Source organism: Ylistrum balloti, unplaced genomic scaffold (assembly GCF_031769215.1).
Source record: "Ylistrum balloti isolate Yb309-2 unplaced genomic scaffold, AGI_CSIRO_Ybal_v1 Utg369936, whole genome shotgun sequence".
Taxonomy (NCBI): domain Eukaryota; kingdom Metazoa; phylum Mollusca; class Bivalvia; order Pectinida; family Pectinidae; genus Ylistrum; species Ylistrum balloti.
The window spans coordinates 336006-408094 of NW_026782046.1; the positions used below are offsets into that span (position 1 = coordinate 336006).

Consider the following 72089-nt stretch of genomic DNA (forward strand, 5'->3'; position numbering starts at 1 on the left):
ACACTAGAGCTGGTTATTCTGTAGGTTTAACTGACATTGTATTCGTCACGTCCCCGGAAGTAATTCTGCATTCCACACTTCACAAAGAGTAACATATGGGCCACTACTGTAAACCTACTTCTCATCCTTTGTGTACGATACATTATACAATCTGTTTCACTTTGTTTGTATTTTTTGTCAAACTTTTGACTTGACTTGTTTTCTCTTTATGATAGTTTTACTATAGAAACGTAAGAAGTAAAGATTTAGCATTGAATATAAATGGTTTTGGTAGCATAGGATAACAATCATTATGTATTTCTCGTCGACTGCATGCCAGATACTATCAAAAAGTTTTTTTATAAAAACACCGACATTGTAACAAAATGTAGATTAATGGAAAACAGGCTATAACGAGGTTATGAACAAAAGAAACATTTACAAGGATACCATTGAACAAGTACAAGTGACCGGTATGCAACTCGTCAACAATCATTGATGAGTTTATATTTAAGTCACGGAAAGATGAGGTTTTACGCATATCCAGCAATTTAATAAGGTAGGCTAAGTAGAAAACACATATAGCTTCTCATTAAATCGTTTCAAGGATTAAGATCTAGTAAATGAACACATAAAGAATTTAAATTTCTGCATTAAAATGTAGACATTTGGGTACTAAATAATCTCTAAATCTTTAACAGTTTTAGAAGACAGTTAACGCGTTGATAATATTGCAGGTCAACATAATTCTTAATTGATATTTTAAAGAAGAAAAAAAAAGAAAGTAATCGTAAAGAACAGAAATATTAACACGGAGAATTCTGAAAAAGGACTAGAGTTATGTGACCTGGTGTTTTATTTAATAATGGGTAAGATTTTTCTGATTCGATGCCTTCCGCAATGTAATTATTGGTCAAATCAAGTGAAAAATGTCACGTTCCTAAATAGAGTCAAAGTAAATAACAACGAAACCAGTAGACACACTTATCAACACAAATTTACATTGAACTTCAAATTGCACAAAGAAAATATTTCCCGATGGGGTCAATATAACAAGCGTTGAACTTCTTCATTAACCTGAATCTTTCGAGTGCGTGCCAGTCTGTTCATCTTGCTTAAAAATTCGTGATATTTGGAAGAAGCCCTTGAATGTCGAATCAACTGTGACATGTAATAATATTTTGGGGATGCTCTCCAGTAGTTGAAAATTCACAGTAGATGAATGGAAATTAACACGTTTGTCATATAGCTTGTTGGAAAGCTATCGCAGCTGTTTTCGTTGAAATAAAAAAAAAAGTAAGTAAACGTCTAATGTAGAAGAATCTGTCTGTCGTGTCCTTGATTATCTGGTTTCTAATTCCTATGGGTATAGCCGATGAATATTGTCAATTAATCTCCTTTCATCTAATTACAAAACATTATCATTATATTGAAAAGTGAAAATTGAAGAACTTAGCGAAGTCTTTTTGACATTTTTTATAAGCTCTTCGATATGTTCTATTTAAAGATCTTAATACCAAATTATTCGAACAACGAAAATAACGTTATGTCAACAGAATTTCAACTCAAATACAAAATTCGATGAAACTAGAGAAAAAAGTAACTAAAGAAAGATTAGCACGGAGACCCCTGAAACACTGGGAAGAAGACCTATGCTCAATCAATGACTTCCAGTATGTAAATTTTCATATGATCTGGACTGTACCAATAGTTTTGGAAATGTAATGAGATGAGCATATATATATAAATAATAGATTGGGAGACTACAGTGTGAAACGTGAACTATTGTCATAATATCTACAGAGTTAGTTGAATAACTCACTAAAACAACATTTGGGATGTTATTTTTTTCTAAAATGGAAGCAAAGTGCACATTTTAAATAAAACGGAAAGCAAACTAATCCAATGAAATGAAATTATTGAGCAAATAATTGAAAACAAAAAAAAAGTTAGCCTAACGTTAATTAACCAATATGATATAATGCAAAACCTAATATAGGTCAAATGAGTGTGGTCAACTTAATATGACCTTAGTAATACGATATTGAACCAGAAAACCTTGATAATAGACGTGTTTCTTTCTTGTGTGACATTTAACACGTATCGCCCCTAGTAATTAGGCAGTCCACCACTGTATGAACTTATCGCCTCCCGCCAAGATTACATCTTGAGTGGCCTACTGATTCTGTTTTACCTCGTGGTCGAACTTTGTGATAGGCCACTATATGTTATTTCTCAATTTTTAGTCTTATTCACTTTTAAAAATCTCGAGAATTTCTTAATTTTTCCGAGTTTCGTTACATTAAGCCTTGATAATTGACAATTTATTTGTCTGAAATACATTATTTTTTTCAAATTTGCAACAATATTTCAATAGATATATAGTTATTTCTTTAAAACTTATTATCATAGTGATCATTACACATATTCTTCTGAGAAATACCTGTCAAAACAGATTTGATATGCAGAAATCAAATACATCTCCGCTTTCATACGCATAGGCAAAAGCAACAAAGGAAATGCCGGTATGACAACATAATCTTATTTTAACTCAAAATCGATGTATCAAGAGCAAAATATGACCAAACGAAAGATTTACACCGAGACTATTTAAAAATAACAAAGAAAATAAGACAAGATATTCCGGAAAGGTAACCATCTCCTGTTTCATCGATGAAATCTGCCACGAAAATTTTGGTCAATCCAAGGAATGTCTTTTTTCGAAATGTCTTGTATAGTGTTTATACACAACGACAAAGTATTAACTATAGTGTCAATCTAAAAGGAAAAATAATACTGCAACCTCAACTGAAAGGATTAGTATAATATCATGGCAGTGTCAACATACAGAGACACATATAGGTACAGTGGTAGCATGAAGGGCCAATATCTACTACACTGTCAACACACTGGAACAAATATTACTTAAACACACGGGACCAACATTTATTTTGTTGTCAATATACAAGGAAAATATTACTTGATCGTAAATATACGGAGCCAACATTTACTATATTGTCGATACCATCATGTGACCATAATCCAAAATGAAATTAAATATAAAACTCATCCATAAACAGTTATTTCATATTTTTATCTCCTCGTCAAACCAACTGATTGGGGTAAAGTGACACTCGGAAAACCATTTAAAAATTATCTATTTGAAAAGAGATACATTTATTACTATTCGAATTATTCTTAAAAGATTTTATTTTTTCTTATGCTTGTTGTTGTTTAAATAAAAAATCATATCTTAAAATGCTTTTATATCTTTTTATTCCTTGTGCCAGTTTTAGCAAATTATTATATCAGGTCAATTTATTTTAAATGTGAGTATAGATCAAATGTGCTCATTCAAATGACTCTAAATGGCACAAGTTTGATGCTTGATATCAATTATGTGCGTAAAGCATGATGTATCACTGACGAAACACTGAAAATGTCATATCTTTGGCCTGAATCAGAACGATACGGTGAAAGTGAAAATGACGTGCAGCATATACTCCATGTATAAAACTGTCAAACTCTGACATGACCGATAACATCTATCAATGAGTAACTGCAATCAGTTATACAAGTATCTGAAATTAAAAATTAATAAGCTAATAACTTCATACCTAAAGCCTTAAGAGAAAACTATACCAATGTATTCACAAGTCTCCTTAAAGGTTGATAAGCGACTGTCTGCTTATAAGAATTTTTGTCTCCCTGCCATGTAGATATTTTCCACTATAACATTCTCCCATGTATATTGGTTGCTAATTGATAAATAGTTAATTGGTGAAATGCATATAAATTGGATGAAATTGGAGAATTATGTTTAATTGTTTATACAAGGAATCAATTATTTTCTGATGCTTTAGACTGGTATTTAAGGGAAAATGTTTTTAAAACCGATACACCTTTTAAGCAAAGAGCATATTCCGCTTATTGTGCTGTACATCATTAACACATTTGAAATTGATTCTGAAAATTCAACCACAGGTAGTTATATCGCCGCACTGACCAACCAAGTGGCGTTACAGAATGTGTTCTTGGATGATAACATAGAAAATGGCGATTGAAAATGCTGTTCCATAAAGAACGACTGGTAAAGAGGAAATGTAGTAGAACATGTTGTTGTATGGTACGTTTCCATAGTACTGGTACTAGAGGGTATTCATATGATATGATAAAAATGGAAAAATATAGATAAATATTTTTTTAATCAGCAACCGTTTCAGTTTTATTATTATTATTATTATTATTATTATTATTATTATTATTCCTGTCGCATAAATTTTAATTCATTTCAGCCTTAATTAAGCTATAATTGATATAACACATCAAAATACATAGAGATTGCACTATAAATTGTTGTCAAATCAAAGTGGATATAACTGTTGTCGCAGAATTAATGTTTAATGCTTCAGTACTTAATACCAGTGCAGCATACAAAGGACAAAAGTAGAAAAGTAATAAAGAAAACCATTGCGTTTGATAGGTCAATATCAACAAAGAAAATGTCAAAATGTAAACTAGAAACATTATCTAAACTCAAAGTTAATTAAACCAAGGCGAAATATTAACAAATGCCAGTATTACACGGACACTCCTGCAAAAATACAAGGTGAATAAGACCAAGTGTTCCGTAAGAGTAAGTTTCTTCTGTTTCATCTACGGCACACACCATGTTAATCTTAGTCAATGCAGGTAAGTAATGTTACCTTCTCAAACAAGCATCAAACACGCCCAGCTTCATATCGCATAATGGAATAGTAACTTTACCCATCATTTTCATCAACCTGCATCATATGAAACCATGTGTTATGAGTTTGTTTCTTCTATAGGAATACACGTGTTTGATTTTTCCATTGTGTACACCACCAAACCACATTCTAAACTGAAAGAACAGGTTCGTTCTCTTGTTATTGGAGCTTTCTTCTCCAAGAAAGGTAAACGGTGATATAAATATATGGTTGTAAACTATACTGAAGCGTATTTCGTAAAAGATACGTCCAAATCATACCTACGGGAACTAGCTGTGCCACTGTGCTAGCTGACTATGTTTTTATTTCATACGTGGCTGAATTTATTGAGGATTTTATCAAACCAGGTCACAAAGACCTTGCAAAGTCGTTTAAATTCACGTTCAGATATATTGATGACAGATTTAATGACCACGTCCATCGTATATACCCACAATAGATGGAAATCAAAGACATGACAGAAACTTCTACATCAGTCACTTATCTCGATCTTTCCCTACATCGAAACCAACATGGAAAGCGCTCCACCAAGCTGTATGATAAACGTGATGATTTCCTTTTCCCTATTGTGATTTCCCTTTTCTGTTTAGTGACCCTGCATATCCAACCTATGATGTTTGCATGTCGCAGTTGATTCGATATTCGTGGTCATGTTCCCGTTATCACGAGAATCGTGCAAGAAGTTGTTAACTGACGGACTAACTCGTAACACAGGATTAAAAAAGACAGTTCGATGAAAATTATGGGGAAGTTTTACGGTCGTCATAGTGATCTCGCTGAAAAATATTCTTTTTCTTTAAGCGATATGAAGCTGGACGTGTTTGATGCTCTTTAGTCTGCTTGTATGTTCCGTTGTCTTATACCTTGTTCTCATCCGAGAACGTAATATTACTTACTTGGCTTACCCAAGGTTTACATGACCTGTGTCGTCGATTAGCATAAGACGCTTACTCTTCCGGAACACTTGGTCTTATTAACCGTGTCCTTTTTCAGGAGTCCCCATGTAAATCTTTCTTTTGTTCATATTTCGCCCTAGTTTTATTTACTTTGTATTTGGATTAAGACTATATTGACATTTTCTTGTTTTCTGTCAGTTGCCGACACCTTTCATGAACATCATGATATTGAGAACAAGCCCATGCATATCGAGTCATCTATCACATGTAAGCACCAAAGGTTGTGGATGCAGGAATGTTGCTGTCCAGAAATGGAAAATTTACTTTAGGGAAAATGAAATCATTACGTTTATCATACAGTTTGGTTTAAATGCTGTCCCTGTTGCTTTTTTGTTGTAGAAAAAAATCGAGATAAAAATATGCAGAAGCGTTTGTCGTGTCCTTGATTTCCAAATTCATGGGGTGCTGTAATATTGATATTGTCATTTGTTATTCTACATAACGCAGTTATTTCGTTTAACCAAGAGAGAGAGCACGGATAATTGGCCGCTTAAGGAGTATTTTAACATTTTAACAATTGGCCGCTTAAGGAGTATTTTAACATCTTAAGGATTACAGGAAAATAATGAATTTTTGCTTTTAACAGAATACCTAATATCGAAATGGTATTAGTTTCGTAGTTAGTTGTATGCGAAATTTTATTTTAAACATTGCGAAATAAGTATTTCACTTGAACCATATAGATGGTAAAGATATGTTTGTTCTGATCGGTCTAAATATTTCAACTGCTGATACGTGCAATCTATTTTTTGGAAGCACAGAAGTTGAGGACTTCTTTTCATGTTGAACATATTTTGATATTGTCATAAATCACCTGATGTTCTTTGTGTACATAAATCAACGTCTATCATTGTCTTAGTTTGATTATTTCTGTCAATCTCAAATATCAAATTGGTTGAGGTCCTAGTTTAATTAAATCGCAATTAAAATAAAACCAACGTTAAAAGATTTTTTTTTTCTAAAACTGATGTTTTATTTCTCTACATTTTCATGATTATTAAACTGAAGTTATTTAAAAATTCTTTTAAATATTGAATTTTTCATATTTGTTCCCCTCTTCGGACCTTCTCGCTATTAACGAATATTGATATATGTATATATAAATTACAAATATGACATGAACACAATGTTGCATGTCGCCAATCTTCTAGAACTAAAGTTCGATCGAATTCTTGCAACTTCGAATTCAAAAAACGGAAAAGACAGTTGCCAGAAATTCTTTATTTTATCTGATGACATTGTTTTATTAAGTGACTGAATTAAGTGCCAAGTGGAACAAACTCATATTTTTAGGGAGACGTACGTGATTTTCTGATCCAAATAAAGCTCATTGGATCGCTCTTCATACGTACAGGCACTATAAATTAGTGATGATATCTATTCGTTGGTATCAAACTTATCTTCGGCAATAAAACGCTTAAATACGTCGATACAATTATCAATTAGTAGCGACCTGTTATCTTTAATAACAGGTCAATTACGATTAAGGTTGACCTTTGACACTGAGTGCATATCAATCAATAATTAATTGATTTGTCAGTGCGATAAATCCCTTTGATCTTAATTCGTTATATGACCACTTTCTACCTGTTCCTACAGTCATTTGTTTCCCGACAGACAAACGTCAGTTTAACAATACACAAAGTATTTATATTGATCAACGGGATGTTGTAGACCAGTGTTGTGTTCTGATATAAATTCCACCATAATTTAGGACATAGATTTCTTTCTTTCAAGTTAGAAAAGCCGGATTCAATCTAAATCAAACTTTGGCCTCACTTACGGAATATAGTTGTTCCTTCCACACGACATCCCCCAAATAACAGTTAACACGAATACAGTACATTCAGTACACCCTATGTAGGTAGTCTCTTGGAACAGCATGGCGGCTCCGTTGTAGACGGTTTAATTCGAATTTATATATTTGGGCAGATTCATGCGTCCTTTGGGAGAAAAATAACCATAGTTATTTGTACATAATATATAGTAACAGACGAACGCCTGGCGTCCTAGTAGGAAACCAGTTCAGTCTACATCTATGACGCTATCGATAACTAAGCTCATATTATACACTAGCATTAGCTAATATTTGGGTAACAGAGAAGTTGGTCAGTAGACCTAGCCATGGCATAAACTCTAATACTTTAGTCCGCTTAGCTTTTACATTCGTGTCAGCATGGAATCACAAACTGTGCGCACAAATAATATATTGGTTTCCCATATACACGGAGATTGCACTGCACAAAAGAAACACAACTGAATTACATTTTTAATACAAATTTAGTATTAGATACAATAGAACCACATAACGAATTAAACTGCATCATATCTTTGTTTTGTCCAAAGATCCGTAGATCCAAATTACAAGTTATTTGTTTGACGATTGGTATATACAGGTAAATCATTCACGAGCCTCTGATTCTCATTTGTCGTCCGTTTGAGACGGTATTTTTCTCTCCATTTATATCGTAGAGATATATTGCATGTTCTTGTAATGTCACTAAAAACGATGTCGCAAACGGTTATCGTACAAAAATGGCTTTATCGTAGAAAGATATATTTTAATGCTAAATAGGAGAGCAGATATATTTATCATGTTTTATCGAGCATGTTTTATTCGTATCTCTCCCCTCTCTCTCTCTCTCTCTCTCTCTCTCTCTCTCTCTCTCTCTCTCTCTCTCTCTCTCTCAAATAGGCTTAAATTTTGCCCAGCTGATATAATTATACGCGAAAATTAAAGGAAATGAATCTTTAAAAATCTATAAGATAATTTCATTTATCTGATGTAATGAGTAAACTGTTAGAGTATTTAATCGACAACATAAATAACTATATATTGTGGTGGCTAATGTATTGTTTATTGTTTCAACTGGATATATTACATGAAAAGATATTGGCATTTTCCTATGTTATTTGAATATCCATATATTTTTTTCTAAAAAATAATGCCAAATGTTTATGTAAACAAACATGTTATTTTCTTTCGAGCATGAATACGTGTGTATAATATACATGTTGTTTACGAGGTCATGCAATGTTACGCACACATGAACTATGTAAAGAGTTGATGAAACGTTGTTAAAGGTGTAACCAGGTTTAAATAGCGTCAGTTCGGTCTTTCTGGGTTATCTTAGTGCAGTAGTGAAAATAAAAAGGCAGTCGATCACCAGTTAGATGTACTCGCCTGATCAAATATATCTAAAGCCGCTTTAATAGATTTTTTTTTTTTTTTTTTTTTTGAAAAAGCAACATCACGACCATCCGCATTCCGAAAAGCACTCTTATGGATATACGATGATAACAGATGTCACATTGTACATTGAAAATCCCATATATAAGATTTATTTAAATATCTTTATTTCAGTATCAAATCAAATATTTCTGTGTATATTGTAGACAAGGAAAAATCGTTCAAAATACGTTGAGAGAATCAGTTGTTCCGAAAGGGTAAGCGTCTTCTGATTTGCCAAGCCCGAAAAGAAAAAAAGTACATGGCAGTAGAGTCATGGGGTGTTAGGTTCTAATCAATAAAATATGTTCTGTAGTATCACAAAGGGATTTTTCTGACATTTCATTATTATTTTCTGAAAACTTCTGTAATTTTGCATGATTTTTTAAACCCTGGCAAAGTCCTTTTTAAATGCCACAGATTAATATACTGCATATCTGTCTTTATCGTCCGCCATGATTGTATAAAAAGGACACAAAGGTGAATAACACTTCCAATGCAATTTTGCTTTTATAAGCGCACTGAATTTTGTGTGTGCGAATTGCCATTATACAATTTATTATTCAATGATCGTCCTGTGAAACCGATTCTATATTATCACATAAGACTACACACTGGTTCTATTATCATATATATCATACTTAAATGGATGCAAAATTCCCTTACAGCCTCTCATCCTGTCATTTTTACAATGTTTAAACGTTTCTACTGAACATTATATATTTCCACAGGGCTCAAATTTCGTGGCTTTCCATTAGTATGCGTTTTCGTTGGTAATTGCCTTCCATGTCAGCTTAAATGTGTTTATCATTTCATAGACATGTAAGTAAAAGTACATACAAAACCAACAATAATAAATTCTACATGAAAATTAATAATTTTACAGTATGCAGTATCTTTAAACTACCATGTAGCATTATCATTTGGAAAAAGAAAAGAGATAAGAGCTCAACATACGAAAAGTTTGCTGCTGTACAATGAATATTCAATTTCAGCGTGCCTGTTATGGCGTTGTTCATTTTGTTATATACATCGCACGGTCATTAACAATTCAGCAATAGATGAATAATGATACAGCCATTGTAAGGAGGAAATAAACCAATGTAAAGAACCTAGTAAAAAGTCTAGATTAAGGTGGAAATTTAATGCCTCAGTGCATATCCATGTAAATGACAACACGAAAGTACAGTGAATACTCTGCTCACAATATAGTCATAAATGACATAGATGGTCTCCCACATATAATATAAAAGAACGACTCAAAATTTTCCAGCAAATAATATTTACATATGATAGGCATTCATATTTCGGCTGCATTGTTATTTAATAACAGACATGTTGACTTTTATTTTAACTACTCATGGATCGAAGACCTACTTTGAGCTTACGAGTTGAGCTTCTTTCTGCTTTCTTCAACCTGTCCCTACGATGTCAGATTGACTGCGGTCTCTCTATCATTTTTTTTTTCTCTCCGACCAAATTCTGTCTTAATGCCCCACAGTTGACAGCAAATTGGCATTTGCCTTAGTATTGAACGGTCAGCCAGGTGAGGAAAGTGACGTGTTGTGTCCTCCGACCGAAAAAGTCATCCTTTTGCTTGACGAGCTGGCACTGCGGAATGGTTAGCCCGCTGTCAGTGTAAGGTGACCGGCTAGGGTGTTCAACTCCACTGTCTATACTATGACACTTCCTTGAGTGATCACATAGTTCTTAGACACCGTTTTTATTTATTGTTAACTGTAGCGTGGACGAAAAATATTTATAAGTCAATATTTGTCATTAAGCTGACTTCTTTAGAATAATGACAAAGTATTAGGCCAATTTATCAATTCCTAACTTGCCTCCCGGCATTCATGAAAAATCTGATGAGGACGAAACAGATTTATAATGCAGTTTTATTAACTATTTGACTAAAACACTTATACGTATATATACAAAAGAAATATTTTAAACTGCATGATCGATTGTAACAATTTTTTATGGACTGAATCCAATACGTCGCCATATTTCATGGAGTGCAATGCACAGATGCAAATGCATTGCAATACAGTCGGGGTCATTCATAAATCGATCTAGCTAAATCTATATAGAGCCTCCATAACTTAAAGTTTCATAAAAGATAGTTCTTGTATATTTTTTTATAAAGCAACATCAAACGAAACCTTAACTTGTTTGCAATATCCCTTTGATTAAAAAGCGAAAGTAATCAAATTTTGCATAGTACAGGATGTTGCTAAATGGTCAGAATAATACACCATATGAAAGTAAAGAACAAATTTAACGAATCTTGACTAAGATACAACGTAGAGGATTGTAGTTTTATTACTCAAATATATGCACTGTAATCGATAGTTTAGTTGTTTCTGGTAATATCAAGTAGCAAAAATAAACGTTCTTCACAGTATCCATTTATTCATACATTTCAACGAACTAGAGATTTCATAATAGAAAATGAATTATGACATTGTTTCCAATAGATGTTGAAATTACGACAAAAACATATATATATATATACATATATATGCATTTTGAAATTCACCTTTCTGTTTTAAAGACTGCACTTGATAATAGAAGGACAATTCCAGAGAATTCAGACACGATTTTTTTTTAACATAATGATCTCTAACAAAATATTTTCTTTATAATATTTACATTCTTGGTATTAAATATTAAGGACAAATATTGTTCAAGCATTTCGTTAATTTGTCATTAATTAGCCTAATGAAGCCTGGTTTAAACAGTTGTTTATCAGGATCTTAAATCGTGTTTGTTCTTATCTCAAGGCGCACAAACAGTTGACGCCATCACTGATTGGGTTCACACCAAACCCAATACGGCACAGCATTGCTCCTTATCTGTATAAAGGTGGTTGTCTACGATATTTTAATGTGACAATTACTTTGCTACGGTATATATGTAGTACGTAAATAATGGTCTTATCTAGTCCGGATTTGATTTACATAGTATTTATCTATTATACTAAGTATTTATAAATACCATAGATGATATCTTTTTAAAGACATGTTTAAAACCTGGTGATTTATTATGAAATTAATGTGATTCTAATTTGAATCATTTGTATCATGAATTGTAAATCAAAATCAGTGGCGCAGTTTGAACGTGTCGTGTGAAATTTATCATATAAAATGAAGGATGTTCTATTACTTTGTTGCTTGCCTCATTTCTAAGTCTGTATATAGATATATGGACTTATAACACATATATATAATCAACAATGGTTTACTAATTAAATTCAAGGTGTTCATAGATACGTGAAACGTCTAATCAGCGATTTCATGTTTAGCACACATTTGTCCTCTCCTAGACCAAACAACGTACTAAACTTAACAACAAGTAATAAACGGTATTCCCTAGTGTATTTTACAAAACCAACAAATAATGAATAAAATTTTAAATTTTGCAAATTCATTTTAATATACGCTTCAAATGGCTAATTTGACGTCTGAATGTATTGCAGATCAGATGAAATTGAATAGATATGGAAATTTGTTTTAAATTTTGTCATTAAACTGACTGGGCTTTGAATTAAACATGTAGGTAGACGTAATAGGTCACGGGTTGTAAGTAATTGGAATGCAGGTTACGCTTGTCGCTTATTGTACCGATCAAATGAACAGAAAGGTAATTGATTGATAGAAAATCAATCACTATACAGACTGCCTATCACGCCCCAATCTATGTAAAGTGTCATCAACTTCAAAAGAACTTAAAGTGAAGTTTGATGAGTTAAAAGTATCTGAAAAAAATGTAACTGGGTATTTTATTTGCAGTATATTCCGATTGATAAATTCATATTTAATAAGCTTTAACGATTTGTAAAATAATTATCTATAAATTTCAGTAATTGTAAAGTTCGTTGTCGTGCGGTGAGTCGAATAAGCATACAATGCTTTATATTATACTCTTATAAAATATATATCAAAGTAAATTAGACTAACAAGTACACAATTTAAATCAATTTAAACACTAAGTTGTATATTGTATTCAAAAAGCGTTAGAGCTTCTGTTTCAACAATATAAAACGCAGTTAACATCTATAAAATTGACTGATTAGTAAATATTCAAATAAAAAAAAATCGTTATTATTTTTGTAATAATTTTAACTGTATCATGTTAAAAGAGATGTACTTAGTACCCAGTCTATACACGGTAGGAACTCATAAATCATAATTAACGATGCAGCTAGATCTATTTGATAATTGATAAAGAAAAGCATTGAAACATGCACTTTATTCGTGACTGTACTTTAATCCTACTTTGTAAATTCAAGTTTTATTATTTATGATATATTTTCCTTAAATATGATAATATGATAAATTGATCATGTCCTCTTGTCAACAGTTTTATTTAAGGATTCTATTAATGACGTCAGTTGTTTGACAATTAGGCAAAGGTTTAAAGGTTTCGACTTATGACAATCAAGTACACCCTATATAATACACCACTTTTTTGCATGGTTGTGTAATTCAGTCTAGCAAACTTTGGATTACTTATCTTAAGTTCCGTAAAAAGGTAAAAATAGATCAAAACCTATCGCATGTTTTAACAAAACGATTGAGTGATATTATCAATTATCACCTTTAGCGTCAAATTAATTTGTAACTAATGTATGCACTGAACAGAATCAGGTTTGGCATGGGTATATTGTAAAGAATAACCGTATGGCGTAAATTACATATGATCGGTATTAATAAAAGATATATCATGTATTCGATTGAAAATCAACAGCAGTATAAAAATGATAAATATAAATTTACATATTTACCTATACATAATTACTTAACTGGTTCTAATGTATCTTTATATTTAGATCTGTTACAACGTGTACCGGTAACTTCAGAAGGTACAGATAAACGCCAAAATGTGATTTAAAAAACAAACAATGCTGTATCAAAAAACATTTTCATAGATTATATATTGATCAACGTCGTGATGACAACGAGCAAGTTGTCACAGGAAATCGGTCACCTTTATCAAAGACACGAAACATTACAAAAGTTACATTATAAACAAAGAAGAAAAGCAAAGTTTAAAAAATACAATCGAGAACGATAGCGCAGTGCCTCACTAATTCCTTCGGTCGATGGACGCCGAAGTCCTTTATTGGTTTGTTTTTGTCAGATGATGATTCAAGTATCAAAAAAATAAATTTCTGTACGTTGTGCATGGTAGCAAATGAGAGCATATGTGCGATCATCTATTGCAGTAGTACATATCTAACGAACATTTGGTTGTTAAGATCTATTACCGATATTGGACCATACCGTCGATATTACTTGATATATAATCTAGTAAGTAATATCGACTGTATGGTCCAAATGTAGTACTTTATCCTAACAAACAAATGTTGGTTGCGTATTACTAGAATAGATATAAGATCAAAGAAGTAATAAAGACAGTATGATAAAGTGAATTGTCATTTTTTCAAGGCAATCTGTCCCTTTTTCGGGGCACAAATAGAACACACACATACACACATATAGACATAAGACATAGCAAAAGCAAAGGTAAAATAAAACACATAACACAAGAAAAGGTATTATCAAAAGAACAATCAAAATCGATTCATGACGTCTTCAAAACCATTGGTCCATAATGGCTATATTCTAAAAACTAAACATAAGACATTAATTATTAACGGTAAATCCAAATAATGCCACGTCTTTTAAGTGATAGCCAGATCACATTACTAATTAGACTTCATCAATAAATACCATGACATTGGCGATATCTACTTTAGCATTGTCTCAATCAACATCGATGACATCAGCTGAGTACCACGTATTCCGGAATGGTAAATTTAATACAACCACCTGTGGTACATGTCTCAGACTAACATCTCGAGGAGTGCATAATGTCCATCATCATTTCAATGTCGTATTGTACGACAACACTCGCTACTAATTAAATACTACTTAACATCTCATGTTATTATTGTGAAGTATATATGTCTGATTTATATATAGACAATTTTTGAAAGTCCTAATTGCCATATTAGTAATATAGAAAAGACTGTACAATAAGTTTCTAACGGTTTTGTCAGATAGTATAGCTTTACTCAAATTTCAATTAAGTCGTTCAATGTGTACTAGATTGGACCACAAAGTCGAAATCCTATTCGTACTTTTCGTTCTAAGTAAGATTACATTTCTATCTCCAGGTAGTGTTATAGTGTCAATAGATTGTACTAGAACTTCCGCAATCTTTGCTTGAGACTGAATAGCTAGCGTTACTTGAAAGCGCGTATCACGTTAGACATTTGTAGCAGCAGCCTACCACAGAATTGAAGGATGAGGCAGGGAAGAAAGAGAAAAAAATAGGATAAAAGTAAAATCGGAAGGCTTGAAATGGAAGTAGGGATGGATGTTAATGTTTCCGGTTTTTTTTTTTTTTTTTTGTCATTATTATTCCTACCATTCACCATGAACGATCGAAAACAATATGTCAAACTGTATTTCCCCAGCTTGCAATGATTATATAGGTACTCTGTATCTGTGAGCATTTTCATCGCAGTTTCACTCTCGCTCATGGGAAAACGGGAAGGGTGGATTACAGTTTGATGTTTAATGCTTTAATATTGTCTCACGAATACGAAAAATGATATGCGACATCGAAAGGAAATGTGGGCGATACAGTCATATATCTCTTCTGATTGAAACACATGAAATACATTGGCTAATGTCACATCACTCGATAGTCATTTAAGCACATTAAAAACTCTCGGACATTGATAGGGAATCACCCCCGACGTTGTTGATTGTTTTTCACAATACCACACTGACTATGCATATAACAGAGAATATTGAAGAGTGGTCCCAACATGTGTTCTGTAAAACACGTAATCAGTATATAATCACCATATTCGTATGATGTTTTCCCGTGTTAAGTTGTGTAATGTATTAAAATGGTTATTGACACTTGTTAAGGAAAATATTGTCTCCGAGTATTATATAAAGAAGAAATCAACTCCGGTTTTACTTTTCCTTGCGTAGATCACATTTCAACGCCTCCAGTCAGCGATATCAATAGTTATATCCAATATAATGTGTAGGATAAAGATAAACGATATTATTTCAAATACAAGCTGATGACAAGAAAGTTGTTTTACCAAAGTCAGATCAATATGGCATTTATATTTAATAATTTACATTTGATAACAAAAAGAATGGACAGGTACTACAATGGAATACTCATAAAAAGCATTTTTATGCTACATTCAATTTATATTTCAGGCAATTAGAAATGATTATAGGGCATATAAGAGGGAAAACCGATCGCTTTCATTAACTTTACTATAATTCATTTTGATGTTGTTTGATTCCTTCATTTGTACACATAGTGCATTATTATTACTAAAGTTAAGATTTTCTATTATCTACAAGATTCGGCGTTAGTGTTTACCCTAACACAATAGCCAGACAACTAGATAAACATTGAGTATACAATCGGGCGATGTGTGCCAGCCTTCGAGAGTTCCTCATGTCTATTTATAGCCTGCAATATCACATCAGAAAGCAATGTTGTGGGTTACCTATCCCCTTTGAACTCACTGGTACTTAAGCTAAGGAATGACCTCTTGTGGACGTGCGAAGGAAGGTGATGTCTGTACTTTCAAAAGTTCAAGATATATGGGCATAGTTTGAATTAACTTTTTTTTCTTTATGACATTTCGTTTTTACTTTTTCTTATCATGCATTTTCATATTATTGTATAACACATTAAATATTTGTTTCATACTTTAATTGAGTCACATAATTGATTTCATGCGATAAAAAATATTAGAAGGAAATATATCTTGTTACATGTTAGATATCTATCATCCACGTGTAATTTACTTGGTAGGTATGTAAATATATGTAGTGTATATACTTTAGCATGCAACACTTTTGACACTGGTTTCGTGTATACATAATCTGAATATAATGCGGCCCTACTTAAAAAAGTATTGTTTACCGTTAATTAATGGATTAGATAATTAACTGTCCTCATTAAGGTATCTAACAAGAAACAAACTACCTTTTATTAAACGACACACATCCTATTATCTAGAGACATAAATAAATCCTATCGCAGCGTCAACTGTCAACCGTTTAGTGATCGTTGTATTATTTTGTTGTTTTGTTAAGCTATAAATAGTCAATTTGATAGTATTATCTATAGATAGTTTCAGATTAGTTTGTTAAAAACAACCATAGGGTCTATACACATATTCTTTCAACAATATCGCAATTAAGATATTGTTTTAATTTTCATCATTAAATTAGTTCTAAACAATGCCCATATCCAGTATAGACTTTATATACCCAGTAGTGATACCTGAACGAGTGCGTGCGGTGTGTGTGAGTGTGAGTTTGTGCATTCATCAAACGCTGTCAAACAAGTGCCGACTACAACAGTTGTGCTATAGATAGCTACGACACATTCCACATGTAGCTTCGCCGACGACTTTTTGTGAATGAGTGTGACGTCATAGCCAATGAATACACAGAAGACGCTTACGCCTAAGTTAGGTATGGCTTTATGTGTAACATAAACAGAAGCACATGTACGTGAAGGTTCTCATTCAGAGTTCATGGGCGGGGCTATCAGGATACTGAAGCCGTGACAGTTCAGACGTACACACCCCCTTATATATATAATCATTTGAGTTCACTCAGCACTGTAATACATATACGCTGGAGTTGTAATTCGGAGTTAGCGATCTAGTTTTTGGCTTTTCATAAGCTATTTATTATGAACAGAAGACTACTACACAAAGTGGGAAATAACTGGTACTGTCGTAGATTACTGAAGACATCTAAACCTAGTGTAAGGAGAAAGATACTAACAGAATTTCGTTGTGACACGCTATGATATTATATGTTTTACGTAGAACCGTGGTTTTAACGGTCCTGCTCGTAGCATTACACTTAGCAATTGTTACAAGCAAACCAGCATTGTTAGCTTCTAAACAGGTGTCAGAGGCTGAGAGAGAAATAGACCTATCTAAACTTCGGATTGAAGCTTTTAAACAAAGCATACTTGAACAGATAGGACATTCCTTGCCATCGAATGTTTCTAATGTTACCCACAGCATAGAAACCAAACGGCAAAAAATTAGAGAATTCAGGGATTATCTTATCAGTAAAAACGACATGCAGCATTTACCTGATAAAGAAGAAATGGAGTCCGAGACGAAAAGAATACAGCATACATATAAAGGTAAAGTACTACTTCATTGTAATTTTGTACTTTCACTTTCTACTTAATTAGTATGTGACCAGCTGATTGGTATTGAATCAGAGAAAGGATTTAATTTCGCTCTTTACTGGAGTAAGGTTACATTCTTCATTATTTTCATTCAAAAAGTATTATCTCTTATTTACGCTTACGAATATGTTCTACTGTTGAAATATACAATCGATTTCGTGTCCTTCTTTGTACAACTGTATATAGATGTTCGACAAAGCACAGAATGATGCAGCAATACACTAACAAGTACTCAAATACGAGTTCATGAATCCTGACAGCCATAACAATAATAGGAGAGGGTGAAATTGTATAGACATAATATGATGAAAGCATTCCATATTCAATTCAGCTGAAGTTATTAAGATGAAAATACCCCATAAAGAGATAACAATGCAGATACAATCTAAGGCCTTCCTAATACTTACAGGATATGCACCAGTACTCATCAAAATATCTTGGATAAATTTCACAGATAGTACAATTCAAAATCTTTGCTTAATCGGCATTATTGCCTTTTTGAAGGAGAGAGAAATTGGAGTTTTTGACTTTACACAATATCATCAGTTCTTATTTGCAACGTAAATCGTATCCGTTCACCATGTTTTCTTCCATTATTTCATCCATGTTTTTATTAGAAATTTGTTATAGGAATTTTCAAAGATCTTACTTACGTCTAACACATCCCATATACCGTGTTTACCTGTATTTTATAATATCATTACATAACGATAGTCAACACACATGCACACAAATGTTTAAAAAAAAAAAAAGCTGAGGCGCCACCATCGACCTATACAGGTGTAAGACTGTTAGCTTGCACCTGCCGTACACGATGCAGACGCCAAACATTCTTTACCTCACACATATGTAAATGTCCAAAAGAAAATGCATCCTAGGCTGATTCTTATACTATTCTATATTTTAACATGTGTTAGATACTAAAAATATATAGTTTGAGCTTAATTTTAAAAGACAATCATCATGGATAAAGATTTATTAGAGGCTGAAATATTTGAAAAATGTGTGATATGTGTATGACGTCGCTTATCGCCCCAGAATGTCATATAGGTGTAGATAATGCTACCTACCCTTCAGTTGTAAATACATACCTGTGTTTAAAGTGAATTTTAATCGCTAGTTACCTGGCAAGATTTTATACACAAATATGAGCGTAGAATACTGAGTGAATTCAAGCATATCCATTCCACGCGCGAAAACCTTGTCAACACGTGGGCTCGCCACAAAACCACTTTAATCCCCATATATATACATATATTTAACTTGAACTTATCATTCCATATTAATAGGACGGGATGCCATCGAAAAGCGAGCGATCTCACTGCTCTAATCTGTTTTTAAATGAAATTCAGTACAGTCGCTTAAGTTCACTTTCTGTTAATCAGTCGTGCGTGGTAAGTCGTCCGTCCGAGGTACAATCTCGAATAACTAAGGATAATCCCATATGTTTATTTCCTAATAAAATGTAGGAAACATTCCGGAGGCAGGTGTCCGTGCTATATTGATACATAATGCTAAATGAATTCTAGCAAATTGCATCAGTCCATTGGCTACTGTCTGAACACCGTCGAAAAAGTAAACGTTGGGCTACCATTAAAGTTATTTAAAAAAGTCTTTAAAATAAGACTTGTTAAAAGGGTTGGAGTGAAGCAAACTCCCCTGAGTTGACTCACCACATTGTTGCTTAATACATCACGGGTTCACTAACTACTTTTGATCAGTATCACGCAGGTCGGAAAAGATTTATAATTAATCAGCCCCTTCAACTGTTAATTAGAATTTCATTCATCAACCACTTTCACTTTATCCAAATGATAAATTGTAATAGAATGTATGTTTCCGCTCCTTAGTGAAACAAATGTCTGTGATACTGGCTACTTTTAATAAAACTTGTACCTACATACATCTATATCTACTGAATAAGACAACAAAAGGATCAAAAGTCTATATTAACACGGTTTCAATGTTAGTAAGGTAGTTTATGAATAGAATGTTTAGCAAAAACAGGTCTTCATCAAGATATGATATGTCACTGAGTGTTTTGTGCAATATCAGCTTTTTAAACTGTGTGGGCGAAATGATTACCTACCGTATAAGCTACACTTTATCTTCATCTTCACTATCATCAAAATACATAAATATTTTTAATAGACCAAACGATCATTAATGTTTTGTTAACGTTGTATACTCCTCAAACATGTATAATCAAAAATGAACAATAAGTAATTGAAAACCCATTAAATGACAAACGCCGAAGAAATCACGACATGGTATATATTGTTCCTTCTTGCAATGATGCAAATAGAAAACTAGACCGGAAGTCGTCTATTACATTTTAGAGCGTACTGTAAATATTGATATTTTTAGTTCTAGTTTTTGCTTTTATCGCAGATGGAATAAATCGCAAAAGTAGACCATTTCAAATACGATTTGATAAGAATAGTAAATAACAGAGACCCTTTAAGGATTTCAGTGAAAGCCACGTCCTTTTTAATTCATACATTGAAAGAAACCGCGAAAAACAGAATCCCCGAAAATGACTTATCACAGTATTTCATCACACAAAGCACGAGGATAGAAAAGTGTTGTTATATAGAAATCTATAATGCTTTAACAACACAAGTCTTTTTTGTGTGTTACAGTTACCTATACAAGTATGTTGATAGTGTACCTAGGTGTCAAACCTCGGTCCTATAAATGAATAGAAATCAGATTCTAAGGAACAACATCATACATGTTAGACTGCTTACAGTTAACCATTCATCAGTTATCAATAATTATGGTACGTGTTTACTTTTATCCGCTTTTCAATGCATACCTATATATTTATATAAATGTGTAGATTACATGAGTGTAAAATGCTTACCTCGCGCGGATCACAAAAACAGTTGTTACTAAGGACAGAGATTATAGGAATATTTTTTGTTTGTTGATAGACACATACTTATATGTATATTATATATACAGCCTCTTAATCTTATTATTCAATCACCGTTTTAAAATCAACACGTCGTATCTAGGTCTAAATTTTATAAGGATTGGACTGGAATGCTATAGCCTTTTTTAGAGATTGATATTTTCAATTATGTTGATAAGCAAGTTTTAAAAGGCCTATATTCAGGAAGAAATCTTTTGCTGATATTCTTAATATATAAACGTAATCATCGTGACCTTAAAACAAATAGGTTGTCAATCGTATGTATGTAGCTTTTTTGATAAGTTGACGTTATGATGATGGTTAACAAATGTTATTAATGTAGTATCGGTTTGTAATTGTCAACGATAACCAAATATCAATACTAGAAATAGAATTTCACTTCAGGTAGTAATGAATTACCAACTATTAGCGTGTTTCTATTGCCTTTGTAATGACAATTCCGAAACGAAATATCCAATTTATATATATATCATACAATTATGGTAATAACCATTTTGGTGTATCAAATTAATCATAGGAAACATTATTCTATATTGTGCGAAAAATACTAAATATCAAATGAATAAATATGCGATATATTTGTGTATTACAGGCTACTACAAACAACAGAGATCAGACATGATCAACCTGGATGGACCAATTGTGTTCTATGACATCCAAGAACAAGTTTCAAAGGATATATACAAAGAACTTATTGTGTTTTCTGCAACTTTGCAGTTATTCAAAAAACAGAGAAATGAATCTGGTTCAAATATAAGACATAATTCTTCAATGGACGTCAAAGTATTTAATGTTGAACTAAATGAAAACTCAGAATTAGTGAAAGGAAAGCAGATCTCCTCTAAGACAGTTGATGTTTCTGTATCTGGATGGGAGGATTTTGACATATCTGATGCAGTACAGAACTGGATAGATAACCCACAGTCAAACCATGGAGTTATGGTATCGTCAAATACTCATAATATCACACAATTCATCTCTTTCAATGACGAGAATTTATTGTTAAGAAATTTACATAATGACGAAGGTAAAGCTCCACATTTACCGGTACATTTGTCTAACAATTTCACTCCAGTACTTAACATGGACGCAGAGGAAAGACCAATTCTGAAACGCGCCAAGCGACAGGCTGGACGTCGTGATTGTACACATGGTGACGGAGAGGACAGGTGCTGTAGATTTAGAACTCAAATCAATTTTCATGACATTGGCTGGGATTGGGTTATGGCTCCCACAGATTATGAAGCTTTTCACTGCGAAGGAAGTTGTCCGGATCGCTTTAAAATGGCAAGCACTTTTACAGGAATCAAATCAACTCTTCATAAAATGGACCCTTCCCGTTTTTCGGCACCCTGTTGTATACCATCATCATTCAAACCCCTGACAATCCTTCACGCAAATTCGTACAACACTTTAGTTTTTACAGATCTGGCTGATATGGTCGTTCAAGACTGCAAATGTGCTTGAAAAGGACTGTTACCATGACAACAAATCTCGTCAACTCATTTTGACGTGAGACTTATTATTTCATTTTGTTTCTTATGTCGTTGCTGTGATATGTCCAACGGTAGCATTGTTTTTGGTGTTTTTTCCTGTGCGATATTCAATATAAATCCATTCCAAATATGTCGAAAATTATTGACGAAAACTGGATACGTTAAGAGATTATAGATGTTATTGTTAACGAAAGCTGAATGTGGGAAAAAGTTAATATTAGACAAGGAGAACCTTGTAGCGTGTAGGTTAATAGATGAACGAATGCCAGAGGAATGTATCCAGATGGAAGATAATTGTAGACAAAGAATGAGGAGTGAACGTCTTTAATGTATCAATGATCGTTAACATTTCAGTGAGTCAGGAGTTTAACATCTTTTAGAAGCCATCGTGGAAAACCATGGCCTCGCAGGTGAAATTAAGAAAAAATGAACACTTTAATGAATGTAAGTTCTATCATAATTGAGTATACAAGGTAAATGCATGCATGTGTTATGATAATTGGCTTTCAACAAATACTCCATGTGGCTAGTTGGGACCAATTATTGTTTTATTGTTGGTTTGTACATAACATCCTTAATTTATTCATAAATTACTGTGATTACATACTTCCATATGTTACCTTGAGTCATGATGAAGATATCGTCTTCTAACCGAAGACAACATTTTGTCTCATAATGCCCATTTATTTCAAAGCAATTAGGATTTGAAAGAATTTGTCACTTGTAATACCAATTTTGCATTTAGATACAGTTTTGCCAAAGTTTTTTTTGTAAAATATCTTGTCTTATATTGTCATCCGTAATCCATTGGTCGTCTTAGAGATCTAGGATACCGATGGAGAAAATATTCTCATTCAGATATAGTATTATCAGTTACAAGAATATTTAATTTTCATATTGTGTCGATCTTGACCAAATACTATTTCATAATTAATAACGTCAGTTGAAACTTCGTTCGTAGTGAAAGTAATATACTTTCCCCAACAGTTCAAATGTTCGCAGCTTTACCACAAGTGTAAAGTCAACTGGATATTTTTCTCATGCGTAGTCACGAGACTGACTTAATATTTTTCTACTTATTTAATATCAAGGTATTTATTTTTTGCGAACTCATTCCATCTTCGAGATCAGCAAAAGCTGAAACCAGGTATGTCTTTACGGCATTTAAGTTAATTTGACGTTTGACGCTATTTTTAGCATATTTTTTAAAGATATTTTTTTCGAATTCACAAAACTATCCGTAACTTTATATTCAACACCGTCTGTTTAAGCGGTTAAGACATCTGATTGTCTTTATCACTTGCCCTCCACCTCTGGGTCCCTGATTCGAGGCAGTCTCATGGTACCGGCCGCATGTAGATGATTTTGCTTCATGAACCACCATCCCAACCCGTCTGGTTCTTATATGACCCTGGCTGTTGATGGGACGTAAAACAAAAATAACGAAGAATAATCCGAAAGCAGTATACTTAGAATGTGTATAGGGTCCCAATTTCGGCGGTTTAAAACAAGTTTAGTTGTGATATTGTGTGCAGCTGTCAGGCGCGGGTATACGTAAACTGCAATAGATTTTAATTCTTGTCACGTGTCATAGCCAATGTTACGTTTGCTGTTGTTGTCTTCAAAATTGATTTGTATTTAATACATATTTTCAAAAGCTCTCTCTTTGTATATTGAACGTAGATTTCAACTGGAAATCTGGAAATGGAAAGTTATTGGGTAGTCTTATTGTTAACGGTTTGTCTAGAATATAAAATCTTATTTGTAAAGAAATCATTGTTGCTTATATTGCCATTCTTGTTGTCGTAACTAAAGTTCTATGAATGCTGAATTTGGAAAAGGACCCAAGGATTTTGAAACTTTTTGTTAATGCTACATCACAGTGATATCATAGATATTGTTTGAGTACCTGCAATGCTGTTGTTAAATGTCATGTTCTTGCAAGACTTTCGAAATCCTTGGTCAGAATACGTCCTTCTTTGTTATTATTAAACTTGTTTAAAGCATAAACACAGTGTTTTGTGATTCATTAAATGTTTTAAAATGTTCAACATCCAACGTTAATACATCAATGAATCCAAATTGCTATTACCCAGATGTATCATTTTGAATTATTAGTATTTGTTAAAAAAATCTTAAACAATATAACGACTTTATACTCGAATGGTTACTAGATTTTTTCAGACATGTTAAACATATATGTCATTTCAATCAAAAGTTTATTTTAAATCGAAATAGTAATTTGAAGTCCAGATGTCTGGTATTTATATAGGCGGAATTCTGGAAGAGAATAAAGTAAACAGCAACTTTATCCGAATTTATTCAAATGCATGCGGCGGGATTCCTGCATGGTTGTCAGTGTGGTGACCACCAACTAATGCTGGGAAGGAAGTGATAAATCTATCAAAATGACATGAACTTGACATGCTTGAATAGTTTAAATGAAAACTGCATACGAAATGGAATATGTGAAGCCATAAGAACACTGCCAGTAAGCATGCATTAGAAGACTTATAAATCTCCAGAAGGAGACATTCTTCTTTGATTCATCTTCTTGAATATGGTTTACTTAACAGGTAGTAGACACTTACCATGGTCAAATATTACTGCATATACGGTATATTTGTACAAAACGCTAAAGTCTCTTACATGATTTATTTTCTATTCATAATTATAAACATGTCTTAATACATACACCTCTTTTATCTGTTTATTCTAAAGACCTCATATGCATACAGCTGTTTGCTCTCATTGAAAAACCAAAAAATCACAAAACGTTCTAATGATAACGATTGTATCTTATATTTCCTAATACAGTGAGAAACCACATCAAATGACGTTATTATTCCGCCATATTTGCCGGTCTTTTTGATAGCGAAACTTTTCAGTTTAAACTTACATTTATCTACACACACACACACACACACACACACACACACACACACACACACACACACACACACACATATATATATATATGTATATGAAGGTGAACCCGTGCTTGTAATTTTAATCAATATACATTGTCGGAGAAACTTACTATTCTAAAGCTTGTCATGTGTGTAGATACTTTCAAAAAGTTTCTTTCTCAATTATTGTCATAGGACCCGATTAAAAAAGTACCGATGGTTAGTCAATCTTCGTTAAATATTTGTTTAGGTACACCTCGCTAAAGTTCACGCATCGGAAGCACCAGTAGACCTTTGAAATAGGTATATAGATCAAATATAAGATTGTAAACACATCTTGATGCTTCTAAATCTTACCTCACATTATGCTGTCCATTCATTTACATAGGTGTTTTTATTTATTTCTACTTACTGCTTGACAAAAACCATTTTTATCTCATGCAATTGAATCACTGAAATGTTTAAATTATCAACCATATATATAATAGTTTTTTCAAACCAATATTATGGCTTCCCAAACAAAATGGAAATACTGTTCTGTTAAAAAAATTGGAATATTTACACTCAATAAATAAAACATGAGTGAAACTCAAACAGATAGGAGGAGAAAAATACGTTTCTGGATTGATAAGAGGCTTATTATTCATCGGTGACACATGATTTCTATACTGAGATAAAATCATGATATGTTAGAAACATTAGAAAAGGCTAATTGACAATTATAGTTACTTCCATCAGGAGAAATGATAGAAAAGGTAGATATTTCATTTCTTTCAACTATGCTGTTTTGTATTGCGTGAAAATACTTTCAAACTCTAGAAGAGATAAACGGGGGAGGAACAAATTCTGATTGAAAATATCTTCGACAAGTTTGGTGAAAAGACCTTCCAACATACTACTAGCATACCTGAGGCTCTGTCTAGGCGAATGTTTTTTGCTTCTTTTTTATTTCATACAAGGCTGTATTTGGAGAGAAGCATATCAAACCAGGTCACAGAGACTGTGCAAAATACTTCAATTTCTTTTTCATTGGAATTTAGGTGCGATGAGATGACAGGTCAAATGATATGTTCAATAGTCCTTTGGTGTATTTGCTGCTCTGACATCCTCATTCTAAATGGCTGGCCTTGCAGTATAAGAATGAAGCAAGGGCCTACATCTACAGCAAAATTCCCGACAAAGGAGTCAAGGACTTCATTACAGTAAATTCGGGTCGTATGGAGACCAGTTTGATAGACATAAAGGTCTCTTTTCCCAGCAATGCCTATGATTCTGTTCACTATCACTGACCCACCGCCATATCGATAATTTTCCACATCATCTATTGCCTGGAACGTATCCCAGTATCTCAATACTCTAGAACTCTTAATGGTGAAATTAAGACAGAAATTTAAACTTGACAGTAAAAAATAAAGAAATAAAAACGCTTCGTTTCCAGAAGATTCCGAGTGATGTGAGCTTCGGCACAATATAATCGCACTCCTACATGGCGGGCAGTTAAGGGAACTAGTTTACAGGTACCAAAAGCATTTAGGAGGTCATTTTATAAATGTGGGACAGTCTGAAATCTACCTTTCATTTAACTGTTCAATTGTTTATATTTGTAGTGTATTTTATCAATAACATGAAAAGAATATTTATCCAATTGTTTTTCTTGTCATTTTCAAAAAACGCTTTATTTAGCTTGTCTTTACATTTGAAAGGGACGTAGATGTGGAAAATAATATTTCCTTCTTCCAACACACACACATATCCTCACAACCGCCAACACAATCGATGAACCTGATGTGACATTTACGACATTTTCAAGCCTAAGTAAAAAGTGGTACTAGTAGAAAGCGCATTTGTAGGGATTGGTGGAGGATATGTGTTGTTGCATCAAGGTATACTGATACGGTGTTATCGCATATCGTGTTGTTAGTGATGTTATAATTCTTTTAACTTTATCCAAATACCTCTCTTTGAAATTAACATTTCACCATGCTTCCAATTATTCCCTACTGTTACTCCAAATAATTGCGTCTAAACTTCTGGAAAACGCTGTTATAAATCATTGCAGATGACCTAAATACTACTTCTTTTCCGTTGTTTTCGTGTTCTTTCTCCACTTATAACTGACCTAGCTTCACACATTGCTTCTGGGAATTTTGGTGGGTTTTTTGTTTTTTATTTTAAGCTACAAAACTTCTTCCATTGACTTCGATGTGGCTTTTGAGAACTCTATGTCATGGTTGAAACTTCTTCTTTCCATATGAGGATGTCATCGATGAACTGATTGAAACAGGTCGCATAAACCTTATCCATCGTATATACCCGTCAGAATTTGAAGGACACTCTTCTACATCATCTGCTTACCTTGATCCGATCTTTTCCTGTGACGAAAATAAGAGATTACTTTCATTAAAGTTGTAAGATAAGGTTAATAAACGTTGGCAAACGTTCCATTTATTTCAATTGTAAATATGGAAATATAACATATATACTTAATATATACTTAATATATAACATAATATATATACAAATATATACACTATTTTGTCTACATCTTGGTGTATAGTCATAGATTGTTTGTGAGAAACGAAAAATAAATACACCCATCAGCACAGGAGGACCGGTGTCATCATTTCAAAATTAGAACATTATGGTAATATACCTATAAAAAACCCTAACCACACCTGTTGACGGTAAAAGTTCATATAAATTTGGGATGAGTATTACAAGCGTTATTTAAAACACAAATATAAACATTATTTTGTTCTTTTAAAACTACTGGACATTTTTTCTGCAGTTTTTTCTACCACGATGGAGCTATAACTAAATTACTGTCGATGTTTACAATTTATTCTGTATTAATGACATAAAAGCTTTACATTTTCATATTACTAATTAAAGTACACTAAATACTAAATATGACAACATTGTATATTTATGTTGGCATACAACTTCGAACCTCAGCGCACGTTCAAAAATGCATATGATAGAATTTACCATCTTGCCATCTTGTATCTTTTGATAAAGGGCATTGTGGTGTTGGTTAGTTAGCCCAGCGGTGTTGTAACGCACCCATATTTCAGGTTTCAATTCCACGATCGGAAGTTAGATCATGTGGGTTTTCAACAACAAGAACAATTTACATGAACTGATCTAACATGTTTCGCACGATAGAGCCCAACGCAGCGGTTTCCCCTGATTGTCATCGCTGCCTCGTATTAAGTATTATGCCATGAAAATAACAACAACCTCCATCGCCCCAAAGGTCACCAGCCCCATACAAAAATTTTAGCTTAGAGGAGATTGACTTCTTGATTTCTTTTATCTATAATATCTGACCATTTTAGACTGAAAATAAATTTTAAAAAAATTAATGGCAATGTCTTAATCCTAGTATACATCTTGTAGGAACTACTACTACTATCGAAGCGAATCACCATTACGACCAAAAGCCGACTTACGCGATGATCCACCAAATTTTGTTTAATAAAATCCCACCAAACTGTAAATGTGGATAGGGTTTAGTTCTACTAGACTATACTGTTTGAAATGATAGAACATTAGAACATCATTAACACAACAAAAGGATCTAGCGCCATTTAGTTGTACCGACAAAAACAAAGAAATACCGTCAGAACACCGGAAATTCACCTATCCTAATGGTTGATAGAGTTTTCAATGAAGTTATTGTGAATAAGATACATATTTGATAAAAGAATCTCACAGTGTGAACAAAATCTAAGACAACGCCTTAAACCAGTTACTGCTATAAATGTATAGATATAGGTTCGTTCTAGTTCTGTAATCACTGTAGCAATTTTATTTAGAGAGTTAGTAAAAGCGAAGTTAGTGCTATGTAGGTGAAATGTGTAGGCGTTAATATCTTTAACATCACTTTAACGTAAAAACATTTGCTATGTTTTGTCATGTGAATTCAAATGGAACCATACCTGTGTCTTCTAACGCCGAGAACAACATTTTGTTTGCCTCAGGTGAAGATGTAGGCATGCCTTCGCCTGCCACGCGGTGACCTTTTGAGCGGCACGAGCTGTGGAGCAGACGACACCTACTGCCAACTATGAAAATGGGCCTTCATCTGCAGCAATGAAAAGTTGAAGAGGCAGATTATAAAACGATACGATACTTATTTAAATGTAAGCATTAGGTTATTAAACAACTTGAAGGATTGAAGAAAGACAAATAAACCAATGATAGAAAATAGAAGGAATTCAATTAACTTTCTGTAAGGCAGAAAACATCTTCATTTCGTGATGAGTCTTTTCACTCTCATTTCTCAATTTTATCAATAGTTCCCAAGTCTTTGTATGATTGTGATTGTTAAATTTACATAGGAAACCATTAATTAACAAGATAACTTAATCTCAGTACATTAAGTTATATTGCCTTATGTACAGACGGATTTATTGTGATGATCATCCCAAATCTCTTGTGAAGACCATGATTCACCTAGCAACTGTAATGAATATTTTGCAAGGTTCCCGCTAGTTGTGCGGTATATACATATATCTTTGGAACAAGACACACACACACACATAAAACACAAATACACACATACACACCATCACACATTCACAAACCCTCAAATACACACCCACACTCACACACACACACACACACATAGATATATATACACGTTGGATTATGTCTACAGTGTTCATTTTCCACTTGTTAATCTTGTTTTCATTTGAAAACATCATATTTCCCACTTGGATTGGTTCAGATTTACATGAGACGGATAGATGTCGTCGATGAAACAGAAAATGTTTACTCTTACGGAACACCTGGCCTTATTCTCAGAAGTTTCCGTGTAATTTTTTCTTTTGTTCTTATTTTGCTCTCGATTCGTCAGTTTTGAGTTTTGATTAAGACTATGTTGATATGTCGGTGTTTTCTTTGATGTTTTAATCTGCTGTGTATAAGGAATATATCGCTTCCGCTTAAATTTATAGATCTAAATTCCTCACTCGTGCTGCTTTGAAAAGTTTTTTTTTTTTCGGAAACTGAATCCATAAACGACCGATGAGATTATCTGCTACACCCGAAAGGTCGCTTCACTTGTGCAGAGTTGATCTGAGGTAGGTAGCCCCGTTTTAATCGATATGAATCATAACGAATATCACAATGTGTGTATCATCCTTGTGATCGTGCAATACCCTCCCACAGACACGTTTACTTCACAACTCAACATCTTTGTGCAATAGCAATGTATATACATATTCAGTGGTAAGTTGATCGTCTGTCAGTTATTGAATGTTAAGTATGAGATTTATTAATATATGACGAAGCAATTTCATACCCAGGCGAATAAAGTAAGTCGATTTTTGTCGTTTAAGATATAATATATGTATATATATCCAAATTTACTTATCCAAATAAGAGTCGAGCGCGCGTCTCACTAGCTGATATCATTGCTATTTTTAATTTTCTGTGTTTAATTTATGGCAATGGTTTCAACAGGTGCTAAACCTTTACACAAAGGTCAATTACGATACCTGTAGCACGTGCCATATTTCTCCACTACTGATCATGTGTGACACGTATAGTTTACACTACCTTATATATGAAGTACGACTACACCGGTCGGATGACAAACATCAAACAAAAACTGTTTGAATATGAATGCTTGTGACAGGTGCTCATTAAAAGAAACTGAATCAGATTTTAAACTTTGAATATGTACCAGGGTTAGATAGTTCTGTACACATGTTTAGTATACACCTATATTTTTAACGATAAAAGACCAAAAAAGTTGTCGCCTATCCTCTTGACAGGTGCAAAATACCTGCTGTCAACGGGACAGGTGTATGTTAAACGTTTAAAATTGCGCAATATCTTTACATTTTAATAACTATATGATGATAGCTTAAGCTTGTAACTGGCTTAGCGTGTTAGACAACTGTCCTGATTTTACGGTATTTGTTTGAAAACGTGAATATGACTCCTGGAGTACAGGGGGCTAACTGTATCAGACCCTTGGCTAGATTTTGTTTATATATGTACATCATTTATGAACTGTATTTATTTCAACTTACATTAATCACTTCTGTTGGCCCTACTCGACGCAGGAGGCGTCTTATTGTGGGCGGACATCGACGTAGTCGGGCAGGTCACTCTATACCTTTCACGTCTGTACGGAGAATCGAACCCAGCTGTCTAGGTGAAAGGCAAGTGCGTTACCACAGCGCTATTCGACAAGCGGCATAGTGAGATATACTTCCTTTTAAAAATAATCAATATCTCATTTTAGTTTGTCACGTTTTGTCATCGTTGACACTATTTAGAATTGCTGTGATTTAATTTTAAAAATGAGAAATAACATTTCTTTTACAATGCGAATATGTCGACGTCCTTTCACGATGAATCGTATCTGTATTATAAAACATCTACAAATAATATAATAACGGTCTCAAAAATTTACATGTAAATACATATCCTTAGCGACTACCATTTCCCTGATATTCTCAATTAACAAGAAGTATAAGTTATTATTATCATTATTATCAACAAAACAAACTACACAAGACATTTATGCAATGGTTAAAGAGAGCACAATTGGCTCGAAATTTTAGTATCAAATATGCTTCAAAGGCAAATTGATAAACAAAACGTAGCTAAATAACTGTTTTGGTCCTTTGTGTGTTTATTCTGAAGCCTTCGCAAAACTTAAGAACCATAATTCTATGACCTTTGCAACATCAAGGATCGTCCAACAAGAAATCGTGACCAGTAAATTGCAAAGTAGCTTTTTATTTATTTTCTTTTAAGATGGTGTCTCATTACAACAAGAAATTGTTTCGACATGTCCATCGTATAAACTCAGCCGCTTAAAGGGATAATTTACATAGCAACAATACAGCCAACAGGGCCAGCGTTCAACTAAGTTGTATGATAATGGTAGGGGTTTTGAAAACCATGTTTTATTGTCGCCATTGTGATCTCATTTGGAGACAACTTTCAATATGCTATATGAAATCATAACATAAAATTTCCTGTTACATATCAATTGGATAAACTTTATCGAAACTCAAAAAGTTGACAATTGGAATGCTGTTATTCGTTATATAAAGATTACCAAGTTTACATGCTTATGACTATTATGTCTTGATATAATTGAAGTGTTATTGTAGCAATTACTAAATAAAGATTAAATTATACACAAATAGGAAATGTTATTAATGTTTAACTTTATAATTTATAGTTCACTGGCGCTGCCTTTGGCTTCGATCAACTTATTTAATTTGCTCACTGAAATATACATATCCGTTTACCGTATATAATTAATGTTTACAACCAAATGATAACAAAACATCTTCTATTTTTGAATACGTTCTGACAATTGGCCCCTACCTATTTTCAAATCTTATCATCCTTTGTTATATTTTGAACATAAGACGTTTGGTTCATTGAGTGCTTCAAAGAAACTTCATGATCAATGATAAAAATATATTCCAGTTCCGCCCATCCAGTAGACCATATATTGTGCATTGTGGGTTCACAGGTATAACAGGTATTGAGTCGCTGATCTTCGAAAGTAGTTCTCAGTATTTCGTGTTTGGATCTTTGTCAAAATCACACCGATATAAACATATTTAAATGTTGATAAAGGCTGCGTTCCAATAAAGGCGATGACCTTTAGATGATGCCACTGACCCATTGCGATTTAGAACGTACTACGCTTTATCGATCCAACGCTGATTGGTTCAATGCAAATATATTTACTTCTCATTATGAAAGACATTAAAACCTGTTTTGGATTAGATCTATTTAAAGGACTTGAGATGATGATTATATCTGTCACTGATTTTAAAACTGTATATTTCTCAACTTCTTGATATCACCAGCTTATCGATATTTTATTGACATGCCGTTGATTTATGTTTCTATTTTTGATTTTGTTCTTTTTACATTTTTTTATACAGTGTATCCAATTTTTTCAAATGGAAGGAGAAAGAAATAAGCTAACAAAGTAAGACTATATCCCTATTCGATTCTACATTATTAATATAGGATGGTAACCAAGACTTAAAAACTATATGCATTTTTAAAGATTATTTTGCAGTGATTTTCATAATCAAAGCGAAATTGACAAAAAACTATCATTATTATGTTTATGGTTTACTCTAAGTTAAAATCTATATATTCACGTGTTACATATCCTATATATTAAGTTCGTGTGTGTCTATTTGATGTTTTGAAGGTTTTCAATGAGATGTCTATCACTGAAGAAAACATTGTCAGCATATTGTGATTGTACCGTGCTTACATTGTTTGCCGTTAAGATATTGGAATTTATCAGTTTGGAACTAAGAGAAAGATCTTAAGTGATATATCACAACATGAAAATATGAACTACAGTAACATTTTTTTTTCAGCTTACTGCCTTTGATATTTTTTATCTAGATTCTGATGAGGCGATGACAAAACATGATATTTCAATACTCTCGGATTGTGGCATTCGTTACTAATGACATTTTTATAAACATTTGGTATGTGTTAATATGAAAACAGATGAATATCCTAACTTTAGTTTCGACGAACCAATATTTTCGGGCTTGTTCGTTTTTCGAGATTTAATTCATAGAATTCATTCAGATATTTTCATTATGAATGTCATACACTCACTTGCTTAGTATTTACATTTTTCTTATCACTACTACGCGACAACCTCCGGATATATAGGTGTTACCTAGTCATGCAACTAACTTTTTTCACCAATTGACCAACACTACGCCATACAACTAAATTCCGTGTCTATTAGTTGTAATCACGTGACTTGAGACATCTAGAATTTATTGCATGGGATGCATCACTTTCGTTAATAGCAGCAGACTGTACAAACGTTCCAACCATCCTCCCCAAATCCCAAGTATTTATCATCACACCAGGCCAATATGACGTCGATGTATTTTTGTTCCCATTGCGCAGGGGAGAGTTGTACCATATTTATACGTAGGTGTTTTAATTTCGCTCAGTTGCTTACCGGCAGTTCACAAACCTGTAACTGAACAAGAACTAGATTCGACACAGCTTGAGATCTGAGTGCCTGCCGTGGGCTCCACCAAAGATGGCCCACATTTTTCTTCATATACGGACACCATTTATAATACATGCAAGCGTTTGGACGGCCTACACTTCTTCGTTAACCCTACATTGACAAAGGTTATATAAGTAATTTTAATGATTTTAACTCATTTATCAGTTGATGTTTCATAAATCGTTTTTGGCACAGAAGGCCTGTGTGTGAGGAAAGCGAAAGGAAAATACCGACATTTCAATAAAATCATCATTTACACTCAGATAGATTTAATGTATTTATACAAAGGTGCCCCGGAAATATAAGCGCCTTATTCTTCATTGACGAAACTTGTTATAACTAAAATATATATCCAAGTAAGTATCAGCACATTCTCCAATAAGCACTAGATACTTAACAACAAGGCATAACAACGAGCATCAAACAAATATTACAAATACTACATTAGGAAATATTTTTCCAACGAATAGTTGCAACCATATAACCTTTATATTATCAGCTTTCGACATCCAGCAATTCCAGATATAAGGAATTATCCTTAGAATATTGATATGAAGGACACAGGGTGTTTACAATCTATAAATCGAAATTTCATAACAGTGCAATGACCATCACCTTCTTTTCTCTAATGATATCCTTGTTGAATGCGTTATAGGTACATACATGTTACATACATACATTTGAATAGCGTTGTTAACAGCTATATGTAGAAGAACTTTGATGGACATATATCACATACCTTGAAATATTCATCATATTCCTCAGTTATATCGAATGTGTGTCGTTGCTTAATAGCAAGTAGTTTATTGACCGCAATATGTACCTATTGAACTTTAAATCAAGGACACTGTAGTCACTATCTTTAAGTGTCTATTACCATTGTTATCTGCTAGCATGTAGCTTTGGTGTCGTAAATGAAGAGTTGAAGGTCAGGGTAGATAATGAAGATTTAAATACATATTTGAAGAAATTACTGCCATAAATATAGAATCTTACTACAAACTTAAATTCAAATTGCAAGGTCGAAGGCAACATTTTATCAAAAGTATTATTTCTTCTTAACAAGAAATTTATTTTAGAAATACCACTAACTGATGAATGTTTACAGCATGCATGGTCGATGGAAATGACGTTGAATGTTACCGTCTTGAAAAGTAATCAAATATCCGGTTTATGTGCTCTTGTAAAAGTTGATGACCTATGTATATCCATAGATTTGCCAGAAGACAGCAGGAAGGATACCACATGTGGTTTTCGAGCCAATTGTTTTTTGTTTCTATCTTGGTCCATGGATTTTTCCTTTTTAGGTGTCAGGTCTTTAAATCATTTTCCCAGGCTCATCCGCGATGAAATCTGGACAAACATTTCGAAATGTTTACATAAAACCCAAGACTAGCTGGTTTTCTTACGGAAATAAATTGATAGTTTTTCATGCAATTTCGTTTTTCTATTGCTTTTTGTTTATATAACGTCTGAATATAAACCATTCCCTAGAATGATAAGGATTATAATTTACCCTTGATGTTAAGATCTATTTTACGGTTTTCCATATAAACGTGTATTGCTTTTTATTCTATCAAGCGATACAGTAATGATTTGCTCCCACAAATAGCGTTAAGTTTGTGACATGCAGGACAGATATCATTTAAACGCCCACTTTTTGCCTGGGATATATCCCTTACATAAACTTATGTTAGATATGAAAACAATCTATTTTAAAACAGTTTTCTTTATATTTTAATGAATTGCTTTTCAATTTTGTAATGTATCTCAATGATAATATGAGGATAATGCATTATTCATTCATACCCCAACCACACACAATTTAAATGTATTTTGAACTATTTTTGCCGTTCCAATTACATCTGTATTATAAAGCACCTTTTACCGTATACACTATGGAATTAATCAGGACGACCAGGTACCTTAAATTATATTTTGAAGACGTTATACTTCAAGGGTTTAATTTCACATTCAACTCTCACAAATTAACCGACTACACCCTAAATTTCCATAAAGTATAATTTAACCTTTAAACCGATGTAACGCACTTTGACAAGCAGTGACCATTAAGCAATGGTAGCTGGAGAATTCTATTGATAGAATTTGAGATCGTAGATTTGATTATTGCTAATATTCATTGTTATATTGTACGCTGAAATATGTTTATCTCCACTTAGTTACACCACTTGTCGCTTGTTGACGTCACAAGATCAAATACGGAAATGTGATTTCAAGAACCATATGAATGTTTTCTGTTTCAAACTTAATCTAGTGTAAAAGACAAAAATATGAGAGAAGTTCTACCACACCCTATTTATCTATTCTTAAAAATCGTAATTGTTCTTTCTGTTACAAGTAACAGGACATTTGTTTAGGATTTTTTTTTATCTTACTCTCCAATCGTCCTTGTTTAAATTATAAAGCACGCACCCAAACTATCATATTGCCCGTTTAAATGGACTAGATGCACTCTGTTCAATAGAATCTTCAAAATAAACACTACACGTTTAAAAGTAATCCTTTTTAAAGTGGCTTCTGAATGGATATATTTTCACTCTTTCAATTTTAACCGTGAAATGATATAAGATAAAAACAAAACTCCGTGTAGATTTCTGGATATAAAGTTGTTCGTGTTAATTGGGGGCCTTAATTACTAAAGGTTAACTTATTACCTATTGTACTTTGACAGTGGGAACTTGTCTATCAGAGCCGATCAATCATATAATATCACAAGATATCACATTAGCATAGCCTTAATAAGACACCGGTTGTATCGTATCGCGGTTAATCGATATCATTGTTCTTTTTTCTATGTTTATTTTTGTTTTCAATGTATATCTACTTACATGACATATATATATACATACAACACACACATATATATATGTCTTCATATTAATAATTGTAATTCAATAAATTTCGAACAATATCCAAATTTGACCTCTATTCTCCCCTTTGTTTTGTTTTTGTGAAAATATGTAGAAAAACCTTTATGATGAGATTCTGGACCAATGTTTACTTTTGGAAGTTTATAATAATCTATTGTTGTTTCTTATCTTCTTATATATTAAGCATATGAGCTATGTCTGTCATTAATTATCGGACATGATTTATTCGACTCGAAACGTAATTAATATCTCGGACATTATAAATCATCCAAGGCGTTTGATTTGCACTCTAAAAGTATCGCATTTATTCACAGGCCTAATACGAGCACTTTTATACTGTTGAAGAATTTTCTCATTTTTTTTTTAAATACATATATATTCATTCTAATTAACTTCTTCAAATGTCTTTACAATTATTTAATCCATTTCCCTATGTTTCTTTTGATTTGCCATGATTTAATTTGGATAGTTCGATATGTTTTCTTTCCCTATCGGGATCTAATATCGTTATAAAGTATCCCGATTTTTTGTCAAAACATTGCTACAGCACATTGACATATATTTCAAAACAGTTCATAACTGTTTTCTTAGTAGGATTTATATTTTAAGATCAATTATATATCAAAAGGAATATCAATCAATTTTTTCGATACGCATGAAAATACATTACGGGTAGTATCAAAACCTACAATAATAACTTCATAGTTAAACAATGTAGTGATTCCGGTCGAAGTTGGTTTTAAAGTAAAAGAAAGTGGCCTTGTTGTTCAGTAAGGGTATATCGCACCTACTGAAATATAACTCGTCTATTAAGACCTAGAATCAGGACGGACATTTATAATGTTATGCACTAAAGTTAACCGGAAGCTGTCTAGATCTTATATCCAGATCGACTAATGTTAAGATGTCCTGGAATGTTTAATAAAAAAAGGATGGTACGTAATTTAACATTGTACATTACACACAACTTATCATTAAATAGACGCATGGATCTGTTCATGATGGATAGGACCCATTAAATGTCCTTTTCACTTGTTTAATATAGATCAACTCCCTTCAATCGTTTTGCAAGAAATGCACGGGCTATGTTACATAGAGTGCAAGCAGATCGATCAAATAAATCCATTAAGTGGAATTCGTTAAAATCGATTAACTGTTGCTATTTCTGGTAGCCACCTACAACAACTTTAGCATGAATTCTTTACTGGCGCGTGCGCTTTAAAGTTTTTGGAGGGTGTGTGTGAGTTCCTATTCACTATGATTTTTTTATCCTGTTAAAGTAGGCAAGCTTTAAGCAGAAGACACAGTTAAATTCAATTGAAACTTTTCATCAGTCAGTACAGTTAGATATATTTATAATGTATATATCAGTGAGGACCAACACTGTCGTTTGTAATATGCTCTAAGTACATTGCCTACTCGCAAGAGGTAGAAGTGTGAAGGGCCGCTGTATTCTCTCAATCAATGATTTTGGTTTATTTTGATTAGTTAACTTTTGTCATTTCAGTATGGATGCTTGGGATATGGACATTGGTGATTTTGAATGCGTTCGCGAGGGACATGCTAACTGTTGGCGCTTTTGCGCGATTTGAGACAGAGAGTGAGTTGCAATCTGTACTGTGGTGGAACATTGCACCAACCTTCCCTCGGTGAAGCGCTGCAGTTGCACCCTAATATCGACCAACACTATCACATAGGCGCTGTTCTCATGACAACAGATGGTAACTTTTGAAGTCGAAGAATGCTTCTACCAAATAAGACATTCTATCAAGCGGGAGTGTAGGGGGAAAAGGTACAGTTTCATCTGCGGAGTTATCATTGACAATTTAGTAGACATAATCATACAAACGGTCCGATGGAAGGGTTATGATTGACATTTAGTGTGTAGGTTTATTGAATGATGTGTGTATTTAAACGTTATTTGCTTAAATAATATTGTGATATCTTAATATGACTTTTGGTATTTAAAAACGCACTTGTTCGATTAATGATATATTTATGCAGAAAAAAATCGAAACAAACTATTTTTCAACGTATTATGTGATTTATAAACGATAGATTAGTTAATACAGATAGAACCTGGACTCAATATCGAAAAAACGACATAACAGGAACAAAGGAAAGAAACAAATCATGAGTCGTGATGGAGACAACATAAACCTAAGGTATTCTACTGATTATCATACAAAATCGCGTATACAAGGAAATTTTCTTATTAAAGTTAAAGATACATAAAGATTATATATAGATTTCAGACAACGTTTAAATCTAATTCCATAATAAATGTCAAAACTAGGTTTACTCTTTGTGAAAAATTGTACAAAAGACGCACAAAAGTAATAGCACCTTTCAATGCGACTTTAGAATGAGAACCAAATAATGAAGCAAACTGCATTATACATTTTCGCTCTTTTATCCTTCTAGGACCTGTCATTGACGCTAAGGGCCTAATAATTGAAAACTTAAGAGGCGACTGACGAAAGTAAAAAGTTATCAAAAACAAAATATGCCATAATCTAGATGTGGAGGTGTACTTGCCCCATATATCTATTGATTTTGTCATTTACATGTATCTAATAATATCGAAAGAACACACGAATTAAAATACGGCGGTTACTTGCCAGTTCAGGTGCACAGTGTATCGTCATATTTTTGATGTTGCATAAAAGAGTTTTGTGATGTAACGCCTGTATATTTCTAATAGCTATTGACCGAGTGAAATGACACTTTAACAGGTTGTGTATATATACGGTTCATCATTCCTATTAGTGTTACACCTGAGTTAATTGTTACCATAAATCTACACAAAACCTAGCAAATACATTAATGTGTCTGATACAGAAAATGACAATATCTTCGTGCAAGGGGTCGTCAACTAACGGACAATCTCATAACATATGGTTTCAGAAGATGCAGGTTGATGAAAATTATGTAGAAGTTTTACGGTCGTAAACATGATCTCATTGAGAAGTATTCTATTTCTTCGTGTGATCTGGCGCTGCATGTGTTTGATGCTTGTTTGCTTGCCTGTTTGTTCCGCTGTTGTAAACCTTGTTTTCATTTGAGAACTAGACATTACTTTCTAGAATTGACCAAGATTTACATAGCAGGTGTCGTCGATGAAGCAGAAGACGCTTACTCTTGCGAAACACCTGGTTTTATTATCATCGTATTTTCCTTGAATCTCCGTGTAAATCTTGCTTTTGTTCATATTTTGCCCTAGCTTTATTGAATGAGAGTTGGGATTATGACTATGTTCACATGTTTGTATTTTCTTTTTCAAATTTGTCAAATGTTCCATTTTAATGCATTAGTAACGGTATATACGTTAGAAATATGTATGACTTTAAACTACCACAAAAAAGTAAACCGATTTGGGTAAAGGTAAATGTATAAATCTTTGTCAATATTATTTTAAAATCTTGCAAGATTATTATAACTGACTCAAGCGGAAAAAATTAAACATAAGAGATACATCGTAGAGCTGATAAGATTCTGGGACAAGGTTTGTGTTGATTATCGATTACCTGTAGTCGACTAGACAAATAAGCACCGTCCACTGTCTAAATTAATCCCACCTATACATTCATCAAACTAAGGGATTGTAAGTACACTGTCGTGTGACAAGAAGTGATTTCACAGCTAGGAATTTCATAGTTTGTGTTTGTAAATATAAAATATACCTATTACCTATGGTACATGCTGTCACTATCAAAGAATATAATCAACAGAGGTCGAAATATTATCAAACATAAATTTGATAGAGAATGATATATTCACAACCTGTTTTGGCGGGAACGCTTATAATTCAGAGCAAAACCTGTCGTCTTCTGTTTTATCAGATGTATAAATAAGGCGTTCTACAGTGTTGGTTGGTGTCTTCGGCGAGAAAAATATGCGTAGGTATTAGATTTAATTTCATTACGAAACAATACTTGTTGGGTCTTAAAGATATGCGGCATACTGATTCAGTCAAAAGCTCATCTACACATAAGCTTTTTTTCATTTCTCTATAAACACGAAAGACGTACTTGGTTTTCAGCCTCCGGCAATGTAACCGGTCAATCTGATATTCAATCTGTTACAGACAACTATTCCTTTGATTGTGGCACTATTGAAAATTCTTTGTGATCTTTTTGTCAATTTTTTGTATGATTACCCACTCACGAAGCAAGATGTAATGAGTGTGAACATTAAGTATGATCTGTGACAGGATAACGTTGAAATATATCGTCTAAGCACCCATATAAGGTGTTTATATACGTGACTTTAAAAACAGAAAGCAATTTCCTTGTCATTCTAAATAACACTCCTGATTTTTGTCTTTGAATTGTTTGTGTTATTTCACACTCGTGGAAAAACCACAACACACATTTGAAGTTGTATTTATCGTCATTTTATAACCAATAAATGAAACAAAATGTTGCATGAAACAAATAAAAGAGATGCGTGGTTCGACGTCCCCTGTGTGCTTCTCAGGAAATTGTGAAACGGATCATTCCGTACTGACGCGATTGTGTGCTTTAGCAATACACTTCACCCCGATTGCTCTGGATTACATGCGACTGGTCTCCCGTATAATGTTCAGTCAGGTAGTCACCAGCTACTACTAGGAGACCAACCTGACAATTAACTTGCCTGTTCACGGGGCGATAAACACATCAAGCAATTTAGCATTCCGATAACGTATGTGTGCTGATGAAAATTTAATTAATATTGTATATTTTATATCTTATATATTTCATATATATATCGCTGACAGGTATCTATTTTCAGACGATCTGTTAAATCTGTTAGATCTTGCAAAAGGCCAAGTTGTGAAAAAATTCCACAGTAACTACCCTACACCTACTTACCCTACTTATCTTATTTACACAATATAAAGGTGTTTACATGTTGCAGCTAATTCTTTATTCACAAGCTTCTTACCAATGTCATATATTTCCTGAAAGTTGTAGCAGTTAACAAAAATACGTCTGAATGAAAAAGCAACACAGGAGAAGAAACTCATATAAATGATCGAATTTCTGGTTGACAATATTTCAGTGTGGTTGTTAGAACATATAAAAAAGGACCACTAGCATACCATTGTCATTACAACCTCGAGGCTGGATATGTCGCAGAGCAGACCATAACGACTTCGAGTTCTTCATTTTCTCTTTTAGATATATTGATGATGTGCTGTTTTCAAGTGACTAGGAATTTATTCACAATGTCCATCGTGAATAACCATTAGTCTTTAATTCTAAGGACACTGTCCAACTTTTCTGTAGCTTTCCAATCCTGTGGTGTGGATATGCAGTTGATTTGAAATTAAAGGACTTTTTCCAAACTCTCAACTTATATGCAAAATATCGACAAATAAACCCCAAAAACATATACTTTTATAGAGGAATTTTACGGGCCTCATAAATATTTCAATGGGCATTCAGAATTATTTCTTTATTTGGGAAATGTGAATTTGGTAATGTTTAATACTCGAACGTTTGACTGCAGGTCCCGTTGTTATCAATACGATTTTTCTTTCATTTATTCTATTATCATAAATTTATTATACAAATATAGTATCGATCTTCGTATGATCCGTAAAGTTCAGTTCCTCTGTGTACAATATCAATTTGAATTTTCTGTGACGAAAGCTTAGTGAGCTTATTCTTTTCACACTGTCAAAATATAAACATAATCATTCTATTATATTTACATTAAGTACATATTTGAATGTTTCTTTCTTCCTCGTTCTATATGTTCTATATCTTAACTTCAAACGATTTAATGATTGTCATGTCACTATATCAAATATTTATGTGCAAGAATGGACAATGATGAAATATGCATTTCCTTTATGTTAACTGTTCACCTCTTCTAATATGTTGACCTCGTATTCAATAAGTCTTTTAAGAGTACTTCGTGACAAAGGCACACGACAGACAGACAGATGGTCAGATAAAGAGACGACACTACAGTTACATATACCGCCGCTCTTTAAGCGTAAAATATAAGACACATAAGTCTATAATTTTTAACCTAGATTCAAAAGATTTGTCAGCTTTGCACAAGTTTTTTCTATGATCGTCCGTGAAGAAGGAAACAATTTGAAACTGTTTTGAACTTTTATATCATAATCTTACAAAATCATTCATTGTCGTATTTCAAATGAAGAAATCTTATGCACGTAATTTTGATTAGAAGATATATAAACAAATGTGTACATGTTTACATTATGAAATTTTAAGTTGCTGATTTCGTGTATAGAAGCATATCCTGTTACCTACAGCACACGAGAGCTATATTGTAGTATTCAAGGTTAGATTCGAGGGTGTGGCCAATAAGTATACGCTATCTCGACAAGCAGTGATTTAGGTCGAGATAAATTATTGTAATTCATCGAGTTATGGTAAAAGATAAAATTCCATCTGTTCATTTCCATACGTACCTTCATTAGTATATAAAGGAAGAAATTGTACATCATACGGTTGTAAATAACATGAATGGTTATAAAGCTATTACACATGGTATCGATTGCGTTCTATTGTACTCTCATTACAAACATAACTACAACTGGCCTTTAATGTTTTTCAGTTTTGATGCGTTTCACTAGGTATACTGTGAAATCGGTAAACAGAACTTTTAATAAACCTTCGTTCCAAGTTATGATATACAAGGATCATGTTTGAACGGGTTCACTAAGAGTATTTGATTATTGTCTTTTTTATGCAGGAGTTTAGGTTCACTATATGCTGTTATATAATACCAATCAGGATATAAATTCAAAAAGGTTACTTAACTTTCCATTAAAATCAAATTTCTAGCGTTTTATAAATTATAAATATTTAAAAGACCGTTTTATTGTAAAATTGCAATGGTCATTTATATAGAGAAAAAAAACATGTGTTTAAAGCCTGAAATCGGAAAAGTGTTCAATATCTTGATGTCAAAAGTTTTATAGGACTTAACATGCGATAACTTTCAATTTTTAGTTATATTGTGAAGGGCTTAAAATTTCATTGACCTATTTTGTCAAATTTATGAGGAAATAACGAAACATTGCCTATAACTACAATGAAAAATAACGTTTGGTTAGCACAAAGTGGCAAAATGTTCAGCATGGTAAGCGTTTCATTATTTGGGAAAAATTGAAAAATGATGAATATGCTATCTCGTGTTCGATATTTGTTAATTTACTGGTTGGTTCCGCAGTTGCCGACCTTATACCTTGTCCTGATTAGGGATCGTGACATTGCTTGCCTAGGTTGACCAAGATATATATAGCGTGGGTGGTCCATGAATCAGAAGACTCTTACAGAATACCTGGTCTTATTCTTCTTTCACTTCTTTTCACGAGTCTTCGTGTAAATCCTTCCTGTTTTGCCATAGTTTCACCGAATTTGTGTTTGCATTAGGAATTTTAAGAGGTAAAAACTCGGCATTTTCTTTGTTATTATTAAAATCGATATTTAATCTAATAAACATGGCAAACGCAAGATAAGACCCGAAGAAAAGACCAGAATTATTTGCTGAATGAGCAGTTTCAGTAGCTGTTGGTGTAAAATACCCTTAACATATTATTTAGTCATTTATTGGACGTTTTTAACCTGATTTAACTGACTTTATCGTCAGTTTTCTGAACAATTAAACAAACGATGTTTGATCAAATGCATCATGAAAACGCCAGAATGTGATGCAATGATTCATTCAGATGATAAACTGTATCTGTATGCGTCAATATTGAAAACCATTTTTCCTGTGTATATGTATTGTATTTTGATCTCAGTTATACAATGGATACGGATTAGGCCCATGTATTATGATTCAGAGTTTATGAGCCAATAAACTTAGTACCTTCCAGTATACAGTTAATGCTCCACAGAATGTTTTGGTAAATGGTATTAACCATCAAACCTTTTTTGTATTTGAGCATTATATGTTCATGTATACCATAAACTTACTGCATATCACTGAGTCACACTTCTTCCTCATGAGTAATGCATATTCAAATTTTATTCCTATTTAACAACTCTGAAATTCAAGTATAACTTAAAACTTCAAACGTTTTTTAAACTTGCTTTTTTAATATATAAACCAGGAAATCTGTTTAACAATGGGATTTTTGGTCCTGTCTGTTGATATCCAGGTTACTCAGAGCAGGACCGATCATCAAAGAAGAGGCTTATATCGGTGTAACAGAGCACGTGTAAGCACTGAGGGCACGTATCGAAACACTTTAAGTATCAAGGTGCGGCTGACTCGTTTCAAACATAAACCGATTTGGTATGATATGAATCAAAAGGGTCGTTTCAAAGTCTAAATTTCTCAGTATTATGATTTTTTTCCATCTTTTAGGCTAAGTGTATTTTCCAAATTACCGGAACATATATTACAATATTGATGATTTTTAAATCTTGGTTATAATCATTGCCTCTCCATTTAAAGTACGGATCAGAAAACCTGAAACTCATTGGACCATAACATTTGAGAAATTTTGAACTCTCAGACTAAAGTAGAAACAGAGAACATCTAGTTGATTATTAAATTTTAACCATATGTCTAATATTTGTTGATATCATTTCAAAGATCACTAGACAATACGCATTCATTTTCCAGTATATAATAAACAATTACACCTACATGAAAGACATGTATATCTAAAAACTGGACATATACTTTCAGATAATAGACATCTGTCCCTGGATATTTAACATTTACTTTCGTATACTACACATTGGCCCCTTTATGATAAACACATGATAAATATTTACCCCTCGCTTATAGACTTACATCTAAACGATATACATTTACCCCTAGATAATATATCTATATAGTATATATGTTTACCCTTAAATAACAGACATTTACTTAAATGGTATAAACGATTACTAGTAGATAATAATTATTTATTCCTAAATGTTATACATTTACTTTTATATGATATACATTTGCCCCTTGATAATAGATATTTACTTTCAGGTAATGACTATTTACCATTAGAAATGAGACATTTTCTTCAAGATAATATAAATTTTTCCTTAGATAATAGACGCGTGCGTCTAGATAATCTGTATTTACCCCCCTAGATACTAGACATTTATCCATATGTCCATGGTTTACTACTGTAACTGTTGGATACATGTGCAATGAAAATAAAAATGTGTAGTAACACATAGCCGATTGATATGTCTAGACCACAAGTTTAAAGGAGCATAAGTTTACATATAAGACAACTTTGCTAACATAATTATCTATACTGGACATTGATATTATGTCTGAGACAACATTCCTTGATGTAGACTGCTTATCTATTCTAGTTCATTTTTTTTACAAATCACAGCGATACGAAAGAAAAAATAGACCTACGTAGCGGCTTTCTTAATGACTTCACAGACAATAAACACTAACATCTAATAATAACACTTTATTACGAAACAATTGGTACACCTTATGTATAGTTTGCCAGACTCGTTTTAGGCTGGTCATAACGTCATGGTGTTATTTGTGTTAAATGTAGTTAAGTTAGTTTGTTTGTTTGTTTGCTAGGTTTATCGCACGTGAAAATCCAAGGTCATATTGAGGCGGCTGTCCTTGTAGTAAATGTCGTCAACCTCACCGAACAACATACTGGAGGCTCGTCGCATGATCTCCCGGCCAATTAGGATAAACCCCGCCAGCACAGACCGGTCCTTTCTCAGCTTCCTAAAAGACAAAAACCGCCAAATTGTAGGGAGCGTTGAACCATGTACCTCGTATTTTCACCTGTGGTTACATAGGCCAACGCTCAGGTGAAAATTCGAGGTATGTGGCTAAGGATCCACACTTAAATGTATAAATAGGACGGAGCTTCAACAAACATTAAACTAGATATGTAACTTATCTGCTCGTCATATGATGGAAAACGTCTATTTTTAAAACAAATGTTTACATTACCTACATATTTATAGGAGTCATTAAGTACTTAATATTTACACATATATTCCATACCTTTGACCAACAACTGACTACCTTGTAGGCTGGTCATAAAGAGAAGATAAAAGGACAACCTTACAAGTACCATTCTCTTATTATAAGTCTATACACTTCAATATATCTCTAGCGTATTATGATAAAGACAGAGGAACTATTTCAACTATGTATACCTATCAGTGTTTAAACAAAAGATACTGCTTCCGGTATTCTGATATTGCAATACATTGTGTGTATAATACATCAAAAGTACACACAATCCAGTCTACCTTTACCGACCTAGGTTGTTTGGATAATGCTGGTTAAATCTGTTTTATAATTACTTCCGGGATAAGTTGTGAATTTACGAATTTCTTTCATCTGATATGTAATTATACGGTGCACTGATACCTTTAAATTTATACGCTCAAGGAATGTCAATCTGATAGTTATCATCAAGATATCATCATAAATCAAGTGCATCTTCTTTAGTGCAATCATAGACGAAAACAAACAGGATCTCAATTATTGTCATAGAACTAGAAATTGTCAGGTGTGAATTAAAGTTCAAGGTCAATATATGGTTTTGTTCCCCATGTAAACATATAATGTAAAAGGATAATGGCATGAAATTTTATGTTTAAAGTCATACAATTCGAGAAGGCGTATAAGTAATCCTTGTTATTTAACTGCTTTCAGTTGGCATTATTTAGCATAAGAATGCTAACAGCATAGGAACAAATGTAATGGAGCGCGTGTTAAATTTTCCCTTATCCTGGTGGCATTCATATGTCCATGAATGCTAGCTGAAAGCAGTCCAATGCTTACATTTATTTTAAATATTTATTTATTTTGTTGTAAGGGAAGTAAACCTCAATCTGTTAATGTTATTGTGATATCCCTAGGCTGTTGGCAGTTCATGTGTTAGTAATACACAACTGACTTTGGTAAAATTACATCATAAGAATGCCATAAAATGGTAAATATATGAACATGAATGTGATTTTATTAATTAAATTTGAATTGTTAAAGAAGAATAAACCAAATAAAAACATTATGGTACTTCATTAAAATCGAAAGGTAAGAGTACAACTTGATTTTTTTTCTAAAGTTGAATATTTCAACATTGAGTGTACCAACAGATACACACCAGTTCATGTTCAAAAACTAGTGTTACTAACTCATATAAATGACACTTACCCTGTTTTTTATGGTTAAAACAGAGTGTGTATTATAACTTCCTAGCTAATAGTACTCCGGTCGTGCAGGGTATAACTTATTCGCAAAATGATATTTGTTTTTTACAGCTTGGAAGATTAGAACTATGAAGATAATATACACATCTCTTGAACATTGCACACGATGTAGTTTGGTTATCTAAATAATTTAATGTAAGAATAAGTTCTAAATGTGAATGATAAGGAACATCTGACAATAATTTATGACTGCAGTGCTTTAATCACTGTTTAATTTCAAAAAGTAAGATCTTTTATCTCTCAACTTTAATGTATTTACAAACTTCTCAAATGTCCATATTGTGCCATACAGTGCAAATTGACAAGTTTTAGTTTACTATACCGTAAATTTGAAACAGGTACGTGTTATTCCCATTGGGAGTTAATCTTACTGAGTACTGAGTACAACAAGCTGAGCCTACAGGCCAAACCACACAGCAGTTAACGCGTTATCATTCCTTTTGATTAAAAATAAGTCAAGGTAAACCGGGTCCACAACTTTCATATCCCGTTTTTTTCTTTTTATAATAGCTTATGCTATTATGTACAGGCGTATGAGATTATATTGCCAGCCTTCTCAACTGCATTCAAAGACGATAAAACCGCACTTCGCGCTATCATTACTTGCAATATACGCCCATGCTCTGTAATGTAAATTTCACCATTATATTACAATACCGTGGGTTTTTTTTTATCTTAAAACGATGATTAATAAGAAGTCCATTTTCTAAGCGCGGGGGTGTGAATTATCATCACTCAACTATCTGCAAGAATTTAAAGTTAATTTGATATTGTGTTTATATTTTGTATAACAAAAGTAGAGGGTGCAGTCTGATAGAAATTGGAGAATGGAGAAACAATTTCTTGAATAGTCTCACTCCTCAGTGTTTGGGAGTTCCTATAAAAACTGATGGGTTACACCAGATTGTGAAATACAATTAATCATTGTCTATTTTGAATAAAAAATATTTTTGTTTGGAGTTTATCGTTTTATCGAGATCAGAAGTTATCGGGAAAGATTTTATTCAACATACTACGTTTCCAGCTTTCTGGTGAAAAATACAAAGTTTTATCATGGCAGATTCACAAATAAAAGGCATCCAATATAAATATTTCCTTTGGTCTAAACAGCTCTTTTAAACATATGAGGGGATGTCACTCTGAAGAAGGTGAAATTTTATCAAAGCGTCAACAATTTGGAACAGTTGAGGGACGTGTATTCTTCATAAGGAAATATTAATTAAGGACTGGATTTTGCAGATCTCGTAATATATAATATGAACTCCCTTACTCCGCCAAATGATTCATTTTCACATATAATAAGCCACAAGAGATAAAAATTTGGATCGACCAGGACAGGACAGAAAAACGAGAATTTCCTGACATTTCAGTGCACTGTCACTACCAGAGACGACGTTCCTTAAATCCACAATGCACTGTAGAAAAAAGCGTTTTCACTGCAAATGATTTGGTCTTATTACTGAGAAAAAATCAGTGAAAATAAGAAAACTTGTCATTTTCACCCAATGGAAAAATATTATATAAATCCTAATGACACAGTAAGCTCTCGCCTTGGCGTCCGGGGTTCGATTCCCAGAGCGAACGTGAAGAGATATGGGATCATATAGGTTTTCCACAGGCACTTTGGTTACCTATTTTCTACTCATCCTTTACATCACGATACATTTGGTAATTCCAATTTTAAAAGTTAAATCGAATTCGAACTCACTAAGCCAGAGTCATTTATTTATTATGTAAATTCTTTTTCAATATTTCAATATTTATTTATGTCTCTATCGACATAAAACGCTTGGTTTGGTATGACCTTGCAACAATAGACTTGAAGATAAACTTTCTTTATCTAAACCACGATCAAAAGAGTTAATATTAAAAGAACTGTGTTATTGGTATAACTACCGAAGTTTAAGTAAACACAGCAATTTCATGACAACGAATTGGAAGAATAATCACTAGTACACTGAAAGAGGTTAACACGAAGTGGTTGTTACCACATATTTCGTGAAATACTCTCACAATTTCTTCAACACATAAATGACTCAGCTGTTTTGCTGACAATAATTTGAGTAAACACTTATTTACAACCCGTATCTGCGCTGTAGTGAGGAAGCAGTTTTTAATACTATACCATATACTTTAAAGCATCATCAATTAATTTAATTTTTGTAATTAGAATTATTTTCAGTAACATCTTGGTTCTATTTTAAGAAAACATTGCTTCTAACAATGTTTTATCTATCGTACAAGCAAAAACAAAGTATAATAAACTTTCCATTTCATTAAATTTGAGTTAGTTCTTATTTCAAAAGTGAATGTTTTCTATGCTAAAAGTCAGCAAGACACATTTCATGGTGATTTTAGCATAGAGAATATTTGATTACCTCATGATATATTTTGCTTCTCTGTCTTTCTGTCTGTCTCTCTATCTCTTTCTCCTACTCTGTCTGTTTGTATCTCTCATCAGTTTGTTGATCCGACCATCAGTTTGTTGATCCGACCATCAGTTTTTTTATCCGACCATTATTTTGTTGATCCGACCATCAGTTTTTTTATCCGACCATTATTTTGTTGATCCGACCATCAGTTTGTTGATCAGACCATCAGTTTGTTGATCAGACCATCAGTTTGTTGATCAGACCATCAGTTTGTTGATCAGACCATCAGTTTGTTGATCCGACCATCAGTTTGTTGATCCGACCATCAGTTTTTTTATCCGACCATCAGTTTGTTGATCCGACCATCAGTTTGTTGATCCGACCATCAGTTTGTTGATCAGACCATCAGTTTGTTGATCAGACCATCAGTTTGTTGATCAGACCATCAGTTTGTTGATCCGACCATCAGTTTGTTGATCAGACCATCAGTTTGTTGATCAGACCATCAGTTTGTTGATCAGACCATCAGTTTTTTTATCCGACCATAAGTTTTTTTATCCGACCATCAGTTTGTTGATCCGACCATCAGTTTGTTGATCCGACCATCAGTTTGTTGATCAGACCATAAGTTTTTTTATCCGACCATTAGTTTGTTGATCCGACCATCAGTTTGTTGATCCGACCATCAGTTTGTTGATCCGACCATCAGTTTGTTGATCCGACCATCAGTTTGTTGATCCGACTATCAGTTTATTGATCAGAGCAATTTATACATACAGCTGTGTTTTAAGGTAAATTCGGATCAGCTACACGAAAACTGATCTGCTGAAGTGTATATAAAAACACTACAGCTCTAGCTTGTTTTGATTACTAGCATCAAGTAAGTTTTCCTCGACATTCTGACATAAATCTTTATACGTAGGCGTGTCTATCAACGGCTTTTACTTTCTAGCATGTTAAACATAAGTATTTTACCGTTATACACCTATATGTATTCATGTACATGTCATCAATTGAAACATGAAAAACATTTTTGTGCAATACGATTCGATAGAGTACGTATTCAATATTCGAACAATGAAAAAATGAGGTCTATAAAAGAGTAGAATATAAGAATTCACTTGAGACGAACCAAACAAAACCCATTTTATAAATTTTATAATAGTTGAGATAGTATGATATAGGTTTGATAAACAATGATTCCACAGAAAATCAGCAAATTCTGTCTTACAAGGCACGTTTCGTGTCAAAAGTCAAAAATATTATTTCCATAATAGCAAAGTAAATAATTTTCAGAAGTTCTGACAATAAGAGGAAGTCAACATATTTCACCAACCGGCACAAATTAGCGTCAATGTTCCTTAACAAAATTGAGCTAATGTTGTTTCACACGTTTCTGCAGGAATTATGTATATATAAAGAAAAACAAAACAGGATCAAGGAAGTTAATACTATATACATTATCAACATGAAACGAAAGCTTTAAGTTTATTATCATTCGACTTTAAAGCCTCTGTGTTTTTCTTCTGTAATATTTTGAGGGTGCCAATATCGATCATAGATAATGAAAATCATTCGTTTTTGTGAGGGATACAATTTTCGTTTTGAAGGTAAGTTGTACTCTAAATCTACAAATTCATATGTTTTCAAACTTTTCAAATTAGTTCAAGCAAATCAATTGAGCGAGATTTATCAGCGAAGTTAAGTGGCCACAAGATAGTGTTTAAAAATTCGAAAATCAAAAACGTGCTTTTAAATTTACGTGTAAACGGGAATATTGCCGCTGTTCTCATAAAAAAGGGCCACAATCGTGTCTACATCGAGTTTTTTTAAACACGATATCTATAAGTGACACTCTTATCTACTATTCTGATTATTTTATGATTAATTATCACTAAAAAAAACTACAGGATTGTATGCAACAGACATACAAGTGAATCGCATCTCTTACTTCAAATTAAGAATTTGATACAATAATCAATTACACTGCATCTTTGCACTGTTTCGTCCATTTAGCACTCTTCAGTGATTCTAAGGGCATCAATTGGAAACTTTAGAGCGACAGAAGAAAAGCAAAAATTGCTCGAAAGAAATGTGAGAATATATATGGGGATACAAATGCCTAAATCATACCACTGTTTGAATTAAATCATGGCATGCTGTTACACAAAACCACCAGCAGTGGATCGCAATATTTGTAACCATAAATACTACACAAAGGACATAAAATGTGAATAACACTTTTTTATATAGTGGAAATTTAGAGAGCAAACTAATGAATTACATAGGTGAAATTGGTAGTCGGGAGACAATTACTTGTAAACAAGCATGCTAATAAGGTCCTTTGAAATAACTATCTATATAGAGACCATCTACATTCTCGTAACCTATGCACTGCTATCTCTACACAGGTGTACGATAGAATTGTGGTAGTATGACACAAATAGAACAACTTTAATAGTATACAACTGAAAATGGATCACGATGTCACCAATATACTCACTATCTCTTAGACAAGACAATTATTCTAAAGACAAAACAACGAAGTCACGAAATGGTACATTGCAGTCAACATACGTTTGAAATGACCGTAACCTTTTATGTTATTAACTGAAGCGATACACATAGTAGGACAATATGTAGGTTATGGTATTAAATCCCGTGTGGTGACACCCATTATATAAACCTTGGTCATTCCTCACTCGCACGTGATATACTATATATAGTATCTTAATGTAAACTACTAAACACTTTCGACATTTCCAGTAGTATGTCTAAACAGGTATCTCACTAACGTGAATTAATGAATATATCTTTTATTCAGGTGAACAATATCGAAAGACAAACGCAGGTGAAAAAAAAATAATAAGCTCAAAGTGAATAAAAACAAAATACAGGAATATGATGAGATGATCACAACTACACCTTCAGCCATTTGTAACACAAACTGTTTTGAGACGTGGAATTAGAGGAAGGGCATTGTATTGTATCAAATTCAACTATAGTAAATTAGAACAAAAAATAGACTAGCTGAAGAGAATAAAGAGACTGATGTACCAAACGTTTTCAGTATATTTAATGGTTGTCCTAGCATGCATTTCTGTTTGTTAACAAATCTATTTTGTGGGGGCAGTTACTCTCGTTTGGTTTGTCGCCATGCCGAGTTTCCTCATCACGACCTTCCGATTAAAGCGGCGCTTGGCATATAACGAGATATAGAATTAGTGGGAAGTGTTGAAATAAGATATTGGTTAATGAGAACATCTCTGCTAGGAACGAAACAAGTCCACTTTCAGAGGAGTGGAACTGCATGATACGATATTGTTTCAACACAACAAATTGACGGAACCCCCTACCGACTTCAGCCAAGATGTGACCAAAGGTCACATATATACGCTACGTTTAAAGGGTGATTGGCGAGGGAAATCGCGGGGAGTTCTGATATATTAAGATAACAGGTCATCAAAATAAAAGCTCTTAATATGTTTTCTGCAGAAAATTCTCAACGCAGACACCAATTTATAACTCATTTACTTAAGTAATAAAAAACTATCATGATGTCTTTGACGCATACTTGAAACGAACTAATCTTAGTGAGTCGAAATTTTAGCGCCTCATTGATGAAAATTTATAACTTAAAACTTATAAAACTTCAACTTATTTATAATCACGCTTTATGCTATTAAAGTAATTATTTCTAGCTTTATAGCTGTTTCGCATGCGTCTTTACGTGAAAGCGGACAGAGAGCGCTAAAATACCACTACCTCTAGAATAGACGTGTGTACAGTATGAGAGTAGATCAGTAAAACATTTGTCTCAAGTATCTATAGCATTAGAGCAGCAAAAGCTGAATAGAGATGAAGATGTCCCGCTTGAAAGAAATAATGTGGTGCTAACCACAACGATGACGAGTTGATGAAACTGAATGGAGCAATTGCTGTCAGGCGACAAGCAATTATTTCATTGATATGAATAACTTGCCTTCATGTGAATCAAAATATTGCAATTACTTGTTTCAAAAATTCTAGGTTATTCTTACTGTTATGAAATAGTTTAAAGGGGAGGGGATATCTACAATGATTTTGTGGATAACTGCAATTCACTAATTCACGCATAATGACTAGTTAAGTGGAATTCATGAATACTGTTTATCCACAAAATTAAGTTCCATCGAGAAAAATATTCTTTTGAAAAACCACAAAATTTCACCCATCAAAACATATTATTACACAGTAACCTACGTTCAATAGAGGTATACGTATGTTATGCATTTAAATACGTTTTGTAGTCGTTTCCATACATACATGTAGCACAATAGTTGAAGAGTAGCGAAAATAGGGCATCATATGGTTCTGACATTTTAGAGACGCTCTCAAGACACGTCTGTATTTATCTCCGTTTTGATGTCCTAGTCGAATGTAAAGAAATATCTTACAGTCAGTTTTTTTTCTGCCTTTGGCAAGTCCAAAAGCCCAATTGCATGTTGGAGACTATCCAATACCCGGATACTTTGAAGGTCTTGACTTTATACCGTGTTGTGATAGTGCAATAAGCCAATTGGGCGTAAAATTGGTTATTACATCGACGTCAAAAAAAAATCATTTGCTTTTTACACTCATTGTAATAGGACTAGATTAAAGCTAGGTAAATGGGATCAATCATCAGAAATACAAAGATATATAATTTGAAACCAAAGAAATGAAAGTAAAAAAGTGTGTAAGTTCAAACAGTGTGATGCGGTTACTCAGTTTAAAAAACCAGACTTCAAAACACTTATATAGATGTTGATTCTAGCGAAAATAATTGTTAATTTGCCTTGTACATGTCACGTATATACTATCTAAACATACACATGCAAAAACGCCCTCTTTTCAATTACATCAAGAACGTGTCTATCAAAATAACAAAGAGAAACATTTAACGAGGATCAATAGAAAACAATGTGTTCCTTGAACTGAAGTAGATTTTTTTTCAAAATTAGGCTAATTGCATACAAGTGTTTATCTCCCTTATTTAATCATTTAAGGGGACACTGTCATAAAAACCGGTTACCAGTATATTTTATTACCATAGGAGGTCACCGGGTAACAATATTTGAACATTGAACCGTTCTTGTAATAAAATGGATCAACCAAACGAAAATGCCATAATATTTTCTCTTGTAATTGGTGAAGTGAATCTTACCAGCGTTGTAAAGAACAAAGATGGTTTCTTACTGGTTTGACTCATAATTCATATTCGGATGATTGCGTGGTATAATATTTGACTATTTCTACCCGGACTTTAACAAAGGCTAAAATGTAATGCGCTGTGTCTTTCTCCACCTGCCGTTACCACGAACAATTCTCGCACCTGACCGACTTCTTGGGTAATAAATACTGGAATGTTTATTTAACCATCAATAGTGCATAGGTAGGTTGTTGATGATAGACTAACACTGTTGTAGCAGGTGGAGAATTTTAATTTCTTTAAGTGGGTGGGTGTGGAATAAGAATTGCTTCTTGAGATTTTGAAAAATACGTCGAGGATTTTTAATGAAGGAAAAGATGTAAATATTTCCTTCAATCGAGCAAAACATTTTCATAATATATTCGTTAGATAGTTTCTAACATATTTATGATATGTAAAACCATACTATTTTCCAAATCATTCATCCAATTATCATGATGACATGTATCTGTTTTCCTGTTATTTCTCTTATGTTAGTTATTTCCAAATAATAAAATGGACCACATTTTAGCATACCAATATAATGTCCATGTTTCTACTGTTTGGCTATTCTGAAATGTTTTCTTCATGAAACCAAGTCACTCAAGAATGTGAGCATGAAGCTATAACTTAGGACTTCTGTCAACCAACATGGAAAGGAAGAACACACTTTTTTTCTCTCTAAAAAGGACACACAATTGGAAATCTTTCCAAATCCCTAATGGGGAAAAACAAACTGTTGCAAGCTTCATTTACAAAAGAAAATGTTCAAGAACAGTGACCAACAAAAGAAAACAATATTTAGATTAGCAAAACCAAAATAGTACTAACGCTTTCAAAAAAGAAGCAAAACTTTCGACACAAATTGCATCTTGTATCAGGAAACGAATCTGAGCCTAGAGCATAACTACCAACCCTTGAACTCTTCAGCGACGGGGAGTTGTATATACAAAAAGGAACTCCATGCAAATTGACTGTAATGACCTAGGAGTGTCAAATGTATACGTAACATCAACAGGCATACATGTCCTACATCACCTGTCGGAATATGACATTAGAAGTATATTTGTAGTGCTGATATCTGATCTGTACAGTAAATGATATGTTATATGTATTGTATATGTGGTATTTCATTTAGTATACGGACAATGTTACATGCCTTTTTCTATTGTTATTGTGATATAATGTTCAGTTTCAAACCAAGAACAGAAACGGCATATATCTACCGGTGTTCAGTGCTCTATAGGTCATGAAAAAACTTTTATTTGGTACTTTCGTTACTTACATTTAACCCATGTGACTTGGGAAATGGTTCAAGTCATTCATTTGTACAAACATGACAGTCCTTCACCACAGAATGCTCATAATCCATATTCATTGTAGATATCATGCATATTTGGTGCAACATGTTGAGCGGGGTGAGGTATCTTGTTTTCATTTTGTTATCAATCTCAGCTCCTATTTATAGTTTCATGTTTGGACGTTATGATGTATTTGTAAATATCTTATTTAACAAGTCTTCAAAATACGTCAACAATGGCGCCATTACACGAGCTTCTTTAAACCAAGCGGTTTCTTCAATTTAGGAAATCCGTTATGCACCTTACCATTCTGAAGTAAAAGTTCACAACGTTCTACATCAACTGAGGCGAGTATTTAAGATGTCCATAAACGCTTTCCATGATATACTTTATCATAGCAATTTAAAGCATCTAAATGTTTAATCGTTTCTATTTTTCATTATTTAAAAAAAAAAACAGAAAAAATATCAACATAACAATAAAAGTCTAGCGTGAATCATATATCATTTTCTTTTTAGATATTCCTAAAATATATATATATATGTATCTTTTTTTTAACATTCAGGCTAACAAAGATTCCAAAACTTATTTCTAACTTAATCCTGTTATTCGTGAAATAAAGTCACCAGTCATGCAGAAAGATTCTACTTTAATTCATTGTTGCATGGATAATGCTATCAAAAGAGTATACATTTATAATACATCTTCACAATACTGCGAGGCACGCTTATGAAATTGTAGGGGGTTAGATCACTGATGCCTACGGACACCTGTCCCTGTCCGCTACCAATATTTCAAAGATAAAAAAGGTTGGATCTAATACTAACGTGTGGCTTTTTAAATTCTTTAAAGAAAAAATTATTTTAAGTAAGGATTAAAGTTGTAAAAGAGAATGAGATCTTGAATTCTCTTGAAGGTTTTAAATGTTTTCTCTACTTTTTCTGATACGCTTGTATGTTGTTAGGACCGAAAATAGTACAAGTGTGTGTGTTTTTGTAGTTTCATTCTTAATCTCAATGCCATAGTCGATACTAAACACTATATAGGAATATGTAACTGTAAATTATCAAAAAGATGAATAAGGTAAGAAAAAATATTTATAGGACCATATTTTTTTATCGAAATCGGAAAATTATAATAGGTTGAACAAGGTCATTTAGTACACACTTGAAGTGGGATGAGAGAACAAAAGTAATGAAAGGACGGTAGGGGCTATATTTGGGAAGGCTATTTCCTCTTTAAGGTGTTTAGATAAAATATATAACCAAAATTGACTAGAAATACTGATATGTTTCAACATGTTGGTATTTAAAAGACTCCATCTATGCCTATACAACACTACGTAAAACATCTGTCGTGCAAACAAAACCGATAATCGATATGATTAGTTACATAACATTACGGTTTAAGGAGTGGCTCATACTGGCGTTTTATAATACAAGAAGAAACAAAAAAGATGTTAATTTCAAAGATAATCTTAGTAGGGCATGACGTATCTGGAGTATTCATTCCATCATTCAGATTTATTCACATAATTTAAATGTTTACATATAGAATATCGTACAATCTGCTAATCAAACCTATGGAAGACGGTGGTAGATGTTGTTAGTGGTATAAAGCTATAGCACCAAAATAGTGCCAAAAATTGAATATGGAATGTCGACCACACCATGGACTGAATGCAGGGCAAACCGTGTGCTTCGAAAAACTTGGTATCATTATGCTCTTCATAATGTTTTCTTTCTGGAGTTCGGTATAAAATAGTTTTATAACCTCTAGGACTATCAAAATAGGTAATGACCTATCTAGCGTATTCATTACTTTACAAGATTTTTTTTTTTTTTAAAAAAAAGACACATTTCAAACGAAAAAATGGTGGACAATAATAGATTTTTAATTGACTTCATTAAATGAAAATATTTTAGCTTTTCCATTTACACAGTAACATGAAAAAGAATATTATCATGATGAATAAGCTTGATATTACATTTCATTTGACAGGTGTTTGCCATTTTCCTTTTTCAAGCGATGTCTTCCATGCAGTATCAACAAAACACTTCAGCATCACTCGTGTACGACTTTCTCCTTCAAAGTCATCTGATTAGGACATAGAACTCCATTATCTGCTTGTGTTCAATGATTTTCCAGTTTTACCAAAACCTTGCAGCATAAGCAATGGATTTTTTCACGGAAATCATGCATTTACTATAGTTTTCTTTTTTATTTGCAGTTTAAACTATCCTCAAAAATAATTAATAATCGAAACTGTCGAAAGTTACCGACTTTACAAATAAAATTATCACCGAATAAGCTGCAATTACCTACTAACCCATCGCATCACTCTTTCTGTTCCATCTTGTCGTTTAACAGTGCCCTCCTCTCCTCCCTCCTCTCCTCCCTCCTCTCCTCCCTCCTCTCCCCTCCTCTTCTTCTTCTTCTGGCGTATTGATACTGTTTATTCCAGCAGCAAAATTAATGTGGATTCTCAAGCTTTTGACCAATCTTGACCGAATTTTCCCAGAAACGTTCCCTTATCAGTGCATTAATATCCACTTTACACACTACCATACCCAATTTAAAACTGAGGAAAATCATTCACTCTCTTGTTATAAAAGCTAGCGTGTCAAAGAAAGTTCAATATATTCTGTTGTGAAAATACTAGAACGTATTTCGTGAAACGTACACCTTAAAGAAGACAATTAATGTACATAGGATGAAATCGTGAATATGATTAAGATCCCGGTTGATAATACCAAAAATCTATACACATATCCATGCGAATAACACTTGTCCCTTTCTTGGGTGAGTTGATTTCATTTTCACTGAGTGTATCAAAACAGGTCAGAACAACCATGGCAAGTCCTTTAATTTAATCTTCAGATATATTGATGATGTTTTGACTATAAGTAGCAAGACATATTTGAAACGAGCATATCGTATATAACCGCCAGAATTGAAATCACAGTCGCTCCTACATCCGCCGCCTACCTCGATTGTTCCAACAAAACCAAAATGACTAGTTTTTTACCAAGTGCCCTCGAATTTCTATCTTTTTTTATCATTATTATAATTTATTTATTCCTTTATTTATTTAGATAAAGAATGTAAGGAGTCCCAGGCAAATGGATATGTTACATGAATCTCAGTTTAATGATTTGCCCTTTTACTTTTATCAACATATGCTCTCAGACAACATGCGTTGGTGGAGGATAAATGTCACGAGATTAGATAGACGACACCTTGCAAACATCAAGGGATACCACACATGCTATATTTCAGATTAGTTTCGTTCCATAATACCATTTTATTGACGTATAAAGGAAACCCATTACACGATAAACGTCACATATGATGTTGTAAGATTGATTTACAGGCTAACTATTTTTGTGATTTTTTATGTATCTTTATAAATACTGTTTTTGTCAATCAAAATTCTCCACTCTCTCTCTCTCTCTCTCTCTCTCTCTCTCTCTCTCTCTCTCTCTCTCTCTCAAATCTCTCTCTCTCTCTCTCTCTCTCTCTCTCTCTCTCTCTCTCTCTCTCTCTCTCTCTCTCTCTCTCTCTCTCTCTCTCTCTCTCTCTCTCTCTCTCTCTCTCTCTCTCTCTCTCTCTCTCTCTCTCTCTCTCGTGTTGACAACATAGATATCCACACATTGACACATTTGAGGTATCATCGTTTTTCTTATTCACCTGTCTACTTGGCAGTAAGCGGTATGGAAAGGCAAACTGAATCAAAGTATGGATACCCATTATCCATATCCTACACTTTATACAAAATCAGTCCCTACGTAAAATGGTCTGGTATTCTTTAACATTAACATCTTCTATAACATTGTGTTTCGTGTATGGTAAACATCACATTCAAAATATCCATTGTCAATATAAAATACATCTTTTAATGCGAGCAGTATGACGACTGTAAACATAAAAATTCACAATAGGGAAATTAAAATCACCGCCCTCATCATACTGCGTGGTGAAATGTTGTCCACGTTGTTTAGTTGTAGGAAGAGATCGAGATGAGCGGTAGATGTAGAAGGGCCTGTCCTCACCTCAAATGATATCAAGTTACTATACAATAAACCAACTGCGAAGTGAAACATAAGTAATAAACACTGATTTTAAGTAAATCCTCAATCTACGTCGACAGTACATTCTGCGATAACGAATTTCATCAATCTAATACCAGTCTAGAGGAATTTGTTTTCTTTAAAGGAACTAAATGGTTTCAGTTCTTAACTGACAGAAAACATTATGACAGTAAAATATCTGTTTAAAGTTTATTGAAATATTTAAAACTTTACATATCATTATCGTTCGGAGAGTGTTTACAATGTCTTTGCGCATGCGCGATGCGGACAAAAATTTAGTTTGAAGTTGATAATCTTTATCATTTTTTCTCAAAAATGCTATAATTTAGTAAATAGTCTAATTGTAGTTATTACAACTTTTGCTCAAAATCAAACGCATGGAAAAAATAACGGAATTTAACCATTTAGTCCCTTAAAGTGCTCAATATAGTTCTGGTCTTGAATTTCCCATGTGCAAACAGCTAGCGTGTCTGAATTTAAAAAATGAGTCCAATGCAAATGAAGTCACATTGCTATCGAAACAAAACAGCACGATAGCCAATATATTTAAAGTTAATAAGTCCGGGTCATTCGACGGTGTATTTTACAATATTCGCTGATAATTAAATGTCAAAAAATAATTCCGGTCAAAGAACAGACCATTTATAATCCTTGTTCTTCAAACGCCCTAATCAACCTCGTCTGTCTTGACCAAATGTGCAACCGGATATGGGTTTTCTCGTGGGTTTACTTAAGACATAAACTTCAGAATTTGTGACAGTAAGCATCTACTCACTTGATGAACATGTTGCTGTAATCATGAAAGTAACTTTACAATAATAGGCGTGACGTCATTAATTGTCTTCTTCTACTCCAGCTTGTATTACTCGTGCTTATCATCTCATATGGAACCGATCAAGATTCTAAATTTAGGAAGAAGCCATATTAACCACGCTCATTATGGAATTATGGAATTAAATATAACACGCACATCGACCAATTCTAGGTCCTTTATATATCCGTTGTTGCTACAGTAATGCGATAATTCCATTTATACAGACCTTAAAGCTCTGATTAAGAGAAACGTGTTCCAGGTGTTGTGGTAAGCCAATTACATTTACAATGATATTTTTAGACTCCTGCCAATCTAACTGATATACGTACTTCATTGTATCATATAATGCTTATATATTAAAGAGTTTGTTGGTTTGCTGGATTTATTGCCCTGTGAACACTAAGGGTCATTTCAAGACTGGATATTCTCATAGTAGCTGGTGCCTACCTCTCTGAACAACATGTGGGATGCCCGTCGCATGCCGTGAAGGGGATTAATGGTAAAGTACGGAAGAACACGGCAATGTTAGCAAGGACCAGCCCGTCCTCAGCTCATCGAGAAACACAAATCACCACCGATGGGAAGCGTTGAACCACGCGCCTTGGATTTTCACCTCATGTTACATTGGGTAACGCTCTAACCGACTCAGCTATTACGCTCCTTTTTAAGTGACACTGGTTATGCCTATAATTGATTGATTAAACGTCAATATTCATTTTTTTTTCATTATAAAGAATTCAGTCTTCAGCCTGCAGAGCTTAAAACAAACGTAACATCAGTCAAATATTCATATATCAATTTTGATATACTAAGTTTACTCTACGAATAGCCATTCCGTTTTTAAGAATAAATCTCAATAATACTTATAAGTCACAATATACTTATGGTGAAATGATAAATATCGTTTTAAATTCGTCGTCTTTGTGTCTGCTCAATAATCTACAATATCACCAAATCATTGTATTTTGATATGGTGTATGAGATAGTATGTTTAAAAAGTATATCTTATCCAAAACGTTATCATTGGAATTCGATAGAAATCTCCGTGTTTGATGTTTCGAAAATGTTGCATATCTTGTGTTTGATGATATGATGAGAATCAATTTTGAGCAAATATTTCATGATATGTATCTTAATCCATTGTCGTAATCAAAAGAAAAATATGTAGGCCCTGTCCGATCAAACACATGTGGTAATACTTAAGTTCGTGTAACGTTGCGAATACATTGTGATAAAATGGCTATTTGATTATATAATTTCAATATATTACCCTCTGAAGATGCGCAATGTTTGATTTTCTTGCGTTATTTGTGCAGCCAATCCTGTCTTGTTTGAGATATGACATTTTATGAATAGACCAGAAAAGACGGTCAGGCGCTTTTTAAAGGCCTCTTCATAAGAGGAAGCTATAATAATATGTTTTGAAAGTGTTTTCTTGAATCAAATGCCAAATTTGAACAATGGATCTAATGCAACTGGGCTTTTGGTCCATTTATGATAATGGTCGATTGTAACAAGCTACTCGGGTATGTCTTGTTTATTGATATTCATATCAGAGTAAGTGATATGAATAGAAAACTACAAAGGCAAAAGAAGACAAAGAATATCTCAAATCAATCACTTACCTCATGTTAAATTCATATATCACACCCGCATGGCTTACATTCTATAATAGGGATCTGGCTAGAATATGTTTACCTGTCAGGATGAATTTCATAATCTATCTGAGGTGTTACTGCCGGATTTCGGTAGACAACATGATGAAGTTAGCATAAGTCAGTGCGATATGAGACATATTTGTCATTAAGCCATTTATCCTTTCTATGTCAACAGGGACACCTGGTTTGGCAAAGAATCAATAGTCCCGTTCGTTGTGCCCTTTATATTTTAGGTGTACTTTGGGCCAAATTTCATGAAGTGTCTTCGGATTTATCAATGGATTTGTGTGAAAATCTAGTTAGCATAATTTAAAGCATATTTAAACTGTCATTTTTAGATTTTATTTTTAATAGGGTATAAATAACCAAAAAAATAGCAGAAATGTAACGTTGTAAATGTACTGCACAGGGAAATGTTAAATTAAATGCCTTAAATGATATTTGGAAAGTTGGCATAGGGGAAGCAAATGCAAAATTCAATATGCAGTCAGAAATATAACAGGAATTGTACATTTGAAAATATGTTTAAACAAAGCTTCAAGTCTACAACAGTTAATATTTTCAAAATTTAAGGATCATTATAAGTTTTGGTGTATCACTTTTTTTCAAAATATCGAAGTTTCGTTCAAACATTGGGTTAAAATTACCAGGTGTAGACTGCGAATTATTTCACATTACATCAATCATATGTTCATAAGTGTTTATAAATCTCTGGATGCATGTCAATTTTTGACATCAGCAATAATGCTGAATGAATGCATTTTGAAATAAATAAACTATTATGGTCTGCTACATGATTCAATATACATTTTCATAACCAGTTAATGATTGACTTGCAGTGTGACACGACAGGAACATTCGAAGCCATAATGAGACAAAATCAGTCTGGCATATCAGAGCATATTAGGAGTGACAGCAAACACTTCATGGACGGTTTGCTGGTTCTCGAACACGCGACGACGTGAAGGGTGTCTGATCAATTTACATAAGTTTACTGAATCACTGGAGGTCTCAATTCTTTGATGTCTGACTTCCGGTTCAGGAATGACGATTGAAGATTCGTCATGCATGTATGATACATCTACTAAAGTGCAACTAGACCATAATGTATTTCTAAAAGTCTGGTACAAGTGACCACAAATTTTGCAAATGATGTATTATTCAAAATATATTTTATTTACACGTAATTTTCGAGTATAACATCTCTGACTCACAAATCCTGTCTTGAAAATTCGTCCCGAAATGTTTAGATCTAGCTATCTTATATAAGAAATCTAAATATTAATCAAATGATTACAAGAACTTTATTTGATTAGAATAGGGACTGGATACTCTATTAGGAATCATTTCTTTCTATATCATTTCAAACATCCAGTTTTTATCAATAAATCTATCATTTTTAGTAATTTAGGTAACGTAATATATAACTCATTCATTTTTTCAAATGTAGCTAGCATTAAGGAATCGTAGAAATGTTCAGGGGTCAATTGGGGACAATGAGATCTTTAAAGAACATCATTCATGCAACCCATCCAAATGAGTAATTCTCAGACAGTTCTTTGTGATGATATTGTCACAAATTATTTGCTTAGACCAAACAAATATGTAAAATCTCAAATTAACTCGTAGACAAGATTGCCATCATAACGTCATGATATTCAGAAAATCAATAAAGCAGAAGACGCTTACTCTTCGGAAACACTTGGCTTTATTTGCCGTGTAAATCTTTCTTTTGTTTATATTTTCCCTAGTTTTATTGAATTTGAGTTTGAATTGTGATTTTGTTGCCATGTTGGCATTTTCATGATATTATCTGTTTTAATTTATCGTTTGACCCTGCTGTATTTTACTCTAAATTTGAATTTAAAGATACCTAAATATAGATAAGGATCCGTCACATTACCTGTAGACTAGACATAGTTTTCTATAATGTTACCTTGATCTCGTATCGGTCATGTCTTTATTTGGTTTCGAATATACTTAGATCTATGTCACTTATCGATCATATCAGAATGCTGAAAATACAAAAATCTAGACAATACGACGAAATAGGGTTGTAGCTTTCGTTTCATTATGTAGACGTATCTTATTTCATCGGAGCACGTTAATATGGGTTTTCGTAGTAATAACTGTAATAGATATGACACACTGACCTCTTTGTTCCTTGTAGAAAAGAAAATATCGTCCATAAATGTAGAACGTGATACTTTCGTTGCCTTCTTTCTTGAAATGCCTGTCAATTTATGTAAACTATTTGTTCCTGCTCACGATTAGAATACAAGAAAAAAATTCATCATACGTAGAGTACGAAATAGCAGATGTAAGATCACTTTGGGGTTTATATGTATATATATATATCTTTTTTCATTATTATTATTATTTGATATATCGAGGGCCATAATGAAGCCATTACACGCATTTTGAACTGTTTTATTCTTACCTGTCATAGTTATCTCTTTCATTTACATTTGATATTAATTTTGTTCCTGTTAAACAAAAGTGTAAATCTATCTAAAAAAACGTTCAAAGCAAGACGTTAACCATGTGAAGGTTAATGTTTTGGAGGTATTTTAATTAATTTTTTTTATCGGTTTCATCTGTCTTCGAAATCATCGGACAGAAAACGTCATAAATAGGCGTGTTACATAAGGATATTCACATTGTAATTTGTGTCATCGATGATATAGAAGAATATGTTAGTTTTAGGGCTTGTTTTGAGTGTCACAGACAGCCAAACTAAAAAAAATGATGAAAATTGTGAGGAAGTCTTACAGTCGTCATAATATTGCCATCGAGAAATATTTTTATTTTTGTGCGATATGAAGAAGGACGTGTTTGATTAACCTTAGTACATTGTATATCTTTGGTTCTGTTTTTGTTTACCATATTCGCATTTGAGAACGTGACATCACTTACTTGGATTGTCAAAGATGAACATGGTGGTTGTCGTCGATGATGTAGAAGACGCTTAGTGTTCCAGAACACCAGCTCTTATTCTCATTGCCTCTGTGTAAATATTTGTCCATACTTTTCCCTGTATTTATCAAATTCCTTTGTGAATTATGATACCGTTAACATCTCGGTATTTTTATTTGTTTATTTATTTTTTTAGATTAGGGACAATTTAAATGACAATACAATAGCTGTACAAAGTATAGCATGGATAAAAAGTACAAAAGGTGTAAAAAGTAACAAGGTTTGAAGAGATGAAGTATCTTTATAAAGTACAGTACATGATTATTTAAAGCACATGCTGCTTTATTTACACCCAAGAAAATTGATCAAATTACTTTTCACATGTTCACAAAATTCATATGAAAATGACACTTTAGATTAACACCGACTAGGTTTTCAAATTGTAATTGATACAAAATCTACGCAAAGGGCAAAGATTTCATTAAATTTGCGAGAATTGTTTGAAGAGTGTTTCAATGATATATGTTATAAAGGTCCAAATAAGGATGAAGACCCAAGCAGAAGCGACACTAAATAAACTAGAATAGGTAATTTATCCAGTTTGATTTATCTAGACGATATATGTGTTCTACATTTGTGTACAACAACTGCAATGCAAGAAAATTGCTTTTAGCTGCATTAGAAGAATCTCCAATTAATCGCCGTTTACAGTGCATTGCTCAGGTGCAAACGTGTTGTAACTTAATCAAAACCGTTTACAGAATTGTTGGTTAGATTTTGTTGCAGAATAATGTGTAAGATTACCATAAGCACCAAAGTATATATGCCTCTGTACAATTATCCTCAAAAGATTCATCGCGTTCGATATGTAAGATTTAAAAGTACATTAGTTGTAGAAAAAGCACAAAAGTTCATCGCAGGTCCTCGAACGGTGAGTATTCCTTGTTTCGAGTTTCGAGTTAGTAAGCCGAAATTTCGACTTACTAACCGAAATATCGGATAACTAACTCGAAATTTCGAGTTGCTATCTCGAAATTTCGGGTTAATATCTCAAAATTTCGGATTACTAACTCAAAATTTCGGCTTACTAACTCGAAATTTCGAGTAAAAATAAATTACAACGTGACCGGAATACGCTTCCGTAGAAAAGTGTGACGATATGGTATAAAAATTCATTTAAAAAGGATACAAGATGGTAACAATGTACGTTATTCGATTCGGCTACTCTTTATAACTTTGTCATAGATAAGCGAGAGTAGCATAGAAGCGATTCCTGCAAATTCAATATCTACTTAGTTATTACAAAGCAAAGTCTTTATTAAAAATAGGGAAATGTTTTGGTTTTCTAACATTACAATAAAATATTCAATACATGATAACATTTTGTTTTTGTATCGTCTTACGTATTCCTGAAATATTAAAATGTATTCTTCTAAGTTACCGATGGTAAAATTGATATTCTGAAAACTTATATACTAACGAAGGATTTCATGTGTCCCTTTAGAAATATCGTTATAAAATCGTATATATACTATGAACGTAAACTATTTTATGATACTAGATATGTAATCGAAACGGTGAAAACAAAAGGATTGCTTCGCGAGCTGAAATTTCAATATGCTTTAAGTAAGCGAGGAGTAACAAAATTAATTTTAAGACTTGCCGTACCAATCGAGATAACGAGTATGGCACGCGACCATTGGGTCATATTGCCAGGTGTAGACACAACTGGTAAACTGATATACTGGGACCCGCGACAAAAACGGCAATTTGCCAAACTAATGTCTTGTGTTGGCAACTTTACCTAAAATATGCAAGGCAGGATTTGTGTTGTCTACTGATACCATACTGGAATTATGAAAACGTAATCTAATCTAATAAGTTTATGACGGGCTTAATCAATGTCGTATGAAAAAGGAACGAATTTAAGATTATGTTGATCTCATTTGGTGACACTCTTGGATGTCTTTAATAGCCAAAATAATTAACTACACTGTTTCTTCCTTCTGTGACTTGATATAAAGGGCCTGAATTTCTAAATTGGCGGTGTTCTCTCTCCATTATTTTGAAGTCACGTGTATGACTCCACGTAGTCATGACGTCATAATGGAAACAACTGGAACCTTCATCCAACGAAGCTCCGCAAGGTCATATTACAAGTGGTGTCCTACCAAAATTTATGCCATAGATACTATTTCACTGATAACATGGTATAAATATGATGAATAATGAAGTTTGCGTCTAGACAGCCTACGCAACACCGAATAGTGAACCCAAGTATCAGTTTGATTCTCACTCGGTGCTTTACTCAAATGAAATATTAGAATCGTTTATTCCTTTGGCGGTAAGAAAGTTGGATCTCAACTCGAAGGTGAGAGAGTGTTAAGTTAGCAAATACAAGGCTTGTCGAGTGTTTATAACTTAATGTTTCTATTTTCTAAGTGAAGTTTACCATGCTTTAAACAACCGCGCCTGCAGATCATTCATTTAAGCCTTAACCAATACTTTTGCTTAGCTCCGTGTCACTTTCGTTTGTGGTTTTTTCACATATGTGATAAATTTCGCCCATGATAAATCAAGAGTTTGACGTTTACGCCTGTTTTCATGGCATGTAGCAAGTAAATAAACAGAAACAAATTACAAGAAATCCAAACAAAAAGAGTTAGAACTTGATTGATAATTCACGAGCTCTGGTGATATAATTGAGATATTTCTAGTTGGATAAGTAACTTTACCTAGAACACCATTTAATGTATGAGTGGTGAAGCTTTAAACCTTATAATAGTGCGGACAAAAAGGTATATATGTGTAAAGATGAAAGAAAATCCCCATTTCATTTTCAGGATTTTTTTTCGGTTCATATTGGTTCATCAAACATGCATGTCTGTAAAGTTAAAACCGCGTGAACGTTACTATATCTGGCAGGCAACAAAATACATACCAGTGTTTGATACAAATCATCTAATAAAAGAGATATATTTGTATTTCGCTTGGGTACATGTAATTATAAAGTCTAATCACTCCCCTCCCCCCCCAACCACCCCCACCCCCCACCCCCACCCCCACTCTCTCTCTCTCTCTCTCTCTCTCTCTCTCTCTCTCTCTCTCTCTCTCTCTCTCTCTCTCTCTCTCTCTCTCTCATTACATCAATTATGTAATCAATGCTTAGCTTCAAGTATTATGTTGTCACCTGCTTGTCACTCTATATTAGGAGACAGATTTACATAAGTATTGTTATACTTTTTTTCTGAATCCTATACATATTTGTAATAATGATGTACAATTATGACACGTATGAAATAAATTAATTATGTTTAAACTAAGATATACACAAAGGAAAAACAAGATCGACATTGTCCTTGAATATATATAAAAGTATGAATTCAGTGTCTCTCATAAAACCACTGACTGACAGATACTACTGATTGAAAAGCAGAACATAAATTGACAGTCTTCAAAGTTCTTTTTATAGCTATGGAATTCGATATAAAACAAACATGTTGGATTAAAAACATATATATGTTATAATATAGATGGTAGTCTAGACAGTTCAGATCGTGAAATCTTCCAGTTAATGGAATCCAAAAGCATTCTCAACAATGGACACATAAAAATGACAAATTTAGGTTCTAGTGTACTTCAGTTTTTTTTCCTTTTGACTGTTTACATGTGATTCCACGACTTTTGCATCCCTTAACAGTTCTGTTTATAGCTTTCTTAAATCCAAATGCGTATCCTTTCTTTGACTGGGTAGTGAAAATAAAGCTAAAACCAACTTAGCCCACAACAACGAAGAAAATACCAAAATATCAATAATATCTTCATTCCAACACAAATTCGATGAAACTATGCAAAATATGAATAATACAACGATTAAGATGACAACTCCTTAAAAAGTATAAAGAAAATAGCCATGTCTCTTGGAAAAGTAAGCGTCTTTTGCTTCGTCGACGACATCGAAAGCAAACTATTTGACGGGAAATTATCTGTGGAACATCTCTATGTCATCTTGTAGATGATAGGCTTTGTATGATTCGCTAGAATTATATTATATGAAGTTTTGGTCGCCTACAATCCACAGAGATGTATGTTTGTAAGCTATCCAGTTGCACTGGCATTTCTTTAAACAAGGAATCAGAACCCCATTATACTGTTGTTGTGATATTCGAATTTCGCAGTGTTAGCATATGCTTGATGTAAAAGAGGTGTAATTTTCGAAGAAGTTATGAAATGGACTAATATTCTCTTTATTTACCTTATTTTCAATGTATCTATTTTTGAGCAAGAAGATAGCAAAAAATAGAAAACTTCGAAAATGATAATTAAGAACAATACACTATTTTTGCATGATCCTTTTTTCACTGATCGACATACACAATGTGTATTATAATATAATGTTATAATAAGACAATACAGAACAATACTTTAAATTTAAGCAACTTAAATATAAAACTAGATTAAAGCTACGATGTTGAATAAATCAGGTGTGTATGGTGTGAAAAATTACATTATGAGATACAATGAATCATCTCGTTAATTTGTACACTCCAGTGTCTTTGAGACAAAATACAGAATTCTATTTAGTTATTTTAAACAATAACAAACTTTCTATATTGAAACCCTTAGAAATACAAAATATAACACATACTTCCCATTAAACCCCTTTGATTAGTTTATGGACAAAACCGCAATATTTCAAACAGGATACTAATTCCATCTAACAAAACGTTCACACATGACCGAATAATTTCAAACAGTTCGCCTGGATTCTAGCATCCCCCTCACTCAAAACAAAGCTATGTCATATGTATTTATTTTCCACACTTGTGCCTCAATCATGCCGGTTGAGCGCCTACTTGTGATCAATTTGAGGCCAATCTGATTTTTAAAATCACGTATGTCAGGACAGTATCAACCTTGTATTGTCAGCTATGTCATTACCGCTGCCAAAATGCATAGAAATGCATAAATTTATTCTCATTTGTCGATAATATTTTCACGGTCTTCAATTTATTTCGGTTTGCGTGGGAGGCGATAGCTAATATTAGAACTGATCTTGTAAAACATCAGTTCTCAA

At 33.2% G+C, this 72089-nt stretch overlaps 1 protein-coding gene across 1 annotated transcript; it reads left to right on the forward strand.

Annotated features, from left to right (window-relative positions):
• The first annotated feature begins 17782 nt into the window (after positions 1-17782).
• On the forward strand, positions 17783-22587 carry LOC132547176 (bone morphogenetic protein 2-like). The gene is made up of 2 exons (XM_060210931.1): positions 17783-18134; positions 21713-22587. The coding sequence occupies exons 1-2, from the start codon at positions 17783-17785 to the stop codon at positions 22585-22587; spliced, it is 1227 nt and encodes a 408-aa protein (XP_060066914.1).
• The last annotated feature ends 49502 nt before the right edge of the window (positions 22588-72089 follow it).

Coding starts and splice junctions, on each gene's coding strand:
- LOC132547176 (XM_060210931.1), top strand. CDS start 17,783: ATGATATTATATGTTTTACGTAGAACCGTGGTTTTAACGGTCCTGCTC. Junction 18,135..21,712: donor AATACAGCATACATATAAAG/GTAAAGTACTAC, acceptor TGTGTATTACAG/GCTACTACAAACAACAGAGA.